The following is a 72,089-nucleotide window of genomic DNA, read 5'->3' as shown; positions in this document are numbered from 1 at the left end:
AGTAACACAATTCAGTCTTTAAACCGAAATGGTCAGCAAGATCATACAATCCTCTAGGGACTCTGATTGTTGAGAACTTAAGGGTGCATTTACATGTGGGTAGATATGGAAGGAAGTAAATGTTAAGCTGAAAAGAAAAGAAAAAAAAAAGGAGAAAGCTGCTGCCTTGTCTCTGTGCACACCTCCCTCTGAAAAACAGAGATGTGCTCGGATCAGTTTAAAAATACTCTGCTTTGCCTGTGTTCTACTCTGGAAACAGGCTTACTACGTAAAAGGATCTTATTAACATCATTTTACGTATAATAATGGCAGTCAGGGTTTTTCAAACACATGAAAAGCCTGACACAAATATGGAACAAACCAAGAAGGATAATAGGGCTGGGGAAAAAAAAACCTGGCAGCTCTTGTAAAACCTGCGTGGAGCCAATGTCAGTGCTGTGAACTGTCGCCCAGCCCCGTGCCCCCGCCCGGCTGTTTCTTGTTTGCACGCTCCTTCTTCAGACAGGTCTGGGCTGCTCTCTCTTTGGTTTATCTGCTCTTTACTATTTAGTTCCATAACCTGATGATTCTGCTCTTCTGCTTATTTCCTCCTTTAGAAATTGCTTTATTTGTTTGGCTTTCTCCACCCACTGTCCTATCTGGGTCTGTATATTCTCATGAAAGATTTCATTGCGGGGGTGCTGTTCAGGGCACTGAACACTTTGTTTAGCCCTGTGTGCTCCTCTGAAGATGCCTGTAGGTTTACATAGATTGGGTTATGGGCGTTCTTTGCCCTCTCAGTAGTTTACGACTGTAGGGTAAGGAAAAATGTCAGGCTTTTCTGCCCTCCCGCCATCGGGATAGATGATGGATCCTTGCGGTCCTGAATGCATGCCTGATGGCGGGCACCTGGAGTAGGATGTGGGCAGAAGTAGGTGGGATTCACCTGGGCTGAGACTGCTCTTAAGGGTGGCGTCTCGGGGACGCCAGAAGAAGCCGAAAGAGAAACCAAGAGAGAAGCAGAGCCATAGGAAGAGCAGAGAGAATGTGAGAGAAGGCTGGAGAGCCCAGAGTGAAGACCTGCCGGGGGCTGGGGGGCCTGCCAGCCTACCGGCCCCCCAGCGCCCCTGCCTGAGGTGTACCTGGTAATCCCAATAAAAACCTGCAAAACCACTGAGGACTCTGACTCCTTTACCCGGTCTGCTGTATCAGAAAACCTGCTCAGTGGCCATTCCGGACTCTACAACGACCAAATAAGTAGACAAAGCAGGTAAATATAGGATGATGTGTAAAGAAGTAAATCAATTGCCCATAACTATATGCGCTATAAAGAATACACTTAAGATGCACAATTTACAAGAAAATAGGGCGGGGCGCTTTTAGTGGAGAGAGTAAAAAGTTTTGGGAGGGGGTGGATTTATGATATGTTCATTCCTTCATCTAGTGATAACTAAGTGGTGTGTTGGGCATATTGAGGGCATGAAGATGCGTAAGACATAATTCCCGTTGTCAAAGGTTAGAGTTTGTAGAAGAGACAGGATACGTACACACACGTCTAAAACACAGGTAAAAGTGTTAAGTGAAATGATTGCTGATTGTGGAGGAGGTGGAGTCACTTGAGCTGGGCTGAAAACACAGATTCTCATATTTTCATATCATCAGTGTTTTATCAGGTCTGTAGTGTCTCAAGGTAAAATAAATCTTAAAACTTGAAAAAATTAATATTTTTCTGGCTTTGGCTCACATCTCCCATGGTGGCTTTCTTAGAATCCTACAAAATCATCTTGCCTCAATTATATAATTGCCAGTTCTTAAACTTTTGAGGAGCACATCTCTTCAGAATCTGAGAAACTTATAGAACCCATTTCCAGAAAAATAGACATGCACATCCAGTCATGCGATTTTCAGGAGTTTGTGGATCCCTGCAGCCTATTCTTGGACTCCTGGAGGTCATGGTGCCTGGTTTAAGAATTCCTGATGCAGACAGTGCTTGAAGTGCAGAAAACATGGGAGTTTACAGCTCCCTACCTGGGCCCTACTGCTAGAGTCTTGGGAACATTCTCAGAAGCTACACTGTTTACTCTGGAGTCCTCTGTGGCCCTTGTGCAGGCTGATCGCCCTAACTCCAAGGGCCAATTTTGATGCCAAGGCAGTGCTCTTTGCTAGTGTGCACACATATGTACACACACGCACACAATCAGCACGAGGAATACATTTGTGCATAATTTTTAAAGACTTCCTGGTGATCCTAATACCTGTGAAGTGTCCCCCCACACCTACTGCCTTAGGATGTTATTTTTCAATGAGTTTCATCAATCCCTTCTGCTAAGCTGCTCTTGGCAAGGCTGTCAGACATGCCTGGACGGATCTGAATCCTGGCTCTGAGCCCAGCTCGGGCTCAGGCTGGGACATCCCTTCCTCCCTTTCATGCTGAATTAGAACTGAAGCTGGATAGCAAAGTTAGGTCACCAATAAGCAACCTCTAGAAAGCAGGCAGTTTACAATGTTAAAGGAAATATTTATATAGCATAGCTTCATTCAGCAGCAACTAGGCTGCAGCCTTTTAGAATTGGGGATGTGACTTGGGGTTGCTAGTAAATGTTGAGTTCTTCTGATGCGCTGCTTTAGAATTAGACCAGCTTCGGGGGGTGTGGGTAGACTGGGGGAAAAACCACATCCCTTTTCCTATTTTTCATCCCATCAGTGTGGCTTCTCCCTCAGGACCAAGGCCGGGGGGCGCAGACGACAGAGTAAGAGACAGTTCATTCCCTTCTGGTTCATGTTCCCACCTGAATCAATTTCTCCATCAAGACCCTCTTCTCAACTGGAGAGGGCAGATCAGGCAGAACTTTTAGTCCCCCCTTATTCTGAAGGCAGCCTGCACCTCTGAAAACTTGAGGACAGACACCTAGTTAGTAGACCTCAGTACTTCCCCAGAAATATTGCATTTCTAATCGGGTTACAAATATTCTATCGGGTATTGGGTCAGATATTTCAGAAAGGAACCATTTATGGTGAGGTTGTGGCAGGGAGATATCCTGTGGGATGTGTGAGGAAGAGGCCTTCCCCAGGCCTCAGTTCACGACACAAAAGTGACTCCATGTTTACCATCCGTGAACCAGTCATTTTGTTTGCCTTAGTTTTTCCTTTCTGATTTATTTATTTTGCTTGGTTTAATTTTAATGTATAACTTTTGTTGTCTTAAAAGTTTTCATTATTTAGAAAAGAGAAGAGAGAAGTCTTTAAAATCTTTCTGGTTCTTTTCTAATAATTTTAGTTCTGACATTTGCCCTGAAATTATCATGACTTTCAAAGATGAGACGGAACAAGAGAAGGGGCTCCCTGAACCTCTCTGACTTAAGGGCCCAGGCCCTCTCCCTTGTTCGGGGGAGCCAGAAGCCTTAGGCTTGAAGGCAGGGATGCTCACAAGAGTGGTTTGGGGATCCCAACTCCACATAGTACTAAAGCTTTCAAGACAGATGATTTTGAGGTTCAGGAGGTGAATTTTCTTAACCTGGCCTGTTTGTTTTTTTTTTTTTTAACTGAGTGTTTCTGCCTCTGGGATTCATTTTCTTGGAGCTGATGGAAGCTGGATTTGGTAGCTTTTAGCACATTTTGGTATTTGCTTTCATTTCTTTTTTCTTTCCTCAATCTTGGGACTATGAGGACTCAGAGCATTGCCTCATTAGGAAAGGGATTATATCACCCTGTTCTGACATTGCTGTGTTACAGGGTTCCTAGCTACAAACCAAACCAAAATAAAATCTTGGGGTTTGGCATTTTTGGTGCTAATACAGGACAGTCCTAGGAAAAGTGGGAAGTTTGAAGTTTGTGCTACTCACATTAGGGGGAGCTGGTTTAGAGTTATCCAGGAACTCAGTATTAGCTTTGTAACTTTAGTTGTAAATCTGAAATATTTCAAAATATATATTTATTAACAATAACACAATAAATTAAAAACAAAACACAATGCAAATTAGTGATAGCCAACTGAATAATGCTCAAGTAGGCTAAAGAAATTAAGTATCCATCATCTAGTCAATTAAGTTTATTGAAGTCTTACTAGGGGCTAAGTTTTCTGCTGGTTCCTGCTTTCAAGTGGACAAAGTAGGCACATCCACACATGTGCTGTTCTTTGTATAATGTTTTCAGAGATGTGTGTTTGTGGGGAACTCTGTGGGTTTATTCATTTGGCCTTTATACACAATCACTTTTTGGATACACTAAATCAGCTTTAAAATGTGTATCTTTTTCTTCCATTCCATTGCTTTATGCAGGGATTTTTACCTACTTTCCTAATATTTGTTTCTAAGACTTTGCTCATATACTCTCATCTCTTCCTTGAAAGAGCTCCCATGATTAAACCTTCATCCTCCCTTCATTAAACCATCTTCATACAGGTACCTATACTATTTTCACAGTTTTTCACTTTCAGTATCCTACCAGATTAAAAAAATAGAGTCTATTTATTTTTTCATCATGGCTAAAAAAAAATTAAGCATATAATTTACAAATACCTGTTTAGGTATATTTCTATGATTTTTTCACTATTCTACTAGATTTTGATCATATAATTTAAACATTTTCTTCTTAATTCTTAGTAGATGATTCATCAATGAAGATAAAAGTGACTTGAAATACTTATACACTATGCCTATAGCAGTTATAACAAATAAAACCATTAAAAAATTATCATTCATGCCATATATGTCCCTTTTCTCCTAAGTACAAGGTTTAGAATTGATATTTCACTTCCATGGAGGGCAAAGTGATGGTAAATTTTGTAACAAATCAATTATTGGAAAAATCAGAAAGTCATGATTTAAAGAGTCAGTAAGGATTCATATCTTATCTGACTCAGTGATATGAAATAACTTCTGGGCCTAATGACAAATATCAGTTGAAGGAAGCTATGAGCCAATTATTTGGGATAAAATACCATAAGAAGAATACTATAAAAAAAAATTACTCTAGAAGTAATAGAAGAATGGCATAGGGATGAGTTACTTAAGTAGATTAAACATTGACTTTGGTATCAAAATGTGGAAGAGTTTGGAATGCATGGAGTATCAAGCTCCGGAGATCAATATTAGGACCAATATTACTCATTTTATATGTCAGTGACTTAGAAGAAGGAACATGCAGTAAGCTTGTCATACAAATCCAGAGGGAGGGACAGTCAATACAAAGAGGGAGTGAAAAATCTCCAGCAGACTAGGAACATAAGCAGATAAGTGGCTTATTCCACTTTCTGTGAAGGAAATATGAAGTAGAATGATTTTCTTACAATAATGTGGAACCAGAATGTTCAAAATAGAAGAATGTAAGAACTCATTAGATGAGTGAATAGGACTAAAATAATTTAAGACTATGAGAAAGACAGGAATAGTGTCTATAGAAATTAAATATTAAGATTTAAATAAATATATTAAGTATATTTTTAATATACTAGACTAAGAAAACAGCTTACTGAAGTATATATAGCTTCAGCAGAAATAATTACAGACTGTCAAGGATGCTAGAACTCTGACAAGAGCTGTCTAGTATACATCTGACAAGGAGCTACTCTCCAAAGTCTACAAACTGTAAAATTCAAGAATAAGAAAAACAAATACCCCAATCAAAAAAATGGGCAGGAAAGCATGTCTCCAAAGAGGACTCATAGATGGCCTCCATGCACGTTAAAAAATGTTCATTATCATCACTTATCATCAGGGAACTGCAATCAAAACCACAATGAGAGACCACCTCATACCTTCAAGAAAGGCCCACATCAAAAAATCCAAAACAACAAGTATTGGCGAGTATGTGGAGAAAAAGAAACTCTCATATGCTCTTGGTGGAAACATAGACTGGTCCAGTATCTATAGGATACATCATGGAGGGGGGTGTCAAAAAGTTAAAAATAGATCTGCATATGATCCGGTAATTCAACTTAGGTATTTATCTAAAGAGTTAAGAAAAAACAACTTGGGCCTCCGCGGTGGCGCAGCAGTTTGAGCGCGGTGCTGTGAAGCTGTCTGCAGCCTTTGCAGTGTGGGTTCTATCCCGGCCAGCAGGAGAGGATCCCACATGGCGCAGTAGACCTCTCCTGTCGTGCCCAATGCTCCCCTCAGCAGTGTATTTCAGTGGTCTGCCTGTTCTGCTCCCCACTCTGTCTCTGGTGGATCCTCTCATCCTCTGTGCTTACCCCAGCTCTTGTATAAAAATAAATAAATCTTGAAAAAAAAAAAAAAAGAAAAAAGAAAAAACAACTTGTTTCAAAGGATATATGCGTTCCTATGTTCAATGCAGCACTATGTACAATAGCCAAGTTATGGAAACAACCTCAGTGTTTGAGGACAGATGAATGGAATAAGAAGATGTGATTATATATATATATATATATATATATATATATACATACATACATATATGCAACTGGAATACTACTCAGCTATTAAAAAAATTAAAACTTGCCATTTATGACAACATGGATGGAACTGAAATGGATTATGCTAAGTGAAATAAGTTAGAAGTAGAAAGGCAAATACCAGATGATTTCACTCATATGTGGAATATAAAGAAACAATCAAAAAAAGGAACAGACAAAACTAAACCAAAGCAGATTCTAGAAATTTGAGTACAGAAGTGAAGCTCCATAAGGGGAGGTGAGAGGTGGGGAACAAAGTGGTGAGAAGGTCCAGTGGACGATAGTGGAGGATTATTGGTGATATGTGTGGTGTGGTAAAATACATCTGAAGAGTGTGCTCCTAAACCCCTAAATATTATACAGGGTTGTAAACCAATATTACCTTAGTAAAAAAAATAAAAAATTTTGGATAGTCTATCGATACCAGAAATGTCTTAAATAGGTGATAAGGTCATGTAACTTATTATTCATTATACGTTATGATTTACAGCTACACTGCATCTATTTTATATATATAAAAAATAGCAAAGTTATTTACATATATCATTGTGTTTGATGATTGCTCAGCTGGTGAATTCTACTTTTATGACCGCTTTACAAGCCACAAAAGTTTTTTCTTTAAAATAAGAATTCCAAAATTTGGCTTATTGAAATCAATGAATTACTCAATAGATCTCTGAATATCTTCTATTTGCTCAACACTTTTGAGTTGTTTCTTGAACTTTCATTAAGCAAAATGTCTTTTGATAAAGCATAAAAATTTGACATTTTCCTTGAATATTTGAAATTCAAATACATTAATATCATAGTTAAAAAAAAACCAATGGGATAAACAAAGAGCTGTTTTTTTTTCACTGTTTTGTTTTCCAGTTCTCTTTCCCTGAGAATTGATGCTTGTGAGCCAAAAGGGTGAGACTTCATGCTTGTGCACAAATGCTTATGACTTAAATAGTGGTGACAAAACTGTAATCAGTGAATGAAACATTAAGGACATATACTCAAAATGCAAAGGAGGCTAAAGGCAAGGAAATTACTAATAGCTGGAAGTAGTGGCTTTATGGAAAGAAGTTAAGACTTAAATTGACGTTTAAAGGCTTGTCAGAATTTTGCATGCACATAGAGGAGAGTGAAGGCCAACCCCAATGGCAGAGACTGCGTGGGCGGTAGCAGTGATGACATAGGCGACAGTGAGGGGTAGCAGTGATGACATGTGACAGTGAGGAGCAGGCAGAGTGATCCTTGTGTGAGTGAGTTACATGATGGGAATCACTAAAGCTTTTTGAACAGGTTAAGGAAGAACTTCGGTGGCAGATACAGGACACAAGGAGCAGGCGAGTCTGGCACTCGGTCTAGAGCTGCTGAAGTCTAGTTAGAAGACACAGTGTGGTTTCTTTTAGAAGATGCTGGGCGACCCTTAGCAATTTCTGAAACTGTGGCAACTTTTTGCCAATGCTCCTAGGGTAAAGTTTGTTACTTCTCTTCCATATATCTGAATTTGGCATGTTTATATATCACCAGATAATTGGATTATTTGTTTCCTGAAGATCAGGCAGTGTCTTGCAGAATGGGGTTCAGTATGTTTTGTGGTTTCAATGAACTGGTGGCTGAGGGACATTCTGCAGGAAAACTTGTGAGTGCCTGGCAAGGGAGAAAAATGTCAAAGGTAGTTGCAAGCACAGGCATCCGAGAAAACAATGATGACACTGCTGTCAGAGATGGAATTGTCAGAAGGGAGCAGGGAGCTGGTTCTGGAGACAAAGCTATGGGGTCAGCGTTGAACTCTCTGAGTTTGAGATCAAAGTGAGACATTCAAGAGGGATTTGCAGGGCTTGAGGACACAGGACTCCTGGAATGCAGCTGTCAGTAACAACTAAAGATAAGGCTTGGGGTTGAATTTAGAGATAGGGCTTAAGTTGCAGAAATGGTCGAGCTTCTATGGGATGAATGTATAAAGAAAAGCTCAAGCAATCACAAACTGAATCTGAAGTAATGTTCACATTGAGAGCCTAGAACAGAGTCAATAGGTTCTTGGAAAGCTCAACTCTTAGTGAAACAAGGTCTAATGAAACAAGGTCCTCGAATAATGTCATTAACATTGGCCAGGATTCATTTTTTCTCATTAAGATTATAATGAAATGATGTCGAATGAAAAGACATTAGCTAAATGACATTATTTGAGGAACTACTGAGCTCGGAACACTGCACTTTTGGTCATGAAATGTGTTTCTTCCCATACTGACCAAATCCCGAACTCCAGCAGGATGTCTGCTAATTCAATTCATTCTGCCACTATTTACCAGGAATTAGCATCAGATCTCACAGGCTAAGAGTTCAGTCCCGTAAGACTGTCCCCAGTTCAGACACTAACCACAAATCTCAGGTTGTACCAATACTTCTGACTGACAGGCAGGGTACACACTACCCCCTCCCTGTGCCTGACAGTTTGCAAGAAAGACTGTCAGAATGCAGGAAAACTCGTTTATCAGCTTATCCTAAAGGATTTGGATGAATAGCCAGATGAAGAGTTACCTAGGGTGTGGTGTGGAGAAGGGGTGTGGCACATCCATACCCTCTCTAGTCATGCCTTGCTAGCATCTTGAAGTGTTCAGCAACCCAGAAGCTCTCTGCATTTTAGGGAATTTTATGGGAGCTTTGTCATGAAGGCATGCCTGTTATTAACTTATTTCAGGCCCTCTCTGGAGGATGATGTGATTGGAAGTTCTAAGCTTCTAATCATGGCTTGGTCTTTCTAATGACAAGTCTGCATCCAGGAGCCCACCATGAGTCACCTCATTAGAACAAACGATGCTCCTATCATTCAGGAAATTCCTAGGGATTTAGGAGCTCTGTGTCAAGATCCAGGGTCAAATTCCAAATATTAGAACAAAAGATGTTCCTAGTATTCTTATCACTTAGGAAATTACAAGGGTTTTAGGACTCTGTGCTAGGAATAGGGGGAAGGGGCAGATACACACTACATATTTCTATTATATCATAGGCTCCCAAATCCATGCCCGACCCTTGCACCTTTTTTTAGCTCTTGATTCAAATATCAGCTGACATTTCATGGATATATTGGTAGTACCCCCACCTTCACGCATATAAAACCAAACTCACAATTGTCCATCAAATACCCATTCCCATTTCTCATTATCCTTATACCAGCTCATCTTGCCAGTCATTAAAGCTAGAAAACTTAGTCATATGTGAATCACTTTCCCCCTCCCCTCCACCCTTTCAGTCAGTCAGTTGCCTGGGCATGCTTATTCTAGTACCTCTGCCAAGGATTCATTTATTAATTCATTCCTTTTCTTATTTGTTTAATGACTGTGAAGTATTTCAGGCAAACAGATTAGTAATAGCAAATAATATAATAATATACTCAGCTTAGCTTAAGTGAAACTTGCAAATATAAATAAAGCCCCCTGGGAAACTCATTTAAATCCTGTTCTCTCCATACCAAGGGTAATCACCATTGTAAATTTAGCATTTATCATTCCCATTCAAGATTTTATAGTTTTACTCCACATGTGCATCCACATATAGTATAGAGTATAAGTTAGTTATGTTTTTAGACCTTCTGTAAGTGATACTGTTTATGCTATGAACTAGCTTTATTCATTCGATATTATTTTTGATGTTTATTCATGATGAATCATCTTTTTTCACTTATTTTAAATATTATTCAGTGACTATGCCATACAGATTATACTATATACACTATATGCATATACTTGCATACCTAAACCATTTTATGCATATAAGTATGTTGTGTAGTTGCATTTGTTTTTTACTCTTGCTCTTGGGTTGAAATGGTGTGATGGCATGGTAGAGCATTTCATCCATTTTGAGGTGTACTTAGAAAAATTCTAATTTTGCATTGCAGGTAAAAATTGTTTTCAGTATTTTCTACAGTTCTATCCAATCTTTTCCTTGCCACCACATTCTTTATTTTTTCACACTTCTTACCTACTCTGATAAGGCTTTGGATATGGTTCGATCTTTTGGAAGTAGTCGATAAATATGCCTGGCTTTAAGGACTAAAAGAAAAAAAAAATTTCATCATAAAATAGAGATTGAATCATGAAATAAAGTATGAATAGACTGTACTGAATATTGTTGCCCATCATTTAAGGACACTGTACTTTAATGGCATCGGGTTATGTACTTAGTGCTATTATTTAAGTAAGCTACCTCGTAAGTTTGCTCATTTACAATCAAGAGAACAACTAGTGTTCTATATTCTTTTAGGACAAATTATTAGCAAGGTAGAACTACATAAACATCTCAGAAAATTGCAGTGACTCAGAAAACTAATGTCAGTGGACTAAGTTTCCTGGACTGACATGAAGATGACTTTAGAAGTGTTATGGATAATTAGACTGTCAATAGACTGGATAAAGAGAATGGGGTCTGTAGTGGCAGGATGGGCACCGAGCAGGTTTTCTATGATCTGAGCAGACCAGATGAAGGAGAGTCCTGGAGGCCTCGGTGTCTTTCTCAGGCTTTTATTGAGCTTTTACATGTAGTGTGGCAACCAGGTACAAGGCAGGCAGGGGTTGGGGGGAGGCCAGGAAGCCACTAGGCCTCCAAGCCCCCAGCAAGTCTTCACTCTGGGTTCCTCTCTCTCTCCCGCCTGTTTCTCTTGGCAAATATCTCAATACTGCTTCCATGGCACACAGAAGTAAACAACATAACTTCCAACAATGTAACAACTGCAGGTACTCCATCAGGCAGGGCAATTCTAATGGTGGGAGGGCAGAAAAGCCTGAAAACCATTTACCCTACAGAGTCCTTGAATTATAAACACGTTCCCTGAATTATGTGCCATGGTATATGGTTGGTGTGGAGCTCCAATGAAAATGAAGACCTAACTCATAAGGAGGTGATCTTGAAGAGGTGAACTATTAAAAGGTTTTATCATGCAATATTTACTGATTCATTGTAATTTTCAATTCATCATTTTCCCCATGGGATAATTGTCTTGATAATCTTCTTTCTGCTTAAACATCCACAATATGTCAGGTATTAGAACATTCATGGTACATGACTCCTAACATAGTCTAAGAAGACTTGTTTCAAAAATATCTTCCTTATAAAATGAACCTATTTTTATCTACTTTATTGTATTTTCTTATTCCTTTATTCTTCACATAATGGGTAGGTGAATAGCTTAAACTGATCATTTAAGGCAACTTGATGCATTGTTGGTTGGTTAGACTCATATGTGGGCTGGAATCCTGACTCCCACTTACTTGAAAATGACACTGAGCATGTCCCATTATCTTGTTGAGGCCCAGTTTCTTCATCTATAAAATGTGAAACCTATTATTTATACTTATCTCCTAGGGCTGTGAGGATTAAAGTTAAACATGTGGCACACAGCACAAGTTAAAAAATGTTACCTCTACCTTTTGGTAGATTAAAAAATAAGACAAGAGATATGGCTTTGAAGGTGTATTTTTTTAAAGATTTATTTATTTATGCATATAAGAGCTGGGGTGAAGGCCAGAGATGCGGGGCAGGGGAGGGGCAGGTGAGAGGACTCACCATAGACAGAGTGGGGAATAGAACAGTCAGACTGACTGAAATACACTGCTGAGGGAAGCAGCAGGCGAGACAGGAAAGGTCTGCTGCGCCATGTGGGTTGCTCCCTGGCCGGCCAGGGATTGAATTTGTGTTGCAGAAGCTGTGAATTTGCTTCATAGTGCGGTGCTTAACCCCTTGTGCCACCAGGGAGGCCCCTGAAGGTGTATTTTTCAGAAAGTAGGGAAGATATGAATTATGAAGGGGGTAAAATATATCTAGTGAATGTCATCTAGCATGCTTCTGAAATATACTAGTTATTATGTAAGTAGAAGAATCTTGAAATCTGGTGTGAATAGGTTAAAAGAAATCCAGAGACAGGTGGAAGAAGGGTCACAATCACAGCAACAGGTGTTAGATTAAAGAGACATTCAGGTGGAACTACAGAAAATTTTCACTTGTTTAATAAAGAATGGTTGAATATTGGCAATTTCATATGGTTCACTTAGCAGATGCTCAGAAGAGAAGAAAAGCAAAAGGGGTGGTGAAAGAAATGGTAGAGTTCTTCAGGTGTGGCAGTGCACTTACACACAGGGCAGCTGTTTTCTGTACAGAATGGCTTGGCACCTGCAGATGTGATCTAAGCATTATTTAATGGCCTCTTCTCTTTGTAGAGAAAAAAGGGGTTGGAGATTGGCAAAAGAGTGGCCAGTGGGAACATAGAAGTCTTTCAGGAGATTGAAAGTTCATCATGAAGTTTCCAAAAAATTAAAAGTGATGGACACATATAAAATTAAAAAAAAAATAGTGAGTAAATTGAGGATAAAGGAGAATAAAGTGACATCCAGATCTACTGTGAAGTAAACAGTGGTCAGTAGAGCTTCCTCATATCATCTTTGGAAAGGAGAAAGTGTAAATAATATCAACCACTGTGTTTCTCTTCCTCTTAAGCAAGTGCTCTGGATTCCTATGTAATGGAGCAGTTGGTAGTACTGAGAGACTGTATTTTGCTGAGAAAATAGGTAACTTTTAACATGTAAGCCTATTACGCTACATCAAATACAATGTTGTAGATCAGCATTATCTCAATTAAAAAAGAAAACAAACAAAAAATAGAAAAAAAAAAAACCCACAAACATGTCAAGATTTGCCGACAGTACTGGAATAGCTAAGAAATGGTGTTCTCACCAGAGATGATCTTTAGTTTTGCCTCCTTAAATGTTCTGTGACAATAATTCTCTTACATATGGGTTCTCTGAATCTAGTGGTGTATTAAAGACATTTTTGATATGTGTATCTCAAGTGTGGCATCAAAAGCTGACTGATTAGGTTCTCATTTCACAAGATTCGATGGAGTGTTTTTGTACCTTGTTGGAATGATCTATGGATCTGTTTTGTCAATCGGTACCAATGAGGAAATGAAATTAATTCCTGTGGCTGAGTACTTTGCTCTCTCTGTGGGTTGGACTAAGACTTTGTACACTGGACATGGTGATAATGTGCTTAGACCCATAAAACCCTTTCCCGTTGCTGGAAAATCTCTTCTGTAGAGGGAACTACCACCTATCCCACTTATCCATGACCACACTGTGACTTCCCTCCATCCCACCTACTTGTTTTAGCATTTGTACTCTTCAAGCCTATTTTTTTTTTAAATCAACTCATCCTACAATTTAATTTTCCTGTAAAATTTAAGTGTGAAATAGAACTGTTTATACTATTTACCCTTTAAAGCTATTCTTTCAAATATGATACTAAAAAGCCTATTAATCCTGTTCTTGGATTCAAAATTTCAGATTTGTTCTTGCATATCTGTGGCTTTTAGGTCATTTTAATGGAAATTCTATCGTTTGTATACTTAAGCCCCAAGTAACCATACAGTGCTTTTGATGCTATGAGCATGGGAACAGTGCACAAGACTGAGATGCAAAACTCAAATCTCACAAACGTATAAATTTTTAGTTAGCTCCACAAAATCCAGTTCACGTGTACTTGCACTTTACAGCTCTATCCTCCCGCACAAATTTATCAAAATAATCACAATAGTGGGGATAATGATTCTTGTCTTAATCAGATTCCTAATAAAAAAGGTAGGTACTATGGTCAGAGTTTCCACTTCTTTGGATCTAAATTTTTCTTGGCAATTAGAACTAAAGGTAATAGGCAGAGATGTCTCTTAGTTGGCATAAACACATAAAAACCCAGCATTTTTTCCTCCCAGAATGACAGCAGCTATCAAAGATGCCAAAGAATGATGTTAACCCAACCCAGCGAGATATTAAAATAGAACTAAAAATGTTCCAATAGGAAAAAAATACTTCGCTGATATCCCCTATTAAAAAAATGTTGGCAGGTTTTTTTTTTGTTTTTATTTGTTACCAAGACTATTAAAGAAGCAAGGAATATGGTTTGTGCTGCAGAATTATTAACTGGATTTTTTTTTTTTTAAAAAGGTTTCTGCTCCTTTCATATATATATATATATATATATACATATATATATATATATATCTTCTCTGTTCGGGTGCTAATGGCCTGAGTGAACTCTCCTCCTGTAAGAGGTGAATTGGGATTTCTTTCTTGTTTTGAATACCTGCCTCCAGCGTACGTGCAAGTGGGAGACAGACAGGAAACCTGAGGCCACGGGGGATGGGAAGGAGATGGCTCAGGCTGTGCATCTAAGGGTTGAAATGTGTGTGAGAAAATCCTCCTCCAGCCTCGGAGGGGGTGTCTCCCCCAATACAGCTCCCTCCCCCCCGGCTCGCGGGGCGGGTCTGGTTCGCACAGTAGCAGCAGCGGCCGCAGCAGCAGCCCGGGGCTGAGCGGCGATGGCCTCCAGGCAGCGCCGGGAAGCTGCGGCTCCGAGCGCGCAGGGCCCTGGGGAGATCCGGTGGAGGCTGCGGCCGGGATGGAGGAACCGTCCAGCGGAGCCGGGGCCGCCGGCACAGGTCTCCTCCCCAGCTCGGCTCCCCTACAGCTCGGCGGGGCCAGCTCCGGGCGCCCGCGAAGCGGAAGAGGCCTGCGCCTCGGGCCTGGCATCGGCAGCCGGCGAGCGAGGCGGGCACAGCGGGGTAACCGGCGAGGCGCCGCCGCTCTCGGGAACCTACGCCGCCTCGGCCGCTCATTGTCTCAGCTCTTCCACCCGGGGGGCAAACAGGAAGCGCGCCGCCGGGCCGAGCGACGGACGGCCGTCCGGGCCAATGAGCACCGCCGCCCGAGAACTTGGCGGCGAATGATCACGGAGAAGAGGGGCGGGACTTCCGGGCGGGCTGTCACCCTCTTCCCCCCTTTTGGGCTGGAGGCTCCACCTTTTGTGTTTCCCGCACAGTCAATCAAAATAGGAAAAAAAATCCCCGGACCGCTCCGGCCGTGTCCGCCGCCGCTTCCCGCATCCTCTCCCGCCGCCGCCGCCTTCGCTCCTCACCATGTGTAAGGCGGCAGGGAGCCCCGCCTGAGGTGCCCTAAACACACTATGACCGGTACGTAAAGCCGAGAGAGAGCAACCCTCGCTGCCGCCGCCGCCGCCAACAGCCAGCCCCGGGCCGCCGCCGCCGGCCCCCGGCCCGGCCTGTGGGCCGAGTGTCTGTGAGAGGCAGAAAGCCGCACTCCCCCCCGCCTCCCCGCCCTCCCCGCCCGCCGCCGTCCGCCCCCCAAGCCCCAGCTGCGCCTCGTCCCCGCCAGGCCCCGGGGCGGGCGGCCCGGCCCGCCGGGAGCGCATCCCCCAGCGTGCGGGCGCGGGCGGCGGGCGGGCGCGTGTGAGTGACTGACGGTGCGAGAGGAGCGAGCGCGAGTGAGAGCGAGCGGCGCGAAGGGAAAGGGGAGGAGAGGAGAGGAGAGGGGGCAGGGGCAGCGCGGGGAGGAGGAGGAGGGAAAGAGGAGGAGGAGGAGGGTTACAGCCGCGGCGGGCGGGGGCAGCAGCAGGAGGGGAGGAGGGAGCCGCCGCCGCCGCCGCCGCCGCCGGGGGGCGGGTGGGGGAGGGGAGGGGACGCGGCCCGGGCTGCCCGAGTAATTTCGCCGCGGCCCGCGGGCCCCCTCCCTCCCCTCCACCCGCCTTCCTCCCCACCCCCACCCCCCCGCGTTGTGCCTGCAGCTCCCGAAAAGCCCGTGAAACAAGAGGAAATGGCTGCCTTGGACGTGGACAGCGGCGGCGGCGGCAGCGGCGGCGGCCACGGCGAGTATCTGCAGCAGCAGCAGCAGCAGCAGCAGCAGCAGCACGGAAACGGCGCGGCGGCGGCGGCGGCGGCGGCGGCCCAGGTGAGGCGCGGCTGAGCCCCGGCCCGGCTCCCCCTCACGCCGCTTTCTCCTCCCCTCGACTCTCCCCTCCCTCCGCGCCTGCCTCCCCTCCCCCCGCCCCGGGAGCTGCCCGCCCGAGGCGCCAACGCTCCGACCCCGCCCGCGCTCCCCCGCCCGCCGCCTTTTTGTGTGCGCGCGCGCGCGCGTGTGTGTGTGTGTGTGTGTGTGTGTGTGTGTGCGCGCGCGAGTGTGTGAGTGTGTGTGAGCGCGCGCGGGAGCGGGAGCGCCGCCGGGGTGGGCTCCGGGGGAAGGTGGAGGCCGGCGCCCGCCCGCCCGCGGCCGCGGAGCTGCTGCGCGCGCGAGGGAGGCCGCGAGCCGGGCCCGCGGAGGCGGCGGCGGAGGCGGAGGCGGCGGGGAGCGCGGGCGGGCGCGCGGCGGGCGCGGCGGGGACGGCGAGGCGCACTTCCTGTGCGAGCCCGGCCCGGCCTAACCGCCACCCCCCCCTGTCTCCCCGGCCCGCCCCTCGCCCAGGACGCCCAGCCGTCACCGCTCGCGCTGCTGGCCGCTACCTGCAGCAAGATAGGGCCGCCATCGCCGGGCGACGACGAGGAGGAGTCGGCGGTCGCAGCCGGGGCCCCAGCCGCCGCCGCCGCCGGAGCGGTAAGTCCCGCGCGCGCCGCCCGCCCCCGCCGCGCCCGGCGCCCGCCATCCCGGCCCGCGCCCGCCCAAAAGGCCCGCGGGGCCCGCGCCCGCCCGGCCGCGCCACCTGGGCGCCCTGCCCGGCGCCTTCGCGTGCCCGAGTGCGGGGAGGCCGGCCCAGGCTCTCTCGAAATTGTCACTGCGGCAGCTCGGCCCGCGTTCGCTACAAAATGAAGTCGGCGAGGGTGGGGGGAGAGGACTCCAAAATGGATGTTGGAGCAATTCGTATCAGTGCGGGAAACTCCTTCGCCCGACGCTGCAACGTTTTCCAGCACAGCCTGTCGGCCATAGATAGTCCCAGCCATGGAGTCCGTGTTTCTAGTGTTTAGTCTTCCTCGAGCTGGAGCTTTTTTTTTTTTTTTTTGGTTTTTGTCGGAATTCGGTAGATCTTGTTAAATCGTTAAAAAGAGGAATGAAGTTTTTTTTCCCCTTTGAATTAGCCTTTTGTATTCAGGAGTAAAGACTTGAAGTGCTTTTTTTAGTGGGCCTTCTACGTGGTTGGGTTGTAGTTTCTGCAGATTGCTACTTAAATTTGCTGTTAAGTTTTTTTAAGTGGAGTCAGTGAAACATTTGATTAGCGACCGTTGAAATCGGCGCAGTTAGTACTTTGGCTTTTGAAACTGAATGTGAATACCGGTGTGAGAAACAAAAGTACTTGTAAGAAACTATTTACATGCATGCTAATACTAGTACCATACTTACCGTTGAATTGGGTTGGCAAAACTGTATTTTCCTTTTACTATGATTGCTGGTTTGATGGGATGTAGTGTTATCTTTTTTTTTGTAGTGTTTTTTATAGTCTGGGGCAAGGGGAGGAGCTGACCAGTGTTAGATGAGGGCTTCGTACAGATTTAGAAGTAGTTTTTAAGAACTGTGAATTCCATCTTTGAATCGTTGCTATAGCGTTAGTTTAACATACAGATGTGTCACTTCTTCAGGTAATGGAAACCTCAATCCTCAATCAGTCGTGTTTGATGTTTTTCCTGAGGTGGATATATAGGAGTTGATATTTTGTATAGTTAACTGTAGATAAAAAGTTTGATATTTGGAGTGGTCTGTAGGAAATTATTTATGTCTAGGCATTGAAAGTTAAGCTATAATATTGTTAAAATTGTGTCATTTTGAGTGCTTCAAATTACCCTGGAAGGGAATGTGAATAGTTTTGTCTAAAAAGTATGGTTTTATGATTTGTGTACATTTTTAAAACAGATAAAAAATGTAAAAGCATAACATTGTGAATATTATTTTACGTATTTGTGGATTGATAGCCCCCCCTTTTATTTATTTATGTTTTTAACGGTATGCACAATGCCAAAACAAATTCACTGTTCATCTTGGGGGGGGGGGAACCACTGCATAAGTAAAATTGCAAAGGAAATTGCTTCTGTTTATCTATTTACTCTTTTCAGTTAGAACAGAAAACTTCTGCAATTACATCTTACCAGATTTGGGTATCAGCTCACTTAAGGAGGAAGTTATGGGTGAAAAACATATATCTGTTCATATCATTGTATATGTAAGTCTCAGCCTAGGCAATAGGTTATTGTCTCCAACCTTTTCTTACTGTAATCACAGAACTTGTAGGAAAGTTGTTTTCCTGCCTCTTCAGCTCTTCTGAACTACCAAGTTTCTACTGACATCATATTTCCAGCCAGATGAACATGAACGAGAATCAGTTAGGAGCATTTTTTTCCTTTGTGTGTTTGATACCTGTGCTTAAATATTTTTACTGAGTAAAATTGGTAAGACTGACTTAAGTAAGTTTGTCTTATAAAATGACATAATTTTTCCAGTTCAAAAATGAATTTCAGTCATGTGCATCTCACAAAATGAGAGTCAGCTGTACATCTTAGAAAATGAAAGAGAATTTAAGTGATTTCATGGGTATTTTTTTCCACTTACAAGTGTGCTTCACCTTATTTTAATTACTCAAATCGCTGGGAATAATAAAAGCTCTATAGAGAGCTTTAGTGTAGCTTTTTTCTTTCAATAATTGTATTTTGAAAAATTTTATATTTGTAAGGTATAACTGAGCCTTAACCTACATCTTTAGCCAGCTTCCCCTAATGTTAATATAACCATGGTCTAGAACTCGGGCATTAACAGTATTAAAGTACAACTTTTACTCTGATTCCACCAGCTTTTCCATTAATGCCCATTTTCTGTTCCAGGATTCAATTCAGGATACCACAATGCATATAGTCATTGTTGTATTTAAAATCAAGTGGAAATACACACATACCAATCAACTTTATGCCAGTTTAGTTTGTGTTTTGAGATTAAAAGGGTATTGAAAAGCCAATTGGCTGCACTGGGAATTTGCTTTAAATACCTTGAATTTAGAATTTATTATGGTATAATAAGGGTTCCTGGTGGATTTTGGCCAAGTGTGTTTGATTACATTCAGTTCAGTGTTGAATAGGTCAGTCACAAAACAGTCTCACCTGTAAAGTTGGCATAAACATAGACTGAGAAGTTGGTTTTTTGGCAGAGCTCTTTCTACTTTATCATTAAAGTTGTGTTGTTAATTTTAGTAATAAATCTGGAAACTGAAAAAGACCTATATGCAAGTGTTAATGTCACATTTGCATTTGTGTATTATTAATTTGCTTATTTCATTTGTACTCTAGTGGAATAAACTGTGTAAGCAAATATTATGGAAGAGATGGCCTGATGTTCGTTAATTTAGTACATAAATATTAGTGAGTGAAAAAAGGACTAATTAAAATGGCCTTTGCTGTTACTTAAAATAAGGCCTATACTGTCATTCAGCATAGGTTGAATTCATTGGGTAATTGTTTTTATTTGAAATCTGAGTTTTATTAGTGTTTCTTGCAGATTTAAGAAACTTGAGTGCTTGCCTAAGAATGGTTCTTAGGTTGTTTCCACCTTAGCTCCACACTTGTTCTTGTTTCCAGTTATATTCCTTCCTTGCCAGTTTCTGGCTCTCATAAAATTTTTTGTGGTAACTGAGAAGTCAGTAATCCTTTCCAAATGCTGTGCAATGAGTGGTATGAAGCTTTTCCTTTTCCCTTTCTACAGCATTCTCTGACACCCCCCTTCCAAATCTCCCCCACCCCCAATTACTGCAGCAAAAAGTCCCAGGGCCACTCTGGGGTGTCTTTTTTTTTTTTTTTTTAAACCACCATGTGATTTTGTGTTTATGTATAAAAGGAGATTTACTTACAACTTTTTACAGTAAAGAAACTTCCATGGTAGGTGTTTTGCTTTTCAGTTGTCAAATAATAGAGTTACTGAGAAAAATACTGGTGGGTTTTTCATATATTGTATTAGCTTATACAGAGAGTTATCTTGCACCTAAACCAAATAAATTAGTAGTTCTTTTCTGGGTTATATATTTTCCTTTGTTTCTGTGGTGTTGCCCTTAGTCTCGCATTTATGTATATTTATTTTTTGGTCCTAGATGATTTTTTAATTTATCCCTTTCACATTTGGTATTTAGTGTACTTTATCTCTTTGGGTGGTATGCTGATGAAATTTTTCTTGCAAGTGAATGGGCTTAATCGGCTTTGAAGTTTTGAAATATTTGGGGGCCTATTCATTGTGGAGTAATGGAAAGATGTTTAATATTGATGTAGGAATTGTCATAGAAGACTAATACTTCAAGGTCAGTTTTATTGATTCATTCTGTCATTTTCTTTGTAATGACTTGAAGGTAAAATACTTATTCAGTAAGTATGCATTGATCTTTGTGTTGGAAATTGTGCTAGCTATCTAATGGATGTTTTGTAAATCTGTCCTCATACTCTCAGTAGTCATAATGAGTGATACATTCGGATTGTATAATGCTGTATAGTTTATAAAACTTAACATTTTCTTTTGGGTCTTATGACCCTGCAAGGTAGTATTTTCCACTTTTAACATAAGGAAATTGAGTACTAGTCTAAATCACTTAGTTTCACTCAGTTCTGAGTTCTTTTGTAGTGTAATATATGTCCCTCAAGCATAGTCTTGGCTTATATCTTGAAAGTCTTACATGTTCTGATGTACCATTTTTCCCATTCCATTGGGAAATGAATAAATTTTTGCTTGATTTATCTGTTGTGCTTCATAAGTACTTTTTTTTTTTTTTTTAAATAGAGGCATGTTTTATTTATTTATTTGTTTTCGTTTTATACATGCACTGGGTACAGTCAGAAGTGCGGGAGGGTGAGAGAATTCACCAGAGCCAGAGTGGGGAGCAGAGCAGGCAGAAGGACCCAAGCACACTGCTGAGGGGAGCAGCGGGCGGCAGGAGAGCTCTGCGCGCCATGTGGGACCCTCCTCTGGTGGCCAGGGAGCAGCCGGGGATCGAACCGGCGCCGCAGAGGCCGCGGGCAGTTTCGCAACCCAGCGCTCAACTGCTGCGCCACTGGGGAGGCCCATAAGTACTTTTTTTTAATGGATGCTTTTGACCTTAGGTTCTTTAAAAAAAGTTAAACTACATCACTTTGTCCTCGATTTGGGGATTTCCCTTCAATTAGTGGTCTGAAGTTTTAGGGGGCAAACGGTCCTACAGTTTATGTCTACTTAACTTCTAGAGAAGCGGGTGCCTGGGGAGTCTCCAGTCAGATTTGTCATTTGAGTGGTTGTATTTATTTTCAAGAATTTCTTGACTAGAAAGCTGTTTACTGATAGTTGAATACTTTCCCTTATAACTATCTTGTAAAAAATAAAAATAAAAATGCTTTAAATGGCATGAATTGACTTCAAGGCTGAGAAAGTAACCAAATGCCAGGTGTAAAATTAATTTGTAACTGAGATGCTATCTTCTTTGACAGAAGTTGGGTAATTGCAAATTTGATACTAATCAGAAAAAAATTCAGCAATGGATTCTCAAGAGATTGGATTTTAGACATGGTACTTTAGTACAGATTTTAGTGTCTAGATTAAAATATCTTTAGTTTACATAAAAGGCCAGGAGACAAATGAAACATGAATTGTTGCTCTGATACTGGGAAAGAAGGCTTATGCTTATGGTTTCTAGACTAACTTCTAGATAGAAGTTGAAGAATGACGTTGGACTGGTACTTCATTTAAAAAATTTTAAGTTTGTTAAGTGTAAATGTTGCGTGTAAGAGAGACTGTAATTTTAGTATAGGCCTAGGCATTTGTACTGGCTCCCGCAGTTTTTCTGCCTGTATTCTCTACTACCTTACTTTCAGTCTCCTCCATTGGGTCTTAGTTTATCTTTATGAAGCAGATTTGATTACTCTACTCATTTGCTTAAAAACCTTTTATAGCTTCCATTCACTATCAGCAGGATAAAGTCCAAACTTGTTAGTAGGATCTACAAAGCCATTTACTACAGGCCCTGATAAAAATGTCTCTCCTGTTTTCCATTACTTTTCTTTATGGGTCCTCTTGTGAACTTCAAACAGCACATTATTCTTTAGTTTCTTTTTGACTTTACTAATACTCTGTCTCCATATCCTAACTGCCCACAATGATATCTTAAATTTTATTTTATTTTTTTATGTGAGATTTTTTTTCTAATCTGTGTTTGCAAATAATGTTTTGATCAGATGGCTAGTATACACCACTATACACATAGTAATAACTTGTGTGTGTGTGTGTGTGTACACATGTACACGCGTATCTTGGGTAGATTGGGAACCATTTCATTAATTTATAAGCATGCTTATTTCATCTTGGCAGATATGCTCAATGTTTGGATTTGAATCAAACTGGTTTATCCATCCAAGTGTATACTTTTCAACTGTGTGTCTATGTGGAAATAGGTAGTTAAGTTGCTTTAAGATTATCTCTGATCATATTAACTTTTGTGGATGGTTTATGTTGATATATTCTCCCCCTTTGAAAATATTTCCCCCCTTTGAGAATATGTGAAATTCTGTGTTATCTCCCTGTGTTCCCTCTCCCTCCCTAACCTCTTAATTGTACTTTCTCAAAAAGTTGGTATGCTATCTTATTCATAGAAGACCAGACATGGGTCTAGGTTGAGAATGCTAAGCTAGATATGCATATATTCTCATTGTCTAGTGATAAATGGAATTATAGGAAACCACAGCTAGGAAGTGTAATAGGAATTGCCTTTGTTTTGATGGTTACTAATTTATAAAGGGTCTTGAATTTCTTAGTGGGAGACAAGTGTAGTGTAGTGTTTAAGGATTTGGTTCTGGAGTTAGACTTGGCATAGTTTTAAATCCTATCTTGGCCATTTGATAGTTAGAGAATTTTTGTCCCACAGTTTTCTCACCTGTTAAATGGGAATTATACCCACCTCCTAGGATTGTTGTGAGGAAAATTATATAATCTTGTAAATCTCTGTTGTAGTGAATATAAAAGCTCAAATATTAGACATTACTGATACTGTTCCCTTAAAAAAGATCTATAACGTTGACATGTAGGATTTTTTTTTTGCTTTGTGTTTTTCTGCCTTGCTTAATCCATAAAATATGGAAATGATACCTGAGATTCTAGCAGATCATAGAATGTGAAATGTATATACCTGGCATCCTGCAGACTTACATAGAACATAGGTTCTAAAAAGGTTCTAAGCCATGGTCTATATCCTTCAACTTTTAGATTCTGCAAAATCCTTTCAGATAGGTCAACTTTGCTGTGTGGTCACAGAGCAATAACTTTTGGTATTCAACTTTTTTTGGTATACAAATATAATGCACCTGATTTAGTGATACATTTTGGGTGTGTATACTTGTGAACTCTAGTGATTGAGGTGTATTGCTTTGAGCTATCCATATCTTTTCCAGCCACTCTTACTTTTTTTTTTAAATACAGGCATGTTTTATTTATTTATTTGTTTGTTTGTTTGTTTGTTTGTTGATACATGCACTGGGTACAGTCAGAAGTGCCTGAGGGCGAGAGAATTCACAAGAGCCAGAGCAGGGAGCAGAGCAGGCAGAAGGACCGAAGTAGTACACTGCTGAGGGGAGCAGCGGGCTGGGCAGGAGAGGTCTGCGCGCCATGTGGGACCCTCCTCTGGTGTCCGGGGAGCAGCCTGGGATGGAACCGGCGCTGCAGAGGCTGCGGGCAGCCTCGCAACCCAGCGCTCAACCGCTGCGTCACCGGGGTGGCCCACTCTTACTTATTTTTAACTCTAGGGGTCTTAGATGAGGGATTTTAAGATTAGTTTGGAGAATTTTTTTTTTTTTTGGTTAAAATTTTTTTGAAGATTTATTTATTTATGCATACAAGAACTGGGGTACAGGCCAGAGATGCGGGGCTTGAGAGGATTCACCAGAGACAGAGTGGGGAACAGAACAGGCAGACTGACTGAAATAGACTGTTGAGGGGAGCAGTGGGCGAGGCAGGAAAGGTCTGCTGCGCCATGTGAGTTGCTTCCTGGCCGGCCAGGAATCGAACTTGTGCTGCACAGGCTTCGAACTTGTGCTGCACAGGCTTCGGATTGCTTCCTAGTGCGGTGCTTAACCCCTTGTTCCACCAGGGAGGCCCCTGGAGAATATTTTGATTGAATTTTTTTTTTCTATTCAAATAGCATGGGTTGTCTTTGCAATAAATATTAACATTTAGAAATTATAATTATTGGTGTTTACATGCATATGCTGCTTATGTCATTTGTCCTGTTATTTATACTCCGTTATTGAGAGAACTTTATTCTCAGGTAGTAGAATTTATATATCAGATTTTAGGGAATTAGTTTAAATATATTACAAATATATATCACATAACATTTTTTTGTTTTCTTTATCCAGGCAGGTGATTTGGCTTCTGCACAGTTAGGAGGAGCACCAAACCGGTGGGAGGTTTTGTCAGCCACACCTACGGCTATAAAAGATGAAGCTGGTAATCTAGTACAGATTCCAAGTGCTGCTGCTTCAAGTGGGCAGTATGTCCTTCCCCTTCAGAATTTGCAGAATCAACAAATATTTTCAGTTGCACCAGGATCAGATTCATCAAATGGTACAGTGTCCAATGTTCAATATCAAGTAATACCACAGATTCAGTCAACAGATGGTCAGCAAGTTCAGATTGGTTTCCCAGGCTCTTCAGATAATGGGGGTATAAATCAAGAAAACAGTCAAATTCAGATCATTCCTGGCTCTAATCAAACCTTGCTTGCCTCTGGAACGCCTCCTGCTAATATCCAGAATCTCATACCACAGACTGGTCAAGTCCAGGTTCAGGGAGTTGCAATTGGTGGTTCTTCTTTTCCTGGCCAAACCCAAGTAGTTGCTAATGTGCCTCTTGGTCTGCCAGGAAATATTACCTTTGTACCAATCAATAGTGTCGATCTAGATTCTTTGGGACTCTCGGGCAGTTCTCAGACAATGACTGCAGGCATTAATGCCGATGGACATTTGATAAACACAGGACAAGCTATGGATAGTTCAGACAATTCAGAAAGGACTGGTGAGCGGGTTTCTCCTGATATTAATGAAACTAATACTGATACAGATTTATTTGTGCCAACGTCCTCTTCATCACAGTTGCCTGTTACTATAGATAGTACAGGAATACTACAACAAAACACAAATAGCTTGACTACTTCTAGTGGGCAAGTTCATTCTTCTGATCTTCAGGGAAATTATATCCAGTCGCCTGTTTCTGAAGAGACACAGGCTCAGAATATTCAGGTTTCTACAGCACAGCCTGTTGTACAGCATCTACAACTTCAAGAGTCTCAGCAGCCAACCAGTCAAGCCCAGATTGTGCAAGGAATTGCACCACAGACAATCCATGGTGTGCAAACCAGTGGTCAAAATATATCACAACAGGCTTTGCAAAATCTTCAGTTGCAGCTGAATCCTGGAACCTTTTTAATTCAGGCACAGACAGTGACCCCTTCTGGACAGATAACTTGGCAAACATTTCAAGTACAAGGGGTCCAGAACTTGCAGAATTTGCAAATACAGAATACTGCTGCCCAGCAAATAACTTTGACACCTGTTCAGACGCTCACGCTTGGTCAAGTTGCAGCAGGTGGAGCGTTGACTTCAACTCCAGTTAGTCTAAGCACTGGTCAGTTGCCAAATCTACAGACAGTTACAGTAAATTCTATAGATTCTACTGGTATACAGCTACATCCAGGAGAGAATGCTGACAGTCCTGCAGGTGAGTCTTAAGTCATGTCATGCCACAATTAAGTTCAGTGATGTGTTAACACGTAGGGCATTTATTTAACTTTAGGTGTTATATCTGCCTTTGACTATCTTTGAAAATGATGTGCATTTCTCTATGTTTGTATGAAAGTAGACATCAGTATGTTTTCCAAATTGTTCTTCATTGAAAGTTAGTAGTTTTTGAATCCAGCTTTTAATTCTATATTATGCCAATTGCATTTGTGGTTTTTTTCTCTTCCTCAGTTTCCATTTGTTTTTATGTCTGATTGGTATTGTCAAACATTATGAAATTGCTATTTGGCACATAAGGTGCATTGGGTATGTTCCCTATGATGTAGTTTAAATGTTTTATGTACTATATTTGATTGGGGAATTAGATTGACATAGTGAAAATAGTACTGGGAGCAAAGACAACTTGTGCTGTCTCAGTCACTAGCTAACTTTGTTAAAACTGTTTCATCATGTAAAATGGAGTTGTTGGACTGCGTAACTATGTGTAAGGTGCCTTTTCAGATCTAAAATTCTTTGGTTCTGTGATAGTTTATTATAAATGTTTATTGAACATTAAACTTAGCTCTGCTACATATATTGTTACTGATAATGTGGAAATTTCAGAAATCTGCTCTTTGAATATTGTATAAGAGCTAATAGTTTTAAAGAGTATCATTATTAACAAATAATGTTTAGACGGCATATTGAATATTTGTTGTGCACTAAATCGTTAAATTTCTCCTTTCTACTTTGTATTTGAGTTTTTGTGGAGATTTGCTATTATAATCTTCCACTGAATCAATGATTTCAAATGCTTCAATTCAGGCACTTCACTTTTATTTATTGAAATAATTTCCATCACCATGAATATTACTTGTTTTTTTGAGACGTTTGTGATACATGCTTAGAAAGTTTGGAATTACGCTTTAAGTGTACATCTTTATTTGCATGTGAGCCTTCTGAAGCTGTGCTATATTTGGTTGGAGCTGTGACTTGGAGCCATAATTCTCGAAGTTTGATGCTCTGTGGTTCCCTTGGGGGGATCTCTGAGACCTGTTCAGAGAGGTCCTTGATGTCAAACTACTTTTCATAATAATACTGATGTTTTTTGCCTATTTCATTGTATTGACATTTCCACTGATGATGAATCAAACTGCAAGTGCCATACCAGAAGTCAAAGCACTGGCACCAAATTGTGCTAGTAATTGTATTTTTATGACCACACGCTTTTTTGATGCCAGTTTCACTAAAGAATGACCTTGATGAGCCGGCTGAACTTTTACCAGATTTTAACCCTTGAGTGCTGTGTGTGTTTTTAAAAACAATAGCTTTATTGAAATATAACTAACACTGAACAACTTAGTGGTTTTTAGTGTGGACACAGACGTGTACAACCATCACCACTATCTAATTATCAGAGCATTTTCATCACTCCCCAAAAAACCTTATACCCAGTAACAGTCATTCTCATCACCCTCCCACCACTGACCTCTTAGCTCCACCATACAATATGTGACTTCTTTTGTCTGACTTCTTTCATTTAGCATTATATTCAGTGTTTATCCCATCTGTGTTGTAGCTTGTATTGTTCCTTCTTTTGATTACAGCCATCTAATGAGTATGAAGTGGTATGTCATTACATTTTTGATTTGCAGTTCTCACTGCATGCCTTTATAACATTGTTTATTAAATAAGTGCCTCTAATAAAGCACTTACTTATCAAACTAAGATTTGAAAAGTACTTTTTTTGCACTTGTGCAGTTGTGTGAATTGTAGGCTGAATTTGTTGCTGCTTTCATGAAAAACTTTTTGCTTGAAAGGAGAACTGACAAACTGGTTATTGAGAGACTCATGTATTTTTAAGTAACGGACAACTTACTAAAAAATTAATTTAGTCACTTTAAAGGAACAGGTGTTTTTTTGCTAGCAATGATAAAATCTCAACTTTCCAATGAAATTAGAGTTTTGGAATACTTAACTGCTTTTATGAATTTTATAACTTGTTAATGACTTCTGATAGTTATATTAATGCTTTCTTTTGATACTGTATTATAATGAAACATGCAACGTTTAAAAGATCTGTACGATAATTCAGAGAACCAGTAGTTTTGAAATGACTACCTTATGTTACAAAAATCAGACATGGATAGACAGTCCATTCAAAATTGTACATAGACCAGTAACAGTGGTTGGAAAATGTACCGATGTGGTTTCATGTTCTGCGTATTAGCCGATCTTGAAGAAACTGCCACTTGTCATGTTGGGTATAATATCAAAGAAGACTACCCACAATTGACTGAAAGACTATCAAAGACTATCAAGTTACTCCTTTCTTGTCTAGTTACATATGTGTATACACATGTACATATCGAAGACTATATTCTTCATTTGCGTCAGCCTAAACTACTTATTGCAGCAGAGTGAATGCAGAAGCAAATATGAGACTTCAGTTGTCTCTGTTAACCTTGATGTTAATGGTAATTTGCAAAAATGTAAAACGTGGTATCAAACTTATGTTTTTGGAAATTGGTTTTTCATATAATGTTAATTTGTTTTAACAATTAATGGTTTTACTTTTAAATGAATTGAAAATTTTAAGAATCCTATAATTTCTAATACAGTAATTGTCTCATATGTATACATACACATATACTTAACTTGCATGAGTACAACTTGTTGGTACCTCAGTAATATTTGAGTTTTTTTTTTAAAAGATTTATTTATACATGCAAGAACTGGGGTACAGGCCAGAGGTGTGGGGGGTGAGAGGATTCACCAGAGACAGTAGGGAGCAGAACAGGCTGATTGACTGAAATACACTGCTGAGGGGAGCAGCTGGTGAGTCAGGAGAGGTCTGCTGCACCATGTGGGTCCCCCTCCCTGGTCGATAGCTTCATAGTGCTGTGTCTTAATTCCTTGGGCTACCAGGGAGGCCCCTATTTGAGAGTTTTTTTTTTTTAATATTTTATTTTATGTAATTCTTAACATCATTTTTCATCTTTGCACACTGTATGCATTTCTTTTATTTTTTTTAAATTTTATTTTTATATTCCCCATACAGTTGCAACCCCCTTATTTGAGAGTTTTAAAAAGAGCCCTGAGACCAAAAGGTTTGAGAAGTGGTGTAGTGACAGACTTCTAAAGACATAAATGCTTTAGAACTCAGTTTTAAAGCTTATATAAAGTTAAAGTTATGGAGTTTTATATGATAGGAAAAAAACTGGAGGCTCTAAAACTGGAGAATTTGTGATTTATGTTGGTCATGAAATCAGATTGGTATAAAGCACCAAGTGCTTTAGTATAGTAATATGTTTCTAAAATACTATAAAAAGTAGCTATACTTTATGAAATAAATGCAAAATGAATTTTTAAGTGGTAATTTAGTGTTCTGAGTGGTGGCAAGGAAGGGTAAAATGAAGAAGCACTGTAGAAGGTCATTAAATTTTAATTTTGTCCCAGTTTTTAAGGAATAGGGAAAGAGTTTGAGAAAATAGAAGTTAAAATAAATGAGAATAAAAATGCTGCTTGTATAGAGCAGCACATTTAACAAATAATTTTGAGGCTATTTGGTAATGGGAAAGCAGTTCCTTGGTGTATAGTCTTTTTTCGTTGGCAAGAAGGAAGATAAATAGGATATTTTCTTACCCGAAAATCAGAGTACGACTTTTTTGATCCGTTTTAGGGCATCGTATGCCCAAATGAAATGCTTTAAGCTTTGACATGATTGGTTTGTGTTTCTGTTTTTGGGTATGTATGGAATTAAGGTAGCAATTTTCCAAAATACATGAGAATGCAGTTTCATTACCAGAGTTCTGGCATTTCTTTCCTTTCTCCCTCCCCACCACTAGTAATCTCTAGTCTGGCCTCTTTTAAGCAGTGAATCTGACTATGGGGGCCTTTTTGTGGGGCTCTGTTTAGTACCTTCATCCCTTAGAAACCAAAACCCTATCTTCCTCAGATTTTGGTGCTTATCAGGCCCCATGCTGCACTAACATTCAGTGCTTGCTTATACTTCTGTTTCGGGCCCACTGAGAAATTCATAGTTCTGGAGAACTTTTGTTTTGGAAGTTTTGTTTTCATATTATTTACCATGTGTACGTGTATTTGAAACTGGGTGAGAGGTGTGAATTTATATAACTTTTCAGTGGGATTTCTAGTCAGAAACTTTACCCCAAATTCAGGCCAAGACTACCCAATTTCTCAAATTTCAATTCTCTACCAGATTTTGTTTTATCTAAATTCAGATTTATTCTTCAAAACTGTGTGTATTTAAAACACAGTCAAGTTTTTGAGGTAGGAAGAAAGGTTCGTAGAAATCATTACTTCTTAAAAGCAAAAAATGTAATGTGTAGATTTCCCCTATTAGCCAGGGAAAACTGCATATCTGTGGACTACTTAAATTAGTGGTAAAAATGGAAGCACTGCAAAAAACTGGATTTTTTAAAACTTTATACTTAAGTATAGAGGGCAAAAGGGAGAGATCTCCTTTATATACTCTTACTGTGTTAGATATTATTTTGGTGTTAGTAGATACATCATTTCTGCATATTTTGATGGATGCACAGTTGTGTAGATTTAATCACATGATCAAGATACAGTGTGAGTTCACTCTTACCCATTCTCACATGCCACTTTATAGTCAACCATTCTTTCTCATCCCTGTCCTCTGGCAAATGGTATATATAATTCATATAAACAAAAACTTGAAGTCCTCAATAATTTGTAAGAGTTAAAGCCATCCCAATATCAGAAATTGAGAAGTGCTGCTTTAATGAATAAGGATTTTTAAACACACAGTACCATTATTTACAAGACCTTAAATTTATAGAGATTCCTTAATAGTAACTGATGGCCTTTCATTGTTTAGTTTTCTTCAGTTGAATAAACATCGTTAAAATATGATTTGTTCAAATTAGGATGCAGACAAGGACTACGCATGGCATTAGCTAGTGTGTCTCCAAGTCTCAGCTTTTCACCCACCTGATGGTGAAATGTTGTCATTTGGATTCATCGTTATTTCATTAAAGCTTGCAAAATGGAACTTTTTCTAATCTCTCATTGTGTTTATAGCTGTGATTCTTACATAAAGAACTTTTCCTCAGTTTGATTACCCAAAAGTACAGCCTGTACAAGCAAGGTAGCATAAACAATTAAGTTAATTTCTTCTATTTGCCTGTTTCTAGAATGAGTTTTCTTAGCTACCATCACAGATTCCCTTTTTTTTTGAGTACTCATTATGAACTTTTTTTCTAAAAGATTTGCTTTATTTATGCATACAAGAACTGGGGTGTAGGCCAGAGGTGCTGGGGGGGCGATGAGGATTCACCAGAGACAGTGTGTGGGTCAGAATAGGAGGATCTACTGAAAGACACTGCTGAGGGGAGCAGCGGGCGAGAAGGGAGGTCTGCTGTGCCATGTGGGTTAATTAGCTCCCTAGTTGGGGATCAAACTCATGCGGTAGTGGCTGGTGATAGCTTCATGGTGATGAGACTTTAACCTCTGCACCACCAGGGAGGCCTATTTATGAATTCATTTTTTAATATCTTTTGTGTTATTTCACAGCAGTTGTGGTTGTTAATGTTTATATTTGTAAAAAGTAACTGCTAGACTGAAAAATAAAGTAATAGGGGTTTAGGGGATTGGTAATTTTTAGGAGGATATTACTTTACGGCACATACTTTGTTTTGTAACAGAAGTGTTTCATTTGGATATCAGTAACATTTCTATCAAGATAATGAAAATATAATTTTTAACTTATAAAGTGAGTCAAGAGATAGAAAATTATCAATCTAATAGAAAATAGGGAAAGAAATGTAACATGGAAAATAATGGCAGATGTGGAAATTCCAGGATTGCCCTGAAAAGGAAACAGGAAAAAATACTATCTCACAACCAGAAAAGTTGGTAAATTACCTGCCAGTATTCTGATATATTATAATCTAGTAATTTTTTTTTTCTGTGCATACTAAATGTTGTAAATGTCTTAGAAAAACTGGGGTCAAACATACAACAGGATTATCACTTTTTCTCTGAAACAATATTGTGTACATTTCCCCATTTCAGTAGTTTACTGCAATATCATTGCTGAATACTTTCATATGCATGCTCTGTGATTTAATAATTCTCTCTTGTTAGGTATTTAGGTGATATCTCATTTATTCCTGTTGGGTAGGAATCTTGGCTCATATTTCCAATTTCTTCCTCATGTGAATGTACTGTAAGTGGACTCATTAAACAGTGCTACTGTTTAAGGCATATATATATATCAAAAATACTGAGATCATGAGCATTTCATGAGTATGGGGTTTCTCATACTTCATACATACTAGGATAACATTTTATCAGATAGGCCGCGTTTTGGAGGTGGTATAAATAGAATCTAATGCATTCATTTATTATTTGGAACTAGAATATTTTTGAATGTTTTAGTTAGTTTCTTTGGTCATGTGCCTTTCATTTGTTTTGCAATCCCCCCCCCCATTTGTCAGACATCCCTTTTTTTTTTTTCCAAAGACATCTTTAATGTTAAGAACATTAATTTTTTTGTCACACACAACTGTTCTCTCCATTTGTTTGCCTTTAAGTTTGGTTATAGCATTTCACTCAATGTAAGTTTTACTTTTTGAGCAAAATAATTGAGAAACTTGAAGCAAAGTTTTGGACTTGTATTGATTTATAAGTCATCTGATGCAATTGTGGAAGTATTCAAATGACTTAGAACATTATCTAGAATGCACTATGTGACTTTTTAAATATATGCATTTTTTGTCATTAGTATTGTTACTAGTATTCTAATAACAAATATGGAAAAATAAGTGTCACAGATCCATGAGCATTCCTTGAGTATGATTCTTACTGCAGTCTCAAGCATATTTAATTTAACATTGGTGAATATGATAACAGTATTATTTTGATGTGGCTATGTGACTTAAACCATAGAATCTCAAGGTCAAGTAATTCCACTCATTAGACACATTTTCAACAGATGACTGCTCAGTGGTTGTTTTAAAATACTTTTCTGTTTTCTGAAATAGTATATTCAATTTTTGACTAAATTACCCCATAATATATTTAGTCAGTAATAGTAATGTAAATTAGAATTCCATTTGGCTATGTCAGAATGGAAATACCCTATGTGATTGTCATTAGAATGTTTTCTTTTCGATATGTTAGTCTGCAGTGCCATATTAATTTTTTTTAAAGATTTATTTGTACGTACAGGAACTGGGGTACAAGCTGGAGTTGTTGGGAAGTGAGTGGATTCACCAGAGACAGGGTGGGGAACAGAACAGGCAGATCAACTAAAATAAACTGTTGTGGGGAGCAGCAGGAGAGGTCCAATGCACCATGTAGGTAGCTCCCTGGCCGGGGATCAAACTCTTGTTGCAGTGGCTGTGGCAAGCTTCACAGGTTGCATCCCAACCCCCCGCGCCACCAGGGAGGCCCTGCCATATTACTTTTAACTTAACATGGTAACTTTATTAAAGCTGATCCTTAAACTTCTTGGTCATTCCAGTGTTCTTTGGGGTGATTTTTAAGTCCACCTTTATGAGGGTACTTGGCATGTAACACTTTTCATAAATCTCATATATTCTCAGAGGAATGGTACCATTATCTGGAGTACAGCAATAACCTAGATTAATGAATCATCTTTTAGTCAACAAATGTTTGAGGGCCTACTGTAATATTAGTTCTTTGCAACAGTGAAAGAGAAAGTCCCGTCTTGAATTTTGTGTTGTAGTGGATGAAGACAAATAAGCAAACAGTAATTTTAGATAGTGTTATGAGGAAAGCAAAAAGTAAAGCAAAGCAACTGGAGAAGTAAAATGTGTAACGATGTAATAAAAATGGGTGAAATGGAAGAAAAGGGAAAAGTCAGGTTATTGAAATAGTGAAATATGGAAGATGATGGTCATTATTTTAGGTAGGAGAATTAGAAAATGCCTCCTTCTAAGAAGAAATTAAAGTACAGGTATGAACATTGAGAAAAGAGCACATGAGAGTGAGATCTGGAGGAAAGACTATTCGTGGAAGAGGGAATGAAGCGAGTTTAGTGAATGGAATTTAGTGAATGCAGTGTGTTAGAAGATGAGATTGGCAGTAGGCAGGGGCTAGATAATATAGGAAATCTTTCTCTTTTTTAAAAAGGAAAACATTCAAGGGTTTTGAGTAAAGAAATGACATAATTTTATTAATGTTTTTGAAAAAGTTACTGGCAGATCCCTGTGGCAGACGGAGGGGTATGAGTGGGGGGTTGGAATGGCAAGACTAATAAGCCTGAGGCTAATGTCCTAATACAAGTGAAAGGATGATGAATTTGGATAGGTCAGTGAAAGCTTGGGGAAAGGTGGGAAAAAGAGAATTATGACTTCTGTTTGGACTTAGTTAAATTTGCAATGCATACGAGGCCCAAGTGGATGGTTCAAGTAAACAGTTGCATATCAGAATTTGGAGCTTAGATTGAGCTGGATAAATTTTGGGGAGTCAATAATGCAGATCGGTGTGACCAATGAAATAATTTTAGTCATAGCCTTTTTAATTTCTTTTTAAAAAATTTTATTTATGCAGACAAGAACTGGAGTGTAGGCCAGAGGTTGGGTGTGTGGTTGTATGAGGATTCACCAGGGACAGAGTGAGGAACAGAACAGGGTGCTGAGGGGAGCAGTGGGCAAGATAGGAGAGATCTGCCATCCCAGTGGTTCCGCTCCCTGGCTGGGGATTGAACTCATGCAGCAGTGGCTAGCGAAAGTTTGCTAGCGCTTTAGTGCTGACACTTTAACCCCTGTGCCCTCAGAGTCATAGCTTTTCAGTCTTTGCCTGAATGCTGGACTCTTACAGAGAACTTTAAGAAAATTCCAACAGTTTGTAGTCATCCTCCACCCAATTGTAATTGCTCTGTACTAGGCCTAGGAAAATGTGATTTTAAATCCCCCAAGTGATTTTGAAGTGCAGCTGGTTTGAAAATTAGTAACTTGTAGGGAAGAAACAAAGATAGGGAAGGAGTTGAAAAAAGTATCATTCACCTCAAATTATTTCTCTCAGATTTTTCAAATGCAGTGTCTAGCATAGAACCAGAGCTAACCAGGCATATGAGATGAGACACCGTGAGTGAAAACCAACATAAACAACTGACAGCAAAAATAGACTTATGGGAACTGTAGATATCGGAATTACCAAACAGACTAAAACAACTGTTTACTGTGCCTTGGAGATAAAAGTCAAGCTTGAAAAATTTTTGAGAGAATTGAAACTTAAAAAATGACAGCAGATTTGTAAAAGAATCAAACACAAATTAACAAATTTGGTTAAGAGTTTGTGACCCTTATCCAAAATTGAGGAAAATCCTTATGTTAGGGGGAAAGGATGTCCTGCGCTAATCCCATGCAGGCTTTGTGGACTCCACCCCCACTCCAGACCAAACCCGTCAGGACATTGGGAAAGACAAATCCCGTCACCACCAAAGGCTGAATGCTATGACAAATTATGTTGCTCTCTTTGAAGTTTTCACTGGTTTTTCCATTGCCTTTAATTTTTTATTTAGCTTTATTGAGGTATAATGGATGTAAAATTAATATTAAAGGCATTGGATGCCTTTAATAACTTAAGGTCTGTTGAGGCTACAAATATGTTCTATAGAGTTGTGCTGTGTGCCACCAGATGCTGGGCACAAAAGAATTAGATTCTTGTTCTCACAGAAGTTGTGTATATTCTTAACAGGTTAGACCAGAGTTTCTCATTTTTTGATACTATTGATGTTTTGGGCCTAAGGATTCTTTGTTGTAGAGGCTCTCCTTTGCACTGTAGGATGTTTAGCAACATCCCTCACTTCTACCCACTAGAGGCCAGCAGTAGCAACCCCCATCCTACAGATTTTACAATTAAAAAAGGCCCCAGGCATTGCCAAATATATCTTGGAGGACTAAGCCCTTCCTCTTCCTTTTGAGAACCATGGAGGTAGATAGACATATAGACTATTCTGATATGTAAATAGCATACTAACATTTTGAACCATAGTACTTTAGGAACAGAGATAAATAGAGGAGTAACCTTTGAATAGACACTTCCTTATCCCCTGGTGCCTTTCTTGCCTCCTATCTCCTTTAAGTACTGCTTGTTTAATAATACCAGTTTCCTTTGTTTTGTATTATAGTTAGCATATTTGTTGTCTTTTGGAATTCAACCATTTCTTACTCATCTTGCTCTGCTTTTTGTGGAAGAATAAATAAACAAATATCAGTAAAGATAATGAAAAACAGATTGTGTGGAAACAAATTTTCCTTGTTTGCTTGTGAAACAATTAGCTTTGTTTAGATGTGTGAGGTGGTACCTGTTTATACCACTACCAGTTGTGTAATTGTATTTAATCTGTAGTTTTTTAAAGACTCTTGACATTCAGAATTAAGTGTCAGAAGCCAACCTGGTTTGTAGGGGAAAATTAAAACAATCAAAAGGAATTTTAGATTTAGTCTTGATTTTATAAGAGAGAATTTACAGGAATTAAATGACTTCTTCCAAAGTCTTTTTAAAATGGCAGCTTTTATATATTCTAAGAAGAATGTGATGAGAGATTTAAAAAGTATAGGCTTTTTTTGCTTTGAGTAATACATACTGAAATATGAATAAAATCTTAATACCTTTGATTTGTTTCAAAGTAATATGGTGGCAGTGTGGATGTAGAGATAAAATAGAATTGTTGCAGGATTTATTGTTGGAGCTGGATGTTGGGTACATTGGGATTTGTTATATTCCACTTTTGCATATATTTGAGGTTTTCTGTAATTAAAAAGTTTTTGAAAATGTAGATTTCATGGTCTCCCATTTTTGATTAATGGGCATTTTTGAATTTGTTAACTTTTTAAAAGAAATTTAATACACAGGTAACATTGGATTTTAATTTTGGTGTAAAAATCCCTTGTGATGTTTGGGTGAGTTTTGTTCAAACAGCTTGAATACTTAGATTTTCCAGAAGTATCAAGAACATTTTATGGTTTTATGAAAACTTAGAAGATAAATTTTGTCTGTTAGACTATTTCCCTGCCTTGTTGTCTATAATATAAAGAAGATGACACATTTCAGAAACTATCCAGTAACACCAAACTACAGTGAAGAGTGCTTGGTTTTTCTTGCATATGAAGGGGAAAACTAGATACATTGTTTTTTAAAGATTTATTTATTTATACATACAAGAGCTGGGGTACAGGCCAGAGATGTGGGGAATGAGAGGATTCACCAGAGACAGAGTGGGGAACAGAACAGGCAGACTGAAACACACTGCTGAGGGGAGCAGTGGGTGAGGCAGGAGAGGTCCGCTGCGCCATGTGAGTTTTTCCTTGGCAGGCCGGGGATCGAACTTGTGCTGCAGAGGCTGTGGATTGCTTCATAGTGCGGTGCTTAACCCTTTGTGCCACCCTGGAGGCCCGCTAGATACATTTTTAATAGATGGTGTTCCTTTATACTTAACTTTTGGCAGCCAAACAGGGCAGAGATACAGTATAAGACTCAAAAGCTTAAGAGAAGGGGCCTTCCTGGTGGCTTAGGGGTTAAGTCTAGAGCTTTCAACTCTACTGCCTGAGTTATATCCCTCCCTGGCCTGGGAGCTGACCCACATATGGTGCAGCAGACCTTTCCTGTCCTGCCTGCTGCTCCCCTTAGCAGTGCATTTCAGTAAATCCACCTGTTGTGCTTCCCCACTCTGTCTCATGTGAATCCCACCTCTGGTCTATACCTCAGTTCTTCCATGAGTAAATTAAATAAGTAAATCTTAGCAAAGCTTAAGAGAGGAGTTGAACAACTGTCTTAGAATAGAACTGTATTTAGTTAAGGCAGATAGCACCTTTTTGATACTGAATGGTCTAAAAGAGAATTATATATATGTTCATATTCACAGAAAGCTCACAAATTTCTTGATGTATTTAAAGACACATGGAGCAGGGCCTCTCCGATGGTGCAGCGGTTGAGTGCTGGGTTGCGAAGCTGCCCGCAGCCTCTGCAGCACCAGTTCAATCCCAGGCTGCTCCCTGGCTTCTGGGGGAGGGTCCCACATGGCACGCAGACCTCTCCTGCCACCCGCTGCTCCCCTCAGCAGTATACTTCGTCAGTCTGCCTATTCTGTTCCCCGCTTTGGCTTTGGTGAATTCTCTCACCCTCCCGCGCTTCTGGCTGTACCCAGTGCTTGTATAAATAAATAAATCTTAAAAAAAACCCACACACGGCGCAATTATCAGTAATATAAACTAATATATAGTTGTCAGTATAAATCAATGTAATATTGTTACTAATTGCAAAATACAGATAATTGTGTAGTTCAGAGGAGCAGAAATCAAAGAGACCTCAAGATTTTATGGATAAGGGGGAACTTCAAGGCCGGGGACTCTAGATTTTGAAGATAGAAATGAGAAGATATCTACTAACAGGCTATAAAGCAGTATTACTGAGATTAATTGAGGGAACCGTTTAGTTTATTTTTTTTTTTAATGACTTATTTTTTTTTTCTTTTATAGAGGCATGTTTTATTTATTTATTTGTTTGTTCGTTTTTCATTTATACATGCACTGGGTACAGTCAGAAGTGCGGGAGGGTGAGAGAATTCACCAGAGCCAGAGCGGGGAGCAGAGCAGGCAGAAGGACCGAAGTACACTGCTGAGGGGAGCAGCGGGCGGCAGGAGAGGTCTGCGCACCATGTGGGACCCTCCTCTGGTGGCCGGGGAGCAGCCGGGAATCGAACCAGCGCTGAAGAGGCTGCGGGCAGCTTCGCAACCCAGCGCTCAACCGCTGCGCCACCGGGGAGGCCCCTAGGGAACTGTTTAGTAGCCTAGCATTTCCCCAAAAAATGGTTTGTAATATAGTAATAGGTATTATTAAATGTTATAAAATTTCTCATTAGCATATTAAAGTTTCTGGAGAATTCTATGGAGAATATTTTCTGACTAAGGAAGGGAGGCTAAGAGGTTGAAGAATACTGAATGCTATTGGTGAGGATTTTAATTTTTTTTTAACTGAGGAAGCCTGAGCAGGTTTTTGAACAGATGAATTGTATGAATAAATTGATGCTTGGAAGATAGTATTTTAGGAATAGATAGAATTGGGGGGAAAACTACACTAAAAAGAAGGCAAGAGGCTATTGAGTTACACAGTGATAAAGTAAGGAAGAAGGCTGACTTTTCAAAAGAAATCTACAGAATTTGGTCATTAGGTATTGGGAATTTAAGATGACTCTTAAAGTTCTTATTGTAAAGCAATACCAAGATTTTATGGATAAGGGGGAACTTCAAGGGCGGGGACTCTAGATTTTTGAAGATAGAAATGAGAAGATATCTACTATTTATGGATTGAATGTATGGTGCTAGATTGAAATGACTGTTGGTAGTAGACCTAGAGGACTAAATCAGAACAAAGGACTGGAATTAGAGGTGCTAGACATGATTGATGGCATGAGAGTAGATAAACAGAGCAAGTGAGTTATAAAAAGGAAGAAGTTTTGGGGATGGCCTATAAATTTTAATTAGTCACCTGATTAACTTAAGTATGCAGGGGGAAAAATATATTTTCTTCTGTTTCTGAGATATAAAGATAAACTATTATTTTAAGCCACTGACATTTTAGTGGTTTGCTATTTATTAACCTTAATTTTTGGATTATAAAATTTTAATGGGTTAAGTTTATATGTATAGATGGCAGGAAATCAGGTATTTCTGTGTCTCATGTCTGGGGTTGGAAAGTTTAATTTGACTTAGTAGGTTTGGTTATTTTGTTGGTTGGGATTTGGCTTTGGCTTTTTTTTACCCCCTCAGAAAAGCACCTATATGTTTGCTTATCAATTCTAAATATTATTAGCTCTGCTTTATTTAAAAGAACTTACTTCATCCTAGGCTCTAAGTTAGAAGATCCAACTTCAAAATATTTTGTAAGGAGAAATTAACTGCTTATATGAAGCCAGTCCACATAGATTCCTTTACAAAATTTTCTGTTACATAATACAATCCTTGTGGTGTTTTTTATATTTTCTACCACTTACATCTCACTAGGATACTATTTAATTTTCAATACTTCATGTAATCTAGTCACTATCTTGGCTCCTTAATATCCTAAGAGTTTTTCTTTGGATGCCTAAGCGAAGGTGGACTAGAATGTAAGCATATATTTTTAGAGTAAAGGGGTTTCAGTCTCTGAAATCTAAGCTTTAGGCTTTGAAGTTACACTTTACATTTTGGATAATTATATAGGCAATTGCCTTTAAATGTCAGAAAGTTAACTCATAAAGTTAATTCACATAGGTGATAAAATCTTTTTGAAAAAGACAGAAGAGTCTTGTTTTCTGTTTGCTCTTTTCTCTCTACTTTTGAGGAACAAATGTGACTTTCCCCCTCCCGCTTAATTTTCTTTCAGTTTGTACTTGTTTCTGCAGCAGTAATCACTTGGTTGGAAGGACTTGCTAAGAGAAGTTAAAGGGGATTTGAAGTACTTGTTTGCCAAAATAAAATAAAAAAAAATAGTGTTTGAGCACTATTTGTATCTTGTCAGTTGCTTTTAGCAAATCTTCAGAAACTTAGTTGAAGAAAAAATTGTTCTATAGTAAGGAAGATAAGACTATTTTAGTGTTCCCTTTTTAGCTAATGATAAGTAGTAGTTACACCACTTGTAGTAGTTAATTAAACAGCAATTTGCCTTTCGAAGCAAATGTATTTTGGGGAAAGGGGAAAATTTAAAAGATACATTTCCTTCAATACATAGTTTGAAAGTTTTGAATTGTGAATATAGTAGTCATTAGTGTGATCTACCTAATATTTCTGATTTTCTTTCTGAGTAAACCCAAGTTAAACATAGTTACATTACAAACTTTGACCAGTGAAATATGCACTAGTGACTACTTAACTAACCTTGATCCGTCAGTGAAAGCACAGAGCATACCCTCAGTGGACCTATGTTATACATGAATAAAGATAAACCATTATTTTAAGCCACTGACAGTTTAGTGGCTTGCTATTTATTACACCTTAATTTTGCCCTGTGTGGTCTATTATAGTAATCAGTAATAACTCCATGATGCTATTATAAGCACTTGAAATGTGACTAGATTGAATTGAGATCTGATTTAAGTATAATAAATGGCTGGATTTTGAAGATTTATTATAGTAAATGTAAAATAAAATAGCTAAATAATATCAATATTTGCAGATTGAAATAATTTTGGGTATAAGATTGAATGTAATATATTACAAAAATTAAGTTTACTTCTTACCTTTTAAATGTTCCTACTAGAAATTTTTAATGACATGTATGATTTGCATTGTATTTCTGTTAGGCAACACCTTTGTAGTCCATCCCTACTAAAGTAAAAATTGATGTGAGGAGTAGGGTGCTCTAACAAAACCCCTGAGGTGTGACATTGATTCAAGGATCAGGCAGCAAGGGAACTGATGTTAGGAGCTGGCAAGATGCAAAACAGAAGAAGTGTTTATTAAAACTTGCCTGCAATAACTAGAAAGGCAATACACTATGCACTTTAATGTGAGGGCATGAGGTTGGTAAACAAATTGTATTTCAGTTGTTGGCTCCATTTGATAAGATATGAGCAAAGATAAGTTAGCAACTTACCTTGTTGGCTTGCAAGTAGGAATAAGAAGCAACTGATTTGTGATAGGAAGAAGCAACTGCTGTTCACTTATGATTAGTAAGAGATGAAACTAGGAAGCCTTTGAACAGATCATTAAAACTCAGTCTTACGGCAAAGATCCAGATAACAAAGAGGGACAGAACCTCCTGGAGGGTAGAGACAAAGGGCACCGAGAAGCGTGTTGAACTGAGAAACTTCCCAGCCATCACCCAGAGGCTCCCCTGCAAGAGAGGAGAGCCCTGAGAAACTTCCCAGCCATCACCCAGAGGCTCCCCTGCAAGAGAGGAGAGCCCTTGCACTACCTGTTCAGCTGGGCGTATGAACCACTGATTGGCACATTCCTTTTTCCTCCATTTTTGAATGGCGATTTTGTTTTACAATTATACTTAACTATGTTTTGTTGTTGAGTATTATGGGTGTAATGGGTGCTAGATAACTTATTTTAGTAAATAGGTCTCTGTGACCTGGTTAAGAATTTATTTCCACATCATCCTTGGAGGCTGGCCTTTGCGTTTGATACTGTAAATAAATGGGATTTTTGGATTTATCTTCTGCAGAAAGGGGATAGGTGTACGTGGAAAGAAGAGTAAATTGAATATTTGACCATCAGGGTGACTTAGAAGGTATGATTCCTCACATATAGTTTATTTCTTTTCTAAGTATATATGATTGTCCTTTCCTGTCATTTTTGAAGTCAGCTTTGATCCTATGACTTATTGTGCTCAATAAAATGTTTATGAGCAGGATGAGATGTACTGCATTCCCCTTTACCTCCCTTGAAGGTAATCTTTGAAGCATGTGTCAAGTAGAACCTAGGTTCCTGAGGGACTGTTATAAGCAAATCTCTCTTGGAATCTAAATTGGATATGCAAAATTAGTGAGATTTAAACTTAGGTTGTGTCAAGCTATTGAGATTAGGGGATTGTTAGTTGGCACACTGCCTCACTAATTCTGATTGTAATTTTTGTCAGAGTAGATGCTCAATTAATGTTTGAGTTGAATACATTTAAATTTGAGAACCAAAAAAAAAAAAGTTCTAGACCCGCCAAGATAACAACTTATAATAACTAGCCCACACACTATAGAAAATATTGTGGATAAGCTTTAAAATGTGCCGTGTGTGTGTATAATGTGTAGGGTGGAGGAAAAGGTATATTTTGTTTGATTTCAAGGGAATTTTTTAAATGCGGTAATGGGAAATCCCATAACCATAACCTTTTTTTCTAGCCATAACATCAGTTTTAGTCTGTTGCCAGAATTCAGCCCTTTACTGAGATGAAGTCTTGAGTATGACCCCATTGTATAAAACTGATTTTATGGTGTTGCTCTGACTTATATGAGGACCTGGGACCTCATATATTCATATATTAATTTTCTCTGGCACTTAATAGTGTTCTTTAAAGAAATAGTTTACAAGTCCCTGTGGAGCAGGTAGAACTATTATGGCCACCTACATTTTTTTTTTGTGCTTGGGATTTCTTAGCAGAAGCCTCAAGGCTTTTCTTTAAGCCCTACTGCCCAATGTTTATATACTACTTTAACAATCTTGACTGATTTCCGAGTTTAAAACTCACTTGGAAGCTCTGTATTAGAACGTTTGATAGGTTTGGTGGCTTAGGAGATTGGAGAGACTTGTTACCATCAGAATAGAATAGAAGGTAGGAAAACAAATCAAAACTATTAATATAATCCTGAGTGTTTGTAGTGTATTGTTCTGAGACATCTAATCGTAAATTATTTTTAATAATAGATTGGAGTCATTAAACAGATAGATTATACAAAATTCTGAACTTCCTGCTAAAGAAAGATGGTAAATGTGTAATTCATTCTAGAGGGAGTTCTGTTCAAAATATTACCTGTAGTTTTCCGGAAAACTACCATCCTGAACAATTCAGTCTCTAAGGATTTTTGAGTTTTAGAAATTTTCAATGTATTTTTAAAGTAATACACAAACATTACTCTTTTCCAAGGTTTAATTTAAAAAAAGTTTTATAACTAAAACATAATGAAAAGAACCCCATGCTACTTGAGTTTGAGAAAATGAACTTCTGTGTATATCATTGTCATTGTATTTCAACAAATTATAATAATGTATAGTACCTCAAAAGCATAACTAAAATATGTTCTCTCATGACTATTTTTTAAGAGTGTTTGAGTGATGCTGGCAAACTATTCAATTTGGAAGTTTTTTTGCAACATATTAGAATAAATTAGTAACAGAATTACTGTAGAGGGTTTTTTTTGTTGTTGTTTGCATATCTGGTGAGTAACATAAATATCTCTCTGGAAGAAGTTGTGTTTCTCTATTGGGTAGATTGTGCAAACAGTTGTGAGAGGTGAGATTAAAGAGTTGTATAACTTACTGCTCTTTTTTTATTTATGTCCCCTTTTGATTTTATTAGACTAAAGGAGACTTAACCCGTGTATTTTGTCTTCAAATGTTTAGACAAAGAAGGTGTTTGCTTACTCTAGTGACAGGATGTTTTAGAATATTAGGTGATAAACAAACTATGGTAGGATTCAGTTTATATTGTAGTCATTTGTTTTGAATCAGGAGCAATATTGTATCTCCTAGCTAAATACCGAACATTAATAATATGTAACTTCGTATCATCTTTGTCTCTAAAAATTGATTTTAATGTAGGATGAATGTTGGCTGCTATTAGGATTTGAATAGTGAGAGTTGTGATAACTGCTTGTTAACACTTCTGTGCTGTTTTTTAAATAGCAATATTGGGAGCTGTCATTGTTTTTGATACTCTTTTAATCTGAAAGAGTGCTGGGAGGAACAACTTTTAAAAAACACTTTTATAGGTCTTCCTGGTGGCCTAGGGGTTAAGTCTCAGCGCTATCACCACTGTGGCCTTAGTTTGATCCCTGGCCAGGGAGCTGAACCACATGTGGAGTGGCAGACCTCTCCTGTCTTGTCCACTGCTGCCCTGAACAATGTATTTCAGTCATTCTGCCTGTTCTAGTCCCCACTCTGTCTCTGGTGAATCCTCTCACCTCCCCACACCTCTGGCCTATATACTGCAGATCCTCTATGCCACCCCCCCCAAAAAAAAAAAACAACCCATAACACTTTTATAATACATTAAAGCAGTAGAGAAAAAAATAGTTCTTAAAGGGAAAGCCTTTAGGTTTACAGACTAATGTCTGTGATAATAATGTATATTGATGTGTATCTTTAATGTTACTCTGAACTTCTTACCTGTGACATTGAAGATTTCTTTGTGAGGTACTTAAAATAAAAATTTTTTTGTGGAGTGGGAGTCAAAACAGATTTGCCCAGATTTTCTTTTTCTTGTGGCAAAAATCACACAACAGTAAATCTTAACTGTTTACAGTGTACTGTTCAATAGTATTAATATTCACATTATTAATATTCCTAAATCTCTAGTACTTTATACCTTGCAAAATTGAAATACTACTCATCCCTTTCCTTCTTTTTGGTGGTTTGTTTCTATAATTTTGTTACTTTAGATACTTCCTATTGGGATTATACAGCATTTTCCTTTTGAAACTGACTTATTTCACTTAGCATGTATCCTCTTGATTCATTCATGTTCGATAATCATGTGACAGGATTTCCTTCTTTTTTAAGACTGAATGATATTCCATTGCATGTATGTGTGTATGTATATATACACATAAACACCCATATGTATATGTGTATATATACACATATATACACACACAACACTTTGTTCACCCCAGATTTTTAAAGTCACAGTTTGATTTGCTCAAACTACAATTAAAATAACATACATTTGGCAGGGGGCCCAGGCTAACTTAAATCTTCTATTCCTAGGAACTGGTCCTGGTAGGGACATGATTTTTAACAGTACCTATAATATGTTTTTTCATAATTCTTTGTCTTATGATCTGATCTCATCCATTTTGAACTGTGACTTAAAGCAAACTCTTGTCCTCTTCATGTTCTCATCTAGGAAGTAGGGGAAAGTACTTTTAACCTTGGGGTATTTAGGAGAATGAAATAAGTTAGTGTGTTAAGTGCTTACAGTGGTGACCAGCAAGTAGTAAATTTTGTGTGTTAGCTATCATCATATCTTCTCATAGAAGGACTTACGTAGGATTTTAGACTAAATAAAATGAAGTTACTATTTCACTGTTCACAGTGTATTCATCTTGTCTTTTCTTGCATTTATTAGTGGTGTGACTGTAAAACAGATCTTCTATAAAGCATATAAAGAATTAAGTCATTTCCAGTTACATTTGTATCTGTATGTGTGTATTTTATAAAAACCTTTTTTGTTTGTTTCATCTAGATTTAATAGGATAATTAATTAATAAGTATAATTATAAAGACCCTAAATGGGCAGCAAAGCCATGAAGATAATTTGGAAAACTGATACAAAAAAAAAAGAAGGCTTTTGAAACAAATGCATAGAGGTGAAATTAAACATTAATTTTAAATGAAGGGAGGGGAACAGTTACAGAAGAGCAGTGATCTGTGGGGGGAGAGATTAATTTTAAAGTAGAGAAATAAACACATACACATAAGCACATACTCACCTAACGTATTTGGTAAGGGAATTAAAATTTGGTTTTAAACATTCACCTAAAGTGTTAACTCCTTTTGATTATACTAGCAAAATCAAATTTTTGGAAATCCTTGTCTATAATTTGAACTATCCTGTTGGAAGAAAAAATAGAAAAAAGAACCTTTGTTAGCTTGGAAATGTCCATAGAAAACTTGAAAATGATGACTATGAAAATCTAATTAAAATAATATGACAACTTGCAAGATTATCTTTTAATTCTCTTTTAGCTGATTTTTATGGCAGGTGAAACTGATTAAAGGAAAACTGTAAATAAAATAAACTTTTAGTATCAAATGAACTAATTTCAGCACAAAAAATTGAAGGCAGAGAATATGAAAGCCTTTGATAAGAACAACAAAATCCTAATGATATGCTATTGATAAAGGATAATGTCTCATTTTGTCAACAGTGCTGTAATTCATATTTATCTAGTTCTAGTTATTTAAATTAAATGTGCATGCTGCAGACTTGAAAAACCAGTTAAGAATTTATCTTAAACATTCTATTAGTGTTATTATTTTTTTTAAATTTATTTATTTATTTTATTTATTTTTACAAGCACTGGGTATAGTCAAAAGCACGGGAGGGTGAGAGAATTCACCAGAGCCAGAGTGGGGAGCAGAGCAGGCAGAAGGACTGAAGTACACTGCTGAGGGGAGCAGCGGGCGGCAGGAGAGGTCTGTGAGCCATGTGGGACCCTCCTCTGGTGGGTGGCGGGGGAGCAGCCGGGGATGGAACCGGCGCTGCAGAGGCTGCGGGCAGCTTTGCAACCCAGTGCTCAACTGCTGCGCCACTGGGGAGGCCCCACTATTAGTGTTATTGATAAATAATTAGAATGAGTTTTAGCAGGAAATATCTAGTAGCGTTTTCTTCTGATAATATGTAGGTATGCTCTAAGTTATTAGTGCTTAGTTGATTATGCAGATTGCCATTGGTCCCTTCTTGAATTTCATGTTAGTGCTTTGGTATTGCATATGTCATGCTTACTCCTTTTTTGCATGTTTATAGCATGCTGCTGCCTGTTGTTTATGTTTTGATTAAATGGTTTTGTATTTTCTGGTTTTAACTAATTAACCTTCAAAGTGGACAAGTAGCTTTAATCATGTAGAGAAACCTTGGATTGAATAGGGGGGGAAAGTCATCACTGAACGGGAAAATGGCATAGTTACTTTTCATCTGCTATTATTAATGCTGAACCTTGTCTTGAATATTTTGTGACATACCTAATTTTGTGCGATTACAGTTAACAGCACAAAATTGTTTTTTTCTTCTTTCATTTTATAATATTATAGTTAATTAAAAATAGTATTACATGTATGTACTTAATAAGCACATTTATGAAGTACATGTTGAATGCTAATAGTGTCAAGCATTCAGGAAGATTTGGAGATCACTGGCTTCATCCTTTTCCTACCTTGCAAAAGTAGCCAAATTCATTGATGTCAACTACGCCATTTAGTGATGGGGGTGGAAAGTTGGTTCCATCTAAATCCTTACTGTCACTACTCTTCTACCCCAGGAAATTGCTTCCATCACATTCTTTCTCCTTTTTTGGTATTTCTATGTAAAGTGGAACATGTTAAGCTATATTTTTCTGTATTTGTGCTCTTAGTTTGACTATGAAAATTAGTCTTATTTTTGTAATTATATGGTGTGCACATTGTGGGGGTGGGAGGGGGAGAGAGGAGAGAGAGACACTAGAGATTTAAACTCTGTTTTCCTCTCTTTAAATTCTTGCCCCAATATGAAGGAACATTGCTTTTTCATTATGTATCCCTTTCACAAGCTTGTTTTATTGGAGTAGACCTTGAAAACAACCATAATCATAGGAATTTGAACAGCCAGATGAAAAAGGAATTTTAAACAGTTTGATGTTAAAAAGGAGACATAACAAAAATCGAGTGCTGTTAGTTTGTACAGTTCATAAATTTCTATACAAATCTTTGAGAATTTCTATTTCCCTTGCTTATATTTTTTGCCTTTATACTTGCTTTTCATTAAGTACCAAAAGTCAAGTTTAACTTTAAATTCAAAAGCATGTTCTCTTTTTATTATTGCTAGTGTATATTAATAGGTATTGCTGCTAAATATAATTTCAGGTATGTGTTACATCAATTTCAGGTATGTGTTAAATCTACTTTTGTGGACTAGCTTAGGAACTTCAGTACCATTTTTATAATGCTTACTTTTCCAGCAGAACTCTTGGAAGGAGTTATATGTATTTGTTTCCAGTTCATCTCTTCCATTCTCTTGAAACTATGCTAGGCAGGCTTGTGTTCTCACTTCTCTATTGAAACAACTCTTGTTAAGACCACCAGTGATTTCCGAATTGTTATGTTTGAAAGTTGTTTCTCAGTCCTCAGCTTGAAATGATTTTGTCAACTGGCTTCTGAACACCAGTTTCCTCTTAGCTCACTGACTGATTCTTTTAATCCCTTCTTGTTAACTTGAAAGTACCCCAGGGTTTACTCTTATCTGTCTGTACTCCATTACAGGCAACTCATTACAAATTATATAAACTGGTGATGCCTAAATTTATATCTGCCATACTTCTACCTGAACTCAAGACTCATCAACTGCCTGATTGATCATCATGATGTAGATATTTTCTATTATAGTCTGTGATCGGCATCCCCCCTTAGAATCACTTGTACCGCCTGTCTACTCCTAGTTAATGTCAATCAACTCTGTCTTTCTAGTTGCTCAGGACAAAAGTTTTTGGAATCGTCTTTAATGCCTTTCTTGTTTTCTTACTTCATATAGCTCCCTGTTATGTAATGTCTTTGACACTACCTACGAAATAACTTCCTGATTCTGACCAATCCTTACTGCTACTTAATCAGCATCCTAGTTTTAAACCACTGTCATCTTTTGCTTTGGTAATTAATAGTATCCTAATTTAATTAATTTCCTTCTGCCTGTATCTGCCAATAGTCTCTTTAGTGTAGCATCCACAGTGATCCTGAATCTAATGAAATGTAATTTAAATTATATTACCCCTCTTAATACTTCGGTAACTACCGTCACTCTGAATTATATGTAATATCCCACTAATGGCCTATGAGGAAATGCAAGATCTACACACACACATAGGCACACACACACACACACACACACTCTTTTACCTCTGTGATCTTATATCATTTACCACTCTTCACATTCATTCCGTTCTAGTCCTTCTTGCTTTTCCCCCTGAACACACCAAGCATATGTCCAGCTTATATTTCTTTTTGCCTGGGGTACTTTCCCTTACCTTGTAGTCAGGGTCAGATACTTTTCCTTACCTCCTTCAGGGTCAAATGTTACAGTATGAGCCAAGCTTTCTCGGAGCACACTGTATTTTAGATAGCAAGTACTCCCTTTCATTTCCTCTTTCCCTCACAATCCTACTTTACCAGCATAACACTTAATCACCACCTAAAGTGGTCTATGCATTTACTTGTTCGAACAAAAAGTAAATCTGATAAAGACATAAACTGAACTCTTGTTAAGAGTTAACTATTTTAACTTATCCTTGAAACAGTAATTAACTGGCACACTATCAACACTATATAATTCTTCAAATTATGTACTTAATCTTTGGAGCACGCTAATCTTAAAGTTTTTGTTTTAATTTTGATGGTATGGGGAAGGGTAGTTGATTATATGCAAACTAGGAGCCACAACAGAAGAAGTTGATCGACTGTCTTTGATAGAATTTCTAAGTAATTTTGTAAAGATTACTTAAATTATTTAGAATAATCTTTCTATTAAAGTATAATGTACATTCAGAAAAGTGCACAAATTGTATGTGTATAACTTGAAGTTTTACAAAATGAACATACAGTGAAAGGACAAGAAACAGAATAATACCAGCAACCTAACTCCAGTATCCAGTCTTTATAAAGGCAGTCGTCATAGAGTAGTTTTGCTTGTTTTGAGCTTTATGTAATTGGAGAAATACACACACACCCATTTATACAGAGTATCTCTTTTTGTTTAAAATTGTAACGTTCATTTTTTTCATGCAAATTGTTAATTTTCATTGTTTAAGCATTCATTGTATGAATGAATATCATGATTTATTTTCTTTTCCAGTGCTAGTGGATATAGGAGTTCACATTGTGGGGTAAATTTTTGTACTTTTGGTGTCATATGTATGTATTTTTGTTGGAGTAAAATTGGTTTGTAGGGTGTATAGAGTTTAGTTTTAGAAGTTATACTCAGAAGATTATTCAAAGTTGTCACGGAAATGTACACTTCCCCTCCCCCCAATAGTTTGATAGAATTTCTGTTGCTCCATTGGTTTGCCAACAATTGGCATAGTCTACTTTCATGTTAGTCATCTTGGTAGATATGTAGGATTTTTCCTGCATATTGTGATCTTCATTTTAATTTTCCTGTTGTCTGATAATAATGAGTACCTTTCATACTGCTTTTTCTTTTGAGCTTATAACCAGTATATTTCCAAGAAAAATCAATATGTAGGACTCTTAATACCACAGTTAAAGTGCTTTATCATCTACTAAGATATTGAGGAGGATGTAAACTTGACTGCCTAGTACATAAGAGGTTTTTTGTTTTTTTTTTTCTTTTGTGGCCGGGGATCGAACTGGCGCTGCAGACGCTGCAGGCAGCCTCGCAACCCAGTGCTCAACCACTGCGCCACCAGGGGAGGGCCCTTACGAGTTATTATTAAAGGTGCCTGTATTAAGTTGCTATGCAGTTGACAGAAACGAATTACTGAGAATTCATCAGATTAATTTTATTACTATTTTATTAATAGTCATATTAGTTTTATTACTTGGATATTTTAAAATATCCAAGATTGTGTATGATGTGAAGTGATTAAAATTTGAGTGTAACACTTACTGGGAAAATAGTTTATTGTTTTTAGTGAGCCATTTGTGATCCTGTTCATGTGAACTGATTCTTAAAAAAACAAAAACCTCTTTGTGTATTATTTGCACAGCAAAGGAACATAGAAAAGTAAAGGCCAAAGTCTTTTTAGGTAGATTATTACCTGTTAGAAGTTCTTCCTTAGAAAAGTCTTGCTCATTTAGTCATGCCAATTTTCTCTGCACTTTTGAATGAAGTATTCATTATCTAAACGGATATATGAGCCAATAAATATAATTAATTCTACCATAAGCATGTGTAAAGGAGATGGGGATTGAATTAGTCTTGAAGGATGAGTAGAGGTTAGGTGAAAAAGGAAAGAACTAGAAAACAGTTTGGGCAAGTGGCAACTCATTTTTATCATGAAAAATGATAATTTAATTGTTTTAATACTGACGTTGAAGAGCATGTTGGGACCAGATTGAGAATGTTCATGAATACTAAGTTAATGCAGTTGCACTTCATACTGTGGAAAATAGAGAATTAGTGCAAGTACTGAGTCAGGAAAGTGATGCCATTAGTGATTTTTTTCCCTAGGAAGAAAATTTTGGAAGCTGTGTACATGATAAATTGGTGAAAGCAAGAGATGAGAAGCTGGGAATGGACTGGCAGGACTCACATGAAGTTGATAGTTTGAGCAATTAGGTGGCTTATAATGCAACTAATTAATAACTCAGAGGTATAAAGGAGTTAGTTTGGTGGGTAATAAGATATATTCATTTTGGACATGTTAAGTTCAATGTACCTATGTTGTTTTCAGATTCAGTAAGCTGTGAGTAGATTTTTCCATGCGTGACACTTTAGTCAAAACATGTTTTGTAGGGTCCAGTAGAAGTATTAGCAGGGGCCTCCCTCATGGCACAGTGGTTAAAGACAACACTATCAAGCTATCGCCAGCCACTGTAGCACGTTTGCTCCCCTCAGTGGTGTATTTTGCCTGTTCTGTTCCCCACTCTCTCTGGTGAATCCTCTCACCCCCCTGCACCTCTGGTTTACACCCCAGTTCTTGCATAAATAAATAAATAAATAAATAAATAAATAAATAAATAAATATTTTTTTTTTATAATTAAGAAAACATTTATTCAAGATTAGGGATAATGATCTAGATTCACAACAAAGGGGGTGGGGTTCCCAGGTTGATAAGGACATAGGGGAGATAAAGGATTAAGCAGGAGATTGTTCTAATTTTCAGTCATATGTTTGAAAGTTTTGTATTGGTTGACAGGGGTCTTCAAACAGAATGTTGCATTGTGGGGTCTTTTTATAATAATCAGCAGGGGTGAGTTTCCTGTTTCTTTTGTAATCATTGATAGTTGATTGCAGGATGTTAAGTTTCTTTCCTAGTCATAAATAAGGAGAAATCAGTGAGTGAATGGTCTTTTAGAATCCCCTGAGAAGAGTTGAATCAGGCTGCTTACTTTTATATAAAAGTCTCATCATGGCAGTTAGAGACAAGATGGAGTCTGTTTGACTCAAAATAGATTCCACATCCTTATGTCATTTCCTATATCAAGGTAACCTATATTAAATAAATTTGCATTCTTTTCTGTTGGTAATCTCTCTTGCTGCAACAGTTTCAGCTAAGAACTTAGATAGATAGCAGTAAAAAAAAATTTGTCCTTCTCAACTGGACTTTAAAGACACTAATTTATTTACTCCTCCATTAGTTTTTTTTTTTTTTTTTTTCAGTGATAGAGGATATTTTTTTTTTTTTTTCCTTTTATCATGCTCAGCGAAATAAGCCAAAAAGAAAAAGAAAAATACCGGATGGTCTCACTCATAGCAGGAATCTAGAAAACTTAAATAATGGACCAGGAAAATGAATAACTATAAGAAAGTGAAAATCAAAATCAACAAAAAACTATGAACCAGAGACACTTTTAGGGGGGCGGGGGCGGGAGGGGAGGGATTGGGGTCAGAATGGGGGGCTGCAATTGTATGGGGAATATAACAATAAAATTTATAAAAAAAAAAAAATAAATAAATATTTTTAAAGTATTAGCAGTAGGAGCAGGAATGTCCTTAGTACTTCAATCTGGTTGCATTTCATCCTTGCCCTTTCTCTTGTGGTTCCCCCCCCCCTTTATTTACAATTTTTTATTCTGTCTCTCTAGACTCCTTTATCCATTTTTACATTAATTTTTGCCCCCCCTTTCCCCTATTATCTTTTCATAAATAATAGAAGAAAATTTAAAAACGTCTGATAACATAATTCACTTTTTTGGACTTAAAATTTATCTAGCTCTGGATATGTGATATTCACATGCTTTGTCTTTCATTTAACTTGTAAAATTTTTGTGTAGGAAATTAAATGTTTTGTTATAATGATGCAGTGATTACACCTGATTATAAAAAAAGAGGTACTCATATATATATGGAAGACTTATATGTACTTAATTCTTATTTTATCTATAAAATGAGAAAATAGAAACCAGTATCCTCTTAATTTCTAGCCATCAAATTTTTTCTGCATCTGGTGGCTACACAGTATATGGCACATAGAAGCCAATTATTTATTGGAGGAATGACTGTTTCTGTATCTTTTTCTTTCATGTAAAGGAGGAAGAGGTGACTACTTCAGTAGCTATACCTGTCATCCCTTCCTGACTTCTTAGGGATGTTACTCCTGCATTTTCAGCCTCAGCAGACTTCCTGAAAAAATTATTTGTCCTTGTTATTAAATACTTTCTCACTTCTTGCCCACTTTATTTTCTGTCTTATCTGCAGTATTTGATAGTACCTCTTCCTATCTTGCTTGAAAAACATGTTTTCTTCCTCCTTTAATGTAGCACATTTTCCTGGCTGTTCCTTTTCTTTGCAGGTTCCTCTTCCTCTGCCTGTTCCTTAATGTTTATATTCCTCATTGACTACTTTCCCTTCTCATTCTACTCATAGTCCTTGAGTGATTATTTGGTTGGACAGTATTATTGTGTTAATATTATCAGTATCTTTTATGTATCTAGCACCAAAACTCTTTGAGCTCCAGACCTGTAGGGCCAGCACTCTGTTTGTCTCCATGACCTTCAACCTTGAACACATTACCTGTCTTTGCTTCCACCTGTACTTGCTTGCTTAGTATTTCCTGTCTCCATCGAGAACACATCTACCCTGGGACCTAAGCCACTGTCCCCTGTTGTCATTCTCTCCACCCACCCCCTCTGTTCTTGATTTTGGTTATTAGATAAACTATTTTAAAATTTAAAACAGGATTTTTGCTTACACACTTTTTTCATTAATACAAATTCAATGCATTTGCTTTTCAAAACTACTTTTTTGATTGTTTTATGGGGATCTATGTTTTGTTAAAAGACGGTTATATTATTTGTCCTAAATCATGTGTTGTTTCTTTAAAAAAAAAAAAACAACATAGGAAATGATGCTGTATCACTATCAATATATAAATAAAGATGTCTGATTGCTGAGAAAAATGGCATGACTGTCAGTGTCCACTCTTCTTCACTATTGCATGCTCACTTTGTTTCCCAGCCTGGTTTATAGTAAAACTCCTTGAAAATAGAAACAGTCTTTCCTCCTTTAACCACATTTCTCAGTGATGTAGTATTTGTAGATATTTATTAATGATTAAATTTAAAGCTTAAGTTTGAGCAACAGTTTTAAGTGAATGGCATCTTCTTTTGCATTCACATAGTACCTACTCTGGATAGGCAAAATGCATGCAATTTGTGAAAAAGAGAAAGCTTACGGCCGTTAGAATTTGTTCCATTCTGAACTGACAGTAGGAATTAAACAACTGTAATTGAAGTTTCAGTCTACTTTCAGTTTGTGACTCAGACTGCTCAAAAACAAAATGATTCTTTTTTTAATAATAAACAAGCTCTCATGCTGCCTTAATGCCCATTTTGGCCTAAACTCTAATATTTAGAATGAAATAGATTGTTTTGAAAGAGTAAGCCACAGCAAAGAGCAATGATTATTAAAAACAGATGATTTTTAACTTTTATATAATTTTCACTTTGCCTTGGAAGGTTAGATCTCTTGCTATTTTTTTTGAGCTAGTGGGCTGCTTCTCATCTATATTTGTTTTTTCCCTTAGATATTAGGATCAAGGAAGAAGAACCTGATCCTGAAGAGTGGCAGCTCAGTGGTGATTCTACATTGAATACCAATGATCTAACACATTTAAGAGTACAGGTGGTAGATGAAGAAGGGGACCAACAACATCAAGAAGGAAAAAGACTTCGGAGGGTAGCTTGCACCTGTCCCAACTGTAAAGAAGGTGGTGGGAGGTATGCATACATGAAACATAATTTTTTTTTCAGAGTGCTAATATCGCCTAATTTTATTAAATACTGCACATAAGTGTCACTTTATTGTGGGAAATTGTCATTACATGATCATTTTGTGTGTATGTTTGTATGAATGTGGCAGAAAAAGAGAACAAAATACATGGAATAAATTTTCATACCCAAAACAAACAAAAATCAGTTTGCCTTAAAAAAAATCTGTATAACAGGTACTAATAATTTTCACTAGGAATATTAATAGTCATGGTTCCTTTACCACACAACTTTGAAACATAAAAAGCAAAAACTAATAGAACTCTAAAGGCATACTAACTGAATTCCCAGTCATAGTGAAAAACCTGTAACACACCTCTCTCAAAAAATGCACTTTAAATAGACAAAATAGCTATTAATGTAATGAACTTTAATAAAACATTTTTATATACCTTTGTTTTACACATTGACGAGCCCATTTGCAATAATAGTAATGACTAATAACTGCTGATAACATTGAAAGTTTATTGTGTTTTAGACAGTTTTAATTAGTGAGGCATTGAGAAGTTGAATGACTATAATGGGCATACACAACTGGGATTTGAACTTTTTTTTTCCTCTGTGGCCTTCACCATTTATACTGTACTGCCTTCTAAGTAGATTTGTTTTTGTGTCTGATTCTTAGATATTTGTATTTATTCAGTTAATTGAAATTTTGAAATACTTTCGGTCAATTTAAATAAGTGTGGTGTTCTGGTTAGGTAATAACTTTGCTGAAACGTAGTCTCATTTTAAGAGGAGCTTTCAAGGTAAATTGGTCATGAAAGTCTTACCTAATTGAGGGTCAAGACCCAGCTTATGTTTTACTTATTCTTTTCTTTAAAATGAGTATCACTTAAAGTCATATATATTAGACTAACATATGCTTATAAAAATTCAGAAATAGAAAAGAGTATTTAAAAGAATACCAAAATCTTGCCCCACTTCAAGATAACTATTCTAATGTTTTTCTGTATGTCCTTCCAGAATTTATTTTAAAGTAGAATCGTATTCTTTTACATTTATGCTCTTATTTGAAGAAATTTTGTGACCATATTTCCAAGTGTATACAGAGTCTGCATCAATTTTTTTTTTTTGGTGACTGTATAGTATTTTATGGTTATAGAAGAACATAACATCTTTTGTTGGGAGTTGTCATAATTCTTACAGATCTTTGCATATTTGTCTGATTATTTCATCAGTATTAGTTTTCAGCAGTCGAAATGTATCTTTTATTTATACACCCATCAGTGGTATATGATGAGCATCTGCTTCCCCTTATCCTTGCCAACAATGAATTTTATCATTTTTAAAACTTTTAAAAGTCTGACAGTTAAAAAGTAATGCCTCAATATTGTTTTACTTACTATATTTTTTGTTACTTTGTGAGATTGAGCATTTTTTGGCATGTTATTTTGCTATTTTAAAATTTTATGCATTATCTTTTGTGAATATTTTAGTTTTCCAGTTTTACATTGCATTTTCAACTTTGTATGTCAGTAGTTTGCATATGCATTGTTACACAAGTAGAGAAAGAGTTCCATCACTTAAGTTTGCAAACTTTATTTTAAACAAAATACTAATTGAGGGCCTCCCCGGTGGCGCAGCGGTTGAGCGCTGGGTTGCGAAGCTGCCTGCAGCCTCTGCAGCACCGGTTCAATCCCAGGCTGCTCCGCGGCCTCCGGAGGAGGGTCCCACATGGCATGCAGACCTCTCCTGCCGCCCACTGCTCCCCTCAGCAGTGTACGTCGGTCCTTCTGCCTGCTCTGCTCCCCGCTCTGGCTCTGGTGAATTCTCTCACCCTCCCGCGCTTCTGACTGTACCCAGTGCTTGTATAAATAAATAAATAAATCTTTAAAAAAAATATTAATTGAATCACTTGTTCTAAGCAATCAAATTGAATTCCTAAGGGGGAAAAACATTGTTTCTTGGAGAATTCATTTGAACAGCTGGTTGTAGCATGACAATTGCTGCATTAATGAATAGGAGCATAGCATATATATAAATCTGAAATATTTGAAGTGTTTTGCAAACGTGAGAATACGTACTTTACGTTAGAATATTGGCCATTTCCCCCTCAGCCATATATTTTAAAAAAGGAATATAGGCAAAGTGGCCTCTTTAGAAAACTAAATTTTGTTTACCTTTTTTGAGCAAGGTGTTAAATATAATTAAAGATTAAAAAAATCAAAGGTTAAAAATTAAAGATAAAAATAGTTGGGACATTTAGTATTAAACAAAAGCAACATTCAGAAACTTTCTAATGCAACATACAAATAATTTTAATGTAATAAATTCTAAAGGCATCAATTGTATGTAGGTTTTGTATAAATTAAGCCTTGGACCTTATTTTACAAATTAACATATTTTGTGAAATCTGTTTTCTTCTCTGTCAGCGTTTCAGTGTGTGTTCCATTTTTCTCATACCAAGCAAAAGAAAGACCTGATTTATTTAGTTTTTCTTAATCCTTCTACCCAGAACTTAGCTTTATTTATTCTGGGTCACTCTTATCCTGGCATTATTAAATGGTGGGAACAAATTTAGGCACTCAAGAATAGAAACTTAGAAGTTGTTATTTTTTCCAGGTTATAGATTATTAGTGGTTTGATTATGTAACACAAGAAGAATAATTCAGAGTTAATTAACTCTTTTATTACCTGAAGTTTGTTGAGAAACTCATGTCACTTCTTTTCTTTCCTTCACATCACATACCATAAAATCCATATCTACTCCACCTAGATCTATTGACTAAAAATTCCTTTTTAAAAGGAAATTGGACTTGGTTATTGGGCTTGACCTTTAAAATCAATGCACTTGTGTGCACACCCCTGTGCCCATTTCTGTGCCCCTGTCCCATTTTCAAAATGACAATAATTAAAATCTTTCCCTGTTTTCTAGGTTCTTTGAGAACCAGATTTGTTGTGATTTTATGCTTTGTTATTTCTCTCATGCTAGATTTTGCTAGGTTGGTAAAATAACACTTTTGAGTTTATAAAACCACATTAATTCACCTGTGTGTAGGCTTAGAAAAGAGGAAAGAAGTCATGAGTATAGATGAACTGAATTGGGTTCTCTGTGAAATTGCTGTGGTAAATACAATATGTAAAATTGGTATGTATAATAGTAACCACAGACAGTTTTTTCTTTGGGCTATTTAAAATAATATAAAAAGCTAAATTAAATGGAAACAATATTGGCTTTAGTTGAGGCTTTGACACTGCAGGTGAGCCAGAAAAACCTGTTTCACTCAGCTTAGCTTTTTTGTAGAAATTGGGGGTGGACTGGAGCAGAATCTAGAATTGTGTTAGGTTATAACATCCTTGCCCTTGAGACAACAGCATGACTCCTCCTTGTCTTTACTTATGCTATTCCTCTGCCTGGAATGCCTTCCCTCCTTTCTATCTAAATCCTACCCACCTCCTCCATGAAGCCTTCTCTAACTACTGGAGCCCCATTGATGTCTCCTTGTTCAGAACACCTATGGCATCTAACAGCCAGCACTGCACCGTTTAGCACTGTTTGTCCTATGGCAATTTCACATGCTACTGAGTGTGAGTACATTAAAATATAAATGTGGGGAAATATGCATTTTTCCATTAAAATTTGAAAACAATAGGTGTACAGTATACAGGAGGATTTGTAGGCTTACGGAAGGTTATAGGGTGGCTATACCTAGACTGAGATTGGGGGGAGGAGGGGAAGTTGGGGAGTCTTCAATGTAAATCTCAGAAACATTGCAGCCTTTATATTATGATCTTGACGATCACTGTGTCCAAATTGACAAGTTTTTTATAAACTCAAGTTATTTTTATTCTATAACTAGCCTATTTTTTTTAAGCTTTGAAATAACATTCTCTGTAGTATTTAAAACAATTTGAATATCTATTCTGAAATCAAGGAAGATTTTCTTCTTGCTTAGACTAAAATACCTCTTCACCCATCAAAGCATATCTTCTAAACCCATTCTTGGTATCAAATACTAATATGTAACAAATGTTCAGTTTCATGATGTGGAGAAAACTATATTTTGTTACATCCCTGATGTGTATGATTTTGTATATCTTTGCATGGTTAATAAGAGGAAAATTTAACTATAAAGGTGATTTTTGACTTGTATTTCATATAGTGCTAAGGGAGCTAAGACAAAAGCTCTGTTTAGATTTTTTTCTTTGATTTTCTGCAAGTCAGTGTATATTCAGAATATGGCTATACAAATATATGATTAAATACGCTTTAAGTCATGTTAATTTGAAGTGTGCTAAGGTGCCTGTCTACTTTTTAAATTGTACCGGATAATAACTGCATTAACTCTTGGTGTATTTTACTTTTTATACTAGCTGACATGACTTTGAATAAAGACCAGTTAATTTCCCGTACAGTTAATTAGGTTGGACCAATGTTTAGAATTTGTGAATGGTTCTGATAGATCAATATTTTATTATACTTTATGTGTGAAATTGTTACTTTAAATGATATGATTTGTGAGCATATTTACATTTGGGCAGCAATCACATTTATTCTGGAGTAAAATTAATATAAAACATGTTTGAGATGTATACATTTTCATTTAAATGGGTTTGGCTTCTAATTGACCTTACGGTGAGAATGTCTTCTACTTGAGATTCAACACAGGGATATATGATGTAAGTGATAATTTCATTTGAATATTTTCATGTAAGTGTATTATTCTCTGTGTTTTTTAGAGGTACCAATCTTGGGAAAAAGAAGCAACATATTTGTCATATACCAGGATGTGGTAAAGTCTATGGGAAGACCTCACATCTGAGAGCTCATCTGCGTTGGCATTCTGGGGAGCGCCCTTTTATTTGTAACTGGATGTTCTGTGGTAAAAGATTTACTCGAAGCGATGAATTACAGAGGCACAGAAGAACACATACAGGTTATTAATATTTACTTTTAACCAAAAAAAAAAAATTATAGGACTGCATACTACCTTGAAGGTTTTTCTTTTTTTTTGTATACCTTACTGAACTGAATCTTAAAATATGTTCAGTTGCACCAAATTTTTATCTTTAGTAACATCAATTTTAAAACACTTTAAAAATCATCTTTTCTTTTAATATCTGAGGTAAACAAAAGACATTTTATGGAGTAATAATCAGGGTGTTGCTGATGTCAAAACTTTTTCATTTAATTGATTTTACATAGAGTTATATAGTTGTTATGTGAAATGAACTTGGGGATGACCCAAACCTAAGCCTACCTTAATTTTACTTAGACACAGTTTTCTGCTGCTACTATTTTAGTAATCAAGTTGTTCATCAGTCTATACACTGAAAAATTGAAAAAAGAAACAATGTATTTCTAGAAAGTTTAAAAGGAAAAAGCATGGTGAAATGGAGGACAGTATGTATTTTGAAGTTTCTTACATCTGAATTCAACTCCGTGATCTCTGTTAGACTAAGTGAATAAACTGATTCTGCTTTATACCTTCTACATTGGCTTTAAATATTTAAAATAACCGTGAAGTACATAGTAGCACATAAATTCGATCCTCTCGTTTTAATTTCTATTTCACATCAGGTAGGTAGATAGATGGGCTTATTAACCTGTTTGAAACTGCAGCAAATAGTATAAAAATTAGATAAACTAAAGGTTTTATGTTACAGTTTGCTATTGAGTATGCTGAGATAGATCATTATTGCTTGGCATACAGATGAGCTTATTAACCTGTTTGAAACTGCAGCAAATAGTATAAGAAATTAGATAAGCTAAAGATTTTATGTTACAGTTTGCTGTTGAGTATGCTGAGACAGATCATTACCGCTTGGGATAGTAAGGCATTGTTGAACATAGTATAGACTTTAAGATGGCCCTACAATAGAATTTTACTTAGTGAATTTGAAAGGCAGGATATAAAAAGAAATAATGTAAAAGGGGAAAATAATGTACAAGTAGGAAACTGAGTTAAAACTACAAATAACTTCAAGGCAGCACTTATAAGACATTTAATTAATGTTAGGAACACTGTATCTCTGGGGGGGGGATATAGTATCTGTGTAGTATTTCCTAATCTCCTCTGATCTTGTGTCAGAACTGATATTCTAAGAGAATTTTTGGAAGGTGCCATCCCAGATGAATAGAATATTATGTGAATAGAACAAGCAAGACACCATTTGACAAGAGGGGAAGATTTTATGTGACACAATTTCTGTTAAGTAGGCTTGAAGTCTTTCAAAGTTAGGTTGTGGAGAACCTAAACTATATAGTTATTTGCATGCTACTCTTGCATCTCCATACTACTTAGTACAATGGTAAAGTTTTGTACTGTAATAAAATTTGGCATTTAAGGAAGATTTGTCTGGCATTTATTTATTGGACTGGTGAGTGAAAGACTAGGATATCACTGCAATATAGTTCAGGCATGGGGGTTCTCATGAGGACCTACATAGAGTGGAGGTGCGGAACAAGAGATAGGTAAGACATTTTGAAGAAGATTACAAGTTTGTTTATTGATGGATTTCTCTCTGGATTCCATTTGCCTTCTATTGCTAGTACTCCTCTGACATTGTAGGTCTCCAACATAATAGAAGCTTACTCTCTCTTTGTATTTTAAAAGGTATTTTATTCATGCTGGGAAATAAATTTAAGCATCAAGTCCTCACTAACTTTAACATCATGTTATATTGAGCTTACTCTTTTTTTTTAAATTTTTTTAATTACTCTTTATTTTTAAAGATTTATTTATGCATATAAGAGCTGGGGTGTAGGCTAGAGGTACAGGGGGGTGAGAGGTTTCTCCAGAGACAGAGTGGGGAGCAGAACAGCCGGATTGACTGAAATATACTGCTGAGGGGGGCAGCGGGTGAGACAGGAGAGGTCTGCTGCGCCATGTGTGTTAGCTCCCTGGCCAGGGAGCGAACTCATGTTGCAGTGGCTGCTGATAGCTTCATAGCGCTGAGACATAACCCCTTGTGCCACCAGGGAGGCCCCTGAGCTTACTCTTGATTATTCAAGCTGAAACCATATTATCTCCATTATTCTTGGAATTACTCATTCTTTTTGAGCCTTAAGTTATGTCTTCAAACTAAAAATACTCTCGTGTAGTTACATTAATTCAGATTTAAGCATTGAAGAATATGTTAATAAATAAAACTACTACAAAAAAGTAACTTTTCAAAACAGATAGATCAGCATCGTTGAGATACTTAAGTTTTATGTAATTACTGGTCTATAATAAGTTTGAAGGTTGCTTTTCATTAAGAAGTGAAGATTACAGATTTATTTTGAAGAGAAATAGTCTATGACAGAAATCTTGCATGGGACAAGAGGAAATTATAAAATGAATAAAATTTTAATTGATTTTGCTCCCTTTTCCTGTCATTGTTGGCTTCCTTTCTCAGGAAAGATCAGTCTGTTAATACTGAGTTTTAAAAACTAAATAACTTAATTTTTATTTTGACAGGCGAGAAGAAATTTGTTTGTCCAGAATGTTCAAAACGTTTTATGAGAAGTGACCACCTTGCCAAACATATTAAAACACATCAGAATAAAAAAGGTATTCACTCTAGCAGTACAGTGCTGGCATCTGTGGAAGCTGCACGAGATGATACTTTGATTACTGCAGGAGGAACAACACTTATCCTTGCAAATATTCAACAAGGTTCTGTTTCAGGGATAGGAACTGTTAATACTTCCACCACCAGCAATCAAGATATCCTTACCAACACTGAAATACCTTTACAGCTTGTCACAGTTTCTGGAAATGAGACAATGGAGTAAATATTACACAAATACTTATTCATTGTGGTTATTTTTATACAGTAGTGAGAAGAATATTGTTCCTAAGTTCTTAGATATCTTTTTATTGATGTGCAAAAATTTTTGGATTGACAGTAACTTGGTTATACATGACACTGAAATGCCTTACTTTGTATGATATTCCATAGTATATTAAAAATGGTAAAATTGCATGGGTTTTGTAGGTACTTTTGGAATCTAGAGGAAATGAAATTTTACCAAGTTATATAAAGAGAAAATTGAATTTAACAATGCGAATGGTAGTCTAACCAAATGCATCAATCCTGTGTGGTTTAGTGTAAAAATGAGAACGTCGGTATTTATCTATTGTAAGATAAAAAGTTGGTGGGTGAAAGAAATCATGTTATGATAAAAAAAATTTTTGTAATTTTCTTGATGACTGGAATTTTTATTATGCATAACTGACAAATCAAGTTTCCAAGCAAATGTTACCTAGTGTAGGCTTTACTTAGCTTATCAATTTGTCATTTTGAAGCTAATTATTTTAATTAGGTTAACTGTACAATATTTTAAGCATTACTCTTGTAAGATTTTGAAAACTACATTTTAACATGGAACTCTAGGGATAGTCACCTTTTAAATCCTGTTGAAAAGCCATGTTTAAGATTTAATTTGCCAAAATAATGTCTTGTTAATATACTTTCAATAACGAAGTTGGGCAATATAACCAATGTTTAAAAAAGTTTAAAATGTATAGGCTGGGGCATTGGGTGGTAAGAAAATGTTATAGTGAATTATCCCTTTTCTTGAATATTGGAGGACCAAAAATATAAGGTGTATTGCGTCTTAGCAGTGATTTTTTTTTTTTAATTCAATTTTGTTTTTAAAAAAACCATGTCTGCCAGGGCCTTAAAAGCCATCATGTAAATTACCCGTAAAGTATAACATATGCAAACATAACAAAATCACTTCCATAGTGACGATACTCCAACCATATGGATATTAGTCATAGAAAACTAGAGGTTTTATGATATTTTTTTTGTCTTTTTTTTTTTTTGTCTAGATAGTCAGTCTGCACTTAAATATCAACCATTTTCCTTCTTTGCTTCCCTTAAAATTTATATGTATCCAGTACATTTAATTGAGAAACATATGTTTTTTATTACGCTGTATTTTCTTTTTATTTTTTAATTATTGTTTATATTTTCAATTATTAAAAAATGTACAAAATGAAGTTTCTTCGCTGGTCTTGTAAGAGCTATACAATTTTCCTAAATGTATACCTATAACTGCAGCAGTTCACCTATTTCAAAAATTTGGAATTCTGTTCATTTGTTATTCTTAAGACCACCTCAAATTTAAAGGCTACCTTATTGTACGTTTAAAGTGTATTATAACAGTGTGGTAGTTAATAAAACACTATTTTTTTTTCTTTTGAGTTTGTTGTATTCCTATGTATTTAAAATACTGCAGTGCTGTGGGGTGAGAAAATCTGTGTTTTATTTTTCTTCAGCTTAGCCTTCTCTTTGCATATTCTTGGTTTCAGATACGAGACGATTATTATGAACAGTATGTTTTACTTAAAAAGGGAAGAGTAGAGCCACTAGGTTACTAATCTTTAACCTAAGGATGAGTTTATTAAATAACTTTTGAAAAAGTTGTCTTAGTCCACATTGTTAGTTTTATCGGTATTATTTTGCAAACATTATATTTTATATCCCTTGTTAAAGCAGTGTAGGATTGACTTATTAAAAACTTTAATGAAGATTCTTGAAGGCAGTAACATAAGAAAAGTTTGATAACCATGGCAAGAGTTACTTTAAAAAGGCTGTTTTTAATTTCTAATTATGATAAAGGGTAGGAAAAAAGAAAAATTAATATGAATATGACTGTTCTAGATTTTAAAAGTCCAGTTTTCACACATTTACAGTGGGAGTGAAGCTACCCATTGTTTTTTCCAGACCCAGTCTGACACTTGTCAGTAATATCTTTGAATGCATAGGACAACTGTAGATACACACATGAGCATAGGCAGAGTTTTTCTAAATGTAAGATTAAATATTGTGGAGTGGGAAGCATTACTTGGAATTTTAAAGATTAATTAATGGAAAGTATAATTATTTTAAGTTAGACGGATTAGAATTTGAGTCTCAAAAATTCCTTTGGTTATTTTTAGAGTTTATTTTTAAGGATGTATAAAGCAACGGTATGAGCAGGTTACTGAGTTTAGGAAAATACCCATTAAATTTGGAGGGTAAAAAAAGTCTAGAGCATGACAGTATATATATTTTAAAATGCTGAAACTTTAGCAAGCTTATAGTTTTTGATCTTTGAATTTCCAAGCATATTTTAGCAGTTCTTCAATGCAATGAAGAAATTAAGTAGTCCTGAAAGTAATTTAAGATTTTAGATCCTTTTCAGTATCCACTAGGAACATACATACAAGTGAATGTTGGATCTTTAACAAGTTACGTTCAGCCTCAGCCTCGGTGAATTTAATGATTTTATATTTAAAAAAATGTTGACTATACTTTAGTAAATTAATGTTGAAAGAATTATTCTGAAATCTTTTTCGTAATTACAACATCCATTAACATGTATACTTTTTCTTAGTATGAGTATACTCTTTAATTGACTTTTGTCAGTTGCTTCATTTTTGTAAAAGCTATTCACACATATTGAGTATATTTACGTACAAATAATTCCCATTAGACCATATTCATCTAGTAAACTTAGGTGTTGATTTCTAAATGCAATTTAATACATTTTAGAAAGGTCCACAGACTGGCCTCCATCCTCAGCCTCCTAAAGGAACTGGGAGGGGAGAGAAAGAGAGAGTGTGTGTGTGTGTGTGTGTGTGTGTAAATTTTCTCAAGGGGCTTTGATAAGCACGCCTGGGTTAGAATCACTTTAAAGAGTTGACATAGTATCTCAGTTGTAGTTCAGATCCTAATACTTCATTTTTGTTTCATTAAAATTTTTATTCAATATTTGAAATTTGGTATTACATAAATGATTTCATAACATGACATGTTAAAATATGTTGGCTGTTACCTATTAATATGCAAGTTAGTTTTCAGTTTAATTTTGGTAAAAATTGTTTTTAATATACTATTGAAACTACTATTTATGTCACTAATGTTTACAACTTGTTGCCATGAAAGTATGTTTTTTGTTATCTGAGGTGCAAAAATTAGGTGATGTCTTGGGAACAAGATCTCATTTTAGTGAGAGTACCTCCTTTGTTTAGACAGATTTGCATGTATTCATATATCAGGGTAAATATATACAAGTGACAGATACACAGAGTACTCTAGAATTTTGCATGGAGGGGGACACTCCGGAAATTAGCAAGATAGTGATGGGAATTTGTGAGAGGTGGTGTGAAAAAAGTTTGGAAGAAGTTGTAAAGAAGTTAAGAATTTGATCTTTACCAGTGGTCCCTAATCTTTTTTGGGATCATAGGTCTTCTAAGAAATAAGTACATTAAGTTAATTCAAACTTGAAGGTGTTCAAACACTGGGGATCTCTGAGCTAAGGAACCGAACCTTGGGAAACACACTTAAATCATCAAGGAAGCTGTCTTGGAAATAATAGGAAATGCAGGATGGTGCTGAAGTGAAATGCAGTGGAAAGGTTAAGTTGGATGAAAAGCAACAAAGACTGTTTTGGCAGTAAGAGTTGCCTACTGATCTTTTTAAGTAATGAGAGTATTTGGGTGAAAGAGTGCTTGACTGAGGGCACAGAAGAGGTTGTTGAGACTGGCATAGAATATTAAATTTGATGCTGAAGAGAAGAAAAATGGGCTGATGAGTGGCAGAATCAGGTTTGAGGGAATCAAGTATCTGATTATAAAAATGGCTCTTTTATACTGATGAATATTAAGGAAATAAGAGTGTAAAGGAATTTAAATGACCTCTAAGACACCAAGAGGTTTTATTTTTAGTTTGTCTAAAACATTAGTTTGTCTCCTTTTAAAATTGGAGTTGACGTTTTAAAAAGTTGCACAATATAGTGTCATAACAGATTTCATGTCTTCATTATATATTTAGGGTGTGCTGAAAGGTGGTCTTTATTTGCTTCAGCCTTCTCTATTCCCCATTCCCCAGCTTTTAGCCCCCTTTCTTCTGAGTCCATATTAAAGCTATATACTAGATGTGTGATGTCTGGTAGGTTTCTTAACTTCTTGAAACCTAATTTTCATTATCCTTGAAAGGGATAGCGAATCGGACCTCTTACAGGATTGTGAGGAGTAAAATGTAAGCATTTAGCATAGTGTCTGGTTTATAGTTGAGATTTACTGAAAGTCCCCTCTTCCCTGCCTTCTACCTGCCCTCACCTGTTTATTAATTGGAAATTTTTTTTGTATTGAAGGGACTACTGCTTGATTATGGTTCTATTGTTTGGCTCTCATGCACTGATTTTCTCAATTCAGAATGAGCGGAGGTTTTTTTTTTTTTTAATGTGTGAAAAAGGAGATAGGAAATCTAAATTTATATTGGACACTGTGAAGTGACTGAAAGGATGGAATAACAAACACATGAAGCACAGAAAAGTGTCTTGAAAAAAATGACACCCTGCTGTAGAATTCAATCCTATTTAACATTTCCAGAAACCAACTGACTAGGTTATTTCCATTGGAAGACAGTTTGCGTTTAGTGATTCCAACATTAAGTTGGAAAAGGCCATCAAAGAATTACAGCTTGTTTCTTCAAAAAATATCTAAACCTCTAATTTGTGTTATAGGGAAATACAGAAAGTGTGGAGTACATTAACTAATATATTTGTCCCATTCTCTGAATATTGCTTCTTGCCTCCCCAGGGACAAGTTGTTTAGATGATTGGGTAGGGAGTGGGCATTCTGGTCAAATTTGAGCCAGTTAGGTAATTTGTCCTGAGAATTTGGAATCAGAAAGCTAATGTTATGGCAATACATGTAAGGCAGAAAGAGAATAAGGCAAAGACGAGAAACCATATAATCCTTGAAGAAAAAGGTACTTGATTCCTGATACTTTCCAGTTTACTGTTATCTGCATTTCCTGCTCGTGGGATCCTTAAGGTAGCCTTAAAACCTTAACGGCAACATTGATCCACTTCCTACTTTATAGTTTTCTCTTAAGCTTGGGAGACTGTTACTTGCTACCAAATAATGCCAATTAAACCAGATAAATTTCTTCTCAAAAAATTCATTGTTTTGAAAGTTAATGACTTTGTATTAAAAGTCATGGTTAATGCCAGATGAGTCAGGTTTAGATGACAGGGCCTTATAGAGTCTAAACGGGGAAGAAAGGGTAGATCCTCAAGGGCCACCAAAATGTGATTAAAATGGTTTAGAGTCTGTCTCTACAGTATGAGGACATTTCAGAGCGCTTTGTGTTTATGTCATAAGGAATATTGGCTATCTGCGACTTTAGTTTTATGTGTTACCTCACGCGCTGGTCTTTGTGCATTTTTATAGGTATTCGAATTCAGGTTAGGTTTGGGTCTCACTTTAAATTGTGTGTACCCGGTTTTTTAGTCTGCCTGATCCTTAAAAATTCTTAGTTAATTGCATCCTTCCCATTTTTACTCTTGATAACTTTGTGGGTTTTACATCAATAAATCATTCAATAAATATGGAACTTTTCATTGAAACATACTGCATACGTTTTGGACTGAGACACACTTGGACTTACTGTGTTTATGTCCTGACTCTGCTCCTAACTAGTATGTGACCTTAGACTCTACCCTTTCAATTTGAGCCTGTTTTCTATTCTATAAAATGGGGTTAATAGTAGCATCATATTCTTAGGGTGATGAAGGAAATGAAACAAGTTAATGCACATAAACCACTTTTCACAATGCCTGCCTCATAGTTAAATATTAGTAAATGTAAACCTTGGAGAAAGCGATACTCTTCCTATACTTGGAAATAAGTATCCCCATCTTGTATTAGTGCGTTCATTCACTTTGATGCACGTAGTTGTCAGCGAATATTTATTAACAAACTTGTATTTGTAGTAGGCCTTTTTTTATTTTGAAGCATTTCAGATATACAGAAAAAACACAGATATACAATAACTGTATCCACTGTCGCATGGTACACATTTGTTTCTTTTAAAAAGAAACTTGTAATTGAGCTCATATAGCCCTGCAATCCTTTTATCTCCCTTGGCTCTCAGAAATAATTGTCGCTCTGAATTTAATATTCATCAGAATGATAACATGAGTGGTTTTATATGCCTGATCTATGGATGCCTATATAAGATTATTTTCATGTTTTTGAAACTTTTTTTTTTTTTTAAGATTTATATATGTAAGAGCTGGGATACAGGCCAGAGGCACGGGTTGGGGGTGGGGGTGCAGGGGGGGTTGAGAGGATTCACCAGAGGCAGAGTAGGGAACAGAATAAGCAGATTGGGGGCCTCCCCTGGTGGCGCAGCAGTTGAGCGCTGGGCTGCAAAGCTGCCTGCAGCCTCTGCAGAGCTGGTTGGATCCAGGGTCCCTCATGGCGCAACAGACCTCTTCTGCCACGCCCGCTGCTCCCCTCAGCAATATATTTCGTCGGTCTGCCTGTCTATTCCTTGCTCTGGCTCTGGTGAATCCGCTTACCCTCCTGCGCTACTGACTGTACCCAGTGCTTGTATAAATAAATAAATCTTTAAAAAAAAAATAAAGCTCTCAGTTTAAAGGAAAAAAAAAAAAGAATAGGCAGATTGACCAAAGTACACTACTGAGAGGAGCAGTGGGCGAGTAAGGAGAGGTCTGCTGTGCCATGTGGTTTGCTCCCTGGCTGGCTGGGGATCAAACTCATGCTGCAGAGGCTGCTGATAGCTTCATAGGTTGTGTCTTAACCCTAATGCCACCAGGGGACCCTGTTTTTGAAACTTTATATAAATGGTATACTGTGCATAACCTCTGGGACTTCCCCCCCTCATGTTTTAGTTAACATGATATCCATGTTAACATGTTTCTCTAAATCATTCACTTCAAAAGCTGTAGTTCTTTGAGTATCACAATTTATCCATTTTCTTGTTGCTGCATGTTTCACTTATGTCCAGTTTTGACTATTACAAATAGTATTGCAATGAAATGCTTTACATTTTCCTTGTGCACCTGTGTGACTTTCCCTGAGGCATGAATCTAGCGCTTCCCTCACTGGCTAGTAGGATAGTCTTCAAGTTTACCAGATTTTGCCAAATTGATCTCTGCAGTGGGTAGATCAAATTACACTCCTGTCAGCAGTGTATAGGAGTATATTTACACAGACCCTCCGCAATCCTTGGCCTTGACATTTTTTTTCCCAATGAAAATGCAATTTTATTTTGGAATTTAGAAAAACAAGCACGTGTAACTAAGTAGTTAAAAAGAAACAAGAAAAGGGCCTCCCCGGTGGCGCAGTGGTTGAGCGCTGGGTTGCGAAGCTGCCCGCGGCCTCTGCAGCGCCGGTTCCATCCCAGGCCGCTGGCGAGGGTCCCACATGGCGCGCTGACCTCTCCTGCCGCCCGCTGCTCCCCTCAGCAGTGTACTTTGGTCCTTCTGCCTGCTCTGCTCCCCGCTCTGGCTCTGGTGAATTCTCTCACCCTCCTGCGCTTCTGACTGTACCCACCAAAAAAAAAAAAAGAAACAAGAAAAACAGTCTGCCCTCTTGTCTCCATTCTGTTCCCTCCAGCCCCACCCCCAACCAGCTTCCAGTAGCCTTGATCAGGTAGCAAGCAGTTGTGTAATCTGACTTTGAACAGGAAACACTTTCTTGCAGAGGCTCCCAATTTTGTCACACCCATATATTGTGTGTATGTGTGTATATATATATATATATCTCCCCACATAATGGGTATCAAATGATAACCCATGATTTTGATTCTCATTTCCTGGTATTCTGATGAGGTTGGGCATATTTTCATGACCTTTGTAATCCATGTTTCCTCTGAAGGTTTGAATCCTTCACCCATTTGGTTTTGCGTTTTTGCATTAATTTTTAAACATTCTTAATAAATTCCAAATACATGTTGTTTTAGAGTTACATGGGCTATATACTTTCCCCTGTCTGGGGCTTTTAACTTTGGTGTTTTATGCCTGTTGTTTTAAAAAAGTTTTATGAATCTATGAGTTGTTTCATTTCGTGTCTTTCTGAAGAAATTCTCTGGTGTCATAAAAATATTTTCCTTTAAAACTTTCAGGCTTTTATCAGTTTAATTTATTAATCCACTTTCAAATTTGGTTTGTTTTTGGTGTGAAGTCTCTAATATTTACCATGTGGTTAGTCAGTTGTCTTAGCACAGTTTATTGAATCACCCGGTTTCCCCCACTAATAGTAATGTTACCTCTGTTGTTCATCAAATTTCCATTCTGTGTGCATCTGTAATTCCTTTCTCTCTTACCTTTGCTGAGACCATATGATCAATACCATGGTTTTCGTATCTTTGATATCTGGTAGGGCAGGTCTTTTCTGCTCACCCCTCACCTGTCTTTCAAAATAGTTTTTTCACTGTTATTGAACCCTGGCTTTTAAAATGAGTTTTAGGATTAACTAATGGTCAAACCATTGAACAGTCATGTTAGGATTTTTGTTGGAATTATATCGAGTTTATCGTTTAATTTGGAGATGGAATATCTATGCATAGACATGCTGTATCCATATACTCAAATCTACTTAACGTCCTTTTTATAAATTATTTTCTCTTTGAAAGGTCTTATACATCTTATGTTTATTCCTGTGTATTACTTGGTTGTTACGAGGGAATAGACTTTTTTAAATTACATGTGTAAACTGATCAATGCTGGTCTATATGAATGCTATTGACTTATAAATTGACTTTGTCTAACCGTCTTAGATAATTCTCTTGCTAGTTGTATTGTTTGCCTATAGGACTTTCTATGGAGGTAGTCCTATAGTAAGACTACTTATAGTAAGTCAGTCAGAAAATACTCAAATAAGAAAAGATTTTTTCTCTTCATTTCCAATTCTCAAACATCTACTTAAAATATATATGTATGTGTGTGTGTATGTGTGTGTATGTTTATATGTGTGTGTATATATATGTACAAAAATTGTTTTGGCAGCTAGATGTTAAGTAGAAGTGGTGGAACAGATATCTCACCCTGTTTCTGACTGCCATTTGTTTTTCTTTCCTACATGTACCCTTGTT

At 37.4% G+C, this 72,089-nt stretch overlaps 1 protein-coding gene across 1 annotated transcript; it reads left to right on the top strand.

Moving 5' to 3' along the window:
* Positions 1-15,388: 15,388 nt before the first annotated feature.
* Positions 15,389-62,982, top strand: SP3 (Sp3 transcription factor; the record flags this gene model as incomplete). Its single annotated transcript, XM_084258608.1, has 7 exons — positions 15,389-15,395; positions 16,007-16,170; positions 16,681-16,809; positions 24,546-25,905; positions 55,016-55,208; positions 59,943-60,139; positions 62,666-62,982. The coding sequence occupies 7 exons, from the start codon at positions 15,389-15,391 to the stop codon at positions 62,980-62,982; spliced, it is 2,367 nt and encodes a 788-aa protein (XP_084114734.1).
* Positions 62,983-72,089: the final 9,107 nt, after the last annotated feature.

The sequence above is a fragment of the Talpa europaea genome (genome assembly GCF_964194135.1).
Source record: "Talpa europaea genome assembly, chromosome: 1".
Classification (NCBI taxonomy): Eukaryota; Metazoa; Chordata; class Mammalia; order Eulipotyphla; family Talpidae; genus Talpa; species Talpa europaea.
The sequence above is the reverse complement of the archived record's forward strand: the minus strand, read 5'-3'. Positions and strand labels throughout refer to the sequence as shown.